General features: G+C 46.5%; 1 protein-coding gene across 1 annotated transcript; it reads right to left on the bottom strand.

Annotated features, from left to right (window-relative positions):
• Positions 1-11675: 11675 nt before the first annotated feature.
• GAP43 (growth associated protein 43) lies at positions 11676-69491 on the bottom strand. Its single transcript, XM_062632631.1, has 3 exons — positions 69253-69491; positions 40865-41492; positions 11676-17591 (listed from the first exon to the last, which is right to left on the bottom strand). Exons 1-3 carry the CDS (start codon positions 69280-69282, stop codon positions 17503-17505), a joined length of 747 nt encoding a protein of 248 aa, XP_062488615.1. The 5' UTR covers positions 69283-69491; the 3' UTR covers positions 11676-17502.
• Between the last annotated feature and the right edge of the window lie 2598 nt (positions 69492-72089).

The raw sequence follows: 72089 nt of genomic DNA, 5'->3' as shown, positions 1-72089 counted from the left end.
TGGGTGTGCATGCGTGGCTTTGGGCTGCCGTCTCCTTGAGGATGATGGAGCAGGGCATCTCCCTAGGGAGCTGCACCTCTTGGTGTGCTTTGGGTGTGCTGCTGGCTGCAGAGGGTTATTCACTTCCTGAGGGGACACAACTGATCCCCTCTTTGTGAGGAGCCAGCAGCCAAGAGCCGGATCCCGGCTCCAAGCAAACCCTGAATCACCATGAAAGCAATGAGCACATAATCAGAGGGCATTTTAAATGCTGTCCAAAGCCTTCCTGTGCTGCTCTTGTTACCCCCACCAGCTAACTGAAATGGAATAAGGACAGAGACCAAACACCTCTGGGAAGGGGCTGCAACACTCAAATAAAAGCTTGCAACTGCTCTAAAGCACCTCCCTGGCCCCCTGCCGCAGGCAGCAATGTGTCCTCTGGCAGTGGAGGGATGGGACATCCTGAGGCAGCCACACCGGACCAAGAGGAGCTGATTACAACTGAGTGATAGCAGAGTTAACAAACCGTGAGGCAGTAAGGAGATCGAGTGAAGAAAGGGAAAAAGGACAATGGAAGCACTTTGTGCCCCTAATGATGGTTGCCATGCGGCAAATGAGGGAGAATTAGCACCAGACAGACAAATGGAAACTCATTTCAAGAGGCACTGAATGAGACAGATTTGCAATGAGAAGCTCAGGAGGTTAACTCGGGAGCAATGAAACTTCATCTCCCAAGGAATCCACATGCTGTCACACACTCCTTTGCTCACTGTCTGTGCCATCGGAGCTCTCCCTCCTGCGCTTCAGTGGTCCCCCTTGCTCTTAAGTAAATACTAGAGCTGTGAAAACGTATTCAGAGCAGGATGGTGCCTTTGCTTTGATGCTGTCCTCCCTCTCACCTTTTTGAATTTGTATCTGCAACAAACAGCAATGAAGGTGAACGGGAGTGGGGAATCATCACTACTCATGTGGCCAAGAGCTGACGTGCTCAGCTTCATGTGACAGAGAAACTGGGATGGACTGACCACAGTTAGTTAGGGTCAGGGAGGCTTTGGCTCAGGGCACAAGGACAGCAGCTGTGTAAGATGGTTTTTGTATGTGTACCAGAGGGAACAGTCCTGTTCTTCAGCTGGTTGGGCAATTTCCCCTAATGAATTGCTCAGCTCTGTCCCTGCCTATCTCTGAAATGCCGTTGTATTCTCCTGTTCTGACTCTGTGACATGTGGTTGGTTTTCAGCCTGTACCCTCCTGCCCTGGCAGATATAAGCTTATCGAGGTTGGGAACAGGCATGTGTCATGGGGAGGGAACCTGTGCACTGCCTTGTGCATCCTTCTGCAGCCAGCACCCACTGCAGAACAGGGCTTGACAGCCAGACCTGATCTGTGTGTTCAGCCAGTCAAAGCAGTGCAGTGATGCAGGGAGTGGGAAGCCTCTTCTATGGACTCTTGCTGTGGTAGCAGCTTCTGTCCTGTACTTACAAACAGTAGGGATTCATATCACAAATACAGTAGTCCTTAGGGATACCTCCTGAGCTAACTGTGCCAGGTCTGCATCATTTTAGCCTCCCTTCAGAAGGATGGTGCCCGCTTGGTGTGAGAGGTTATTTAGTGGTGAAGCAAGCATGAGTCTTTTGGGTTTGGTTTTTTTTCCATGTATGCTCATTACCACTGCCTGTGGATATCCCCAGTAGAAACAACACAATAGCACTGTTTGTGCTCACCCAGCATCTCTGTCACCTGAAAAGATTAGTGCAATTATTGTGCAATTTTGGTTCTAGGCACAGACACCTCCTTAAGGGGCAGATACCCACATGGTGAAAATCAGCACTGATTTACTGACACCACCGAGTCCCCTCCTACGTCCGAGTTATTACATGTAGAACCTATCAAACAGGAGGGATTCACCCATGTAGGTAAAAGAACTGTGGCTACATATGAAGCTTTTGTGGGTGCTCAGCTCCCTTGTTTTCTACTCATATTCACTTGTTATTCTGTTACTCAAATCTCCTTTCCACCTTTGTTAGGTAGTTAATCTCCTTGCAGCATTAGTGTTTGTCTCTTCCATTCCTGTTTCTAGTGCATGATTTTGTTGAGCAAGCACGAGCCATTTGGCCCACATTGATTATTTATGAAGGTGGGAACCTTTTATCTCAGTAACTTAACAGTGGTGTAGAAAGAGGCTGTCTAGAAGTAGCTGCACATCTTGCTGGAGCTGGAGGGCAGGGAGGTGCTGCAGTATCTGATAGGAAGGGAGTAGAGAAGGGAGACAAATCAGGCTGAACTCACTGTCAAGGGTGATTTATCTATTATACCACTGGAGAGCAGGGATGGAATGATACCCTTGGGATTTGATAGTGCTTTGCATTCACCTTGCAGAGGTGCTGAGAATATACCAGTAGAGAGTGAGGCCCTTTATTATCGTCTCCAACAAGAAGGGATGAAATTTTCAGGAATGAGTGCAATGGGATCACTGCATCTCTGATTGTGATGGGCTGGAAGCTCAGCCCTCACCGTGTGCAGGCAGATGCTCTGCATCTGGACAGCCTGGCTCTGCAAGTGAGGGCAGAGCTGAAGAGAACAAAGGGTTTCTAGTTGAAGTCAGGCTGAGTCTCCAGTGAGACTGCATGCCGTGGCTTCTGCAGAGCCAGGCAAATCACACACTTGTAATGGGTCACTGGGACCTGGTCAGGTGGAAACAGAAGATGAGCTTCCATCCCAGCTCCCACCCTTTCCTAGCCCTGCCTTCTGTGTTTTCTCTCTTTTCATTGCCTATCGTCTGCTCACATTGCCCTCTGCTAGTCCAGAAGGTGGAAAAGAAACAAGGGTTCACAAAGGGACACCCCCATGCAATAATGCACTGCTGAGAGGGGACATCCTCAGGAGCCAACACACAAATACAAGGCTGGCAGCCTGGAGAGGTGTGTGTGCCTTTCCTGTACACACAGGTATGCAGGAAGGCAAAACCATTGCATGTCGAAAGCTGCTCTAGAGCAAAACAAACAGATCAACACTGAAGGACAGGAGCTGAATTGTTTCATGAATGGAGATGCTGTTCGAGTGTGCTGCAAACAGGATAATGGAATATCAGCTCAAACAGCAATTCACTTTTACTACTAAATCAGAATCCTACACAGAGTTTAAGATAGTTCTCCTAAAAATTGTTGCTTCTGCTCTTTCCTACATCCAGCAACAGCTGAACCTGTCTGATTCCAATCTGTCCCACAGCTTAGGGAAAAAATGTTTCATGGAAAAAATATTTATAGGAACGCAAATGTCAATGCTGCTCCAGCATCAGTACCTTCAGACAGAAAATGTTACCGGAACTGCCTTTGAGGTGATCAGCCAGAATACAGCATGAGGAAAGGAGGAGGGCAGCCTGCCCCTTCTTCAGCTGTGTGTTGTCAGGATGTGCCATGACATTCTCTGGTGGGATGAGAATGGGAAAGGGGCATCCACAGTCAGCCAAGGCAGTTCATGCGTACACCAAGGGCCTTGAGCCTGGTTTAGCAAAGGATGGACCCCAAGGATCTCTTCCATCATTTAAAAGTATGTCTTCTCCAATACAAGCAGGGCAGCTGCTGAGAGAGGCTGATGTCTCTGTGCTGGGATGCAGCGCTTTTACACGAGCATGAGCTATCAGAGCCAGCTGATGGGGAGAAGGTATAGCTCGCGGGGTCCCTCTCAACCCAATACCCGTGTGCATGCACCATGGGCAGGTTCTGCTTTTCAACCAGCTGCTGAGCTGAGCCTTTCCATGAGGCTTCCTGAACAAAAGGCAAATCTAATTTTCCCCTCCAGCAGCCTCCACAGCAGCAGAGAGCAGGGCTGATCTGTTCTGAGCAGCACAGGGATGCTTTGCTGTGGCTGTCATGAAGACCGAATGGCTCTCCAAACCCTGCAGCATTATTGGAGTGCTGCCACCCCTAAGTCCCCTTTACCCCAGCATGATGCAAGAGGTGCACCCCCAGTCACTGATTCAGTAGTGCTTTGCCTTCTTTATGCCTTCTATGATTGTTTCTATTATATGATTCTATGCAAAGGCCTCCTAAAATCCTCATTCTCTTTCCCTGTCATACCAGCTACCATGTCACCACATGTCAAAGGCTGCCCAGGCAAGGTGGCTGCCTCTGTACAGGGGGGAATGACAGTGGCATTTCAACGTGGCTATTAACCAAAGCAGAAGGGGTGGCTGACTGTGCTTGTTTGCAAGCGGAGGCCCATGCCCACGTGCAGTGCCACCGCGCTGTGCACAGCCCAGGGTCCTGGCAAGGATCTGAGTGAGCTGAAAAGGTGCTTCCAGTTTAAAATGTGATCTTATGAGCTTGGTAACGATGAACTGACAGAAACCCTTAGCATACACGTGCAGATTTTGTGTGACTGCAGCAGGTTTATTCAGAGCTGTAAGGATGGGAAGTGCTATTTGGGGAAAGAGAGGAGTAGGAGACTGCGCGGGTGCGTGCTCTCCCAAGGCGTTCCACTTAGCAGAGCATTCACCTACAGAGGCAGTCCCAGAAGCCTTTTCCCTGCTGGGTGTTTTGCTTACAGAGGCATTCCCCAGGGAGCATCCCTGGAGGCGCTTTTACTCTTACAAGACAGCCGTCTTCATGGCATGTATTTTTAACAAGGCTTAAAGGAGTCGTATTCCCATCCTCTTCCCTGCAGAATAAATACTCAGGAGCAGAATAGTTATTGATCTGATCTGCATGAAGTGCTGAGAGATGAGCTCAGTCGTGTGCTCTGCCTCTTCCTGCGCCCCTGGGCTGCACAACCAGGAGGTAGGTATCACAGATTGTCTGGAGGGTCTAAGCCTTCACAACCCTTCATTGTAATGCTCATCCTTTGCATGGTGCTCCAGGGGTTGCAATGACATTGTTAGTGATAGAACTACTGTGATGCTACTAAGGCTGTCAGACATCTGAGGTCTGGAAGCATCCCCAGCGATGTGAGACAGTCCTATAGTCTTGGTATGGGTAACACCAAGCTTGAATGGCTAGAACTGAGCATCCTGATGCTGCTGGAGCATCTTATTTACTTGTGAAAAATGGCCTGTTCATACAAAGGGTCTTGAATAGCTAAAATATTGGGATGGGGAAGATTTGGCAAAATGGTTTTTGGCCATTTTAGAATTCTCCTCTATGAACAGAGAGGAGAAGTCACACCTCCTGTGTGTAAACGTGCCGGGGTGGAGAAGTGAACATGTGTTTGCAAGCTTTGCCCTTGCTTCAGATCTAAATGCTGGTTTGATTACATCGCTGTTTCAGTGCACATATGACACCAGGAGTTGTGTTCTAAATGAAGGGAGACTTTGCACAGTAGAGACAGAAAGGGGTTCCCTGATCCTGGGTTTTGTGGTCCCAAAACTCCACAAGGAAACAATAAATTAGAGAAGTGCCCTGGTTTTGGCTGGGATGGAGTTAATTTTCTTCCTAGTAGCTGGTACAGTGCTGTGTTCTGGCTTTAGACTGAGAATAACGTGACTTCAGTGGTCTTAAATGCTTCCAGTCTGTGTAATACTGGGATAGGGTCATCATTTGGGTTTTGCTAGTGCAGTGAAACAGGGAAGCAAGTGAAGACAGCTATAGTTGTGTGAAGAGCCCAGACCTTGTCAGGCTAACAAGGGCAGATGGTAAACACAGAGAGATGAGGGGCAGCCTGCATCTTACTTCCACCTGTGCGTAGTACCCTGAGAAGTTATAGGAAGGAGATTTGCTATGGGGCTGATAGATGGAAAGTGGCACTAATAGAAAGTGAAGGCAGGACCATGATCTTTGCAGATCCCCACAGCCTCAGTCCGGAAGATCCTTCAGAGAAGTTCTGATGAGCTATGGATGGTGCTTTTTCTCCCAGGAGATGCACTTTGCTGCCTCAGAAAGTGCTGTCTTTCCTTCCCTCAGCAGTGTGTTTCTGACTGCCTCAGCTAAACCAAGCAGCTCTTCTGCAAGTGACTATCTGCTGAGCACCTCTATGTGTCAGGGTGAAACCCATGTAAAGCAAAACTTCATAGTTTCACCCTTCTTGGTACTTAGATATTTGATAGAGTTAGTTGCCAGACTATGGACCTGATTGGTGGGTTTAAACCTCTGACCTGGATTGTTTAAAACTAGGATCACTCGTGTCTGTCCTGCATGGAGAGTGCTGCAAAAAGGCATAGGTGGCCAAGTCTCACCCTAAGACCTTATGTACATATGTCTACCTATGTATTGCTGCTGTGTTATGAACTTCTCTCTCCCTCCCTGGAAATAAAGAGGCAGACAACCCAACAGCTCAGATGTAAGGACCCAAGTTCTTGATCATGAGCAGGGTCTGGCAGCAGAGGCAGAACCAGCAGAGTCATTCATAGAGATGCTGCATGGAGCTGCCTGTGGGCGTGTGATGAATGCTCAGTAATTAAGCTGATTCTGGGCATGTTGATTATCGCTTCAGAGAGGCATGGAACATCCTGCAAATGCTTACACGAACATCTGATTCCTGGGGCATGTGTGTGTGTGTATGGGGAGGAAGGGGAAGCAGCCTGACAAGTGCTTTGAGAGTAAGAACAAATAGGTGCTGTTGCATCTGTGACTTTGCTCTGGTTTTTAACCCAGCAGGGCAAACCACAGGAGCCTGTACATTTATAATCCCCCTTCCTGTCTCTGTCAGACAGAGTGAATGACCTCTTAGCATGAAGATTTTGCTCTTTTGGTTCATCCAAAAGATTCTGTCGATGTAGATAGGAGCAAAGTGAACTTGGGAGCCCCTTGCTGAGCATCTCTTATCTTTTTACTGTGATAGCACTGCTGCAGGAACAGTTTGTTTTCTTAGGGCACTATCCAGGTCCTACTGTAGTCCATGGAGTCCTTGATACAAGCTTAGGACTTTAAGCTCCAAGCTTTAGGAGTGTGGCTGCTTCAAAAGAGTTTGAACCTGGAGCAGAGAGTTGCACCTCTGCCCACCCCCAAAATCTCAGAGCTATTTGTTTCTGGGCTTTGATGGGGACACATTAGTAACTTAGACTAATAGAGGCCTGCTTTAGTACCTAACAGGCTTAGAAAGTGTCAAACAGGAGAGAGAGAAAACAAGGAAATGGAAATACGTATACCTGAGAAGAATCTATTTTATGTGGTGGTAGGATGCACCACAAGCATGGGAGGCTTGCCCTGATGCACCGCAAGTCCAGTTGCTCTTGCTCTGTGCAAGGTAGGGATGATGCAGATGATGCTCTGACATCCCACCTGGCCCTGATCTTTAGGGACATTTCATACAGCAGAATGCAATGGCATTGTCTATTACACCTTTCCCCCACGCCTGCAGGCAGGCCCTTTGCTGTGTCAGGTCCTGCAGACAGGGCATCCAAAACCCAGCACGCTTCTGCACGGTCTTTTCAAGCTTTGGGCTGTCCCTGTATCCTAGCACCGGGAATTAGTGCTAAAGCACGGAGGAAATCAATTGCCTCCAGGCATTTTTCATCAGCCTGTGGGATTCACACAGAGCTCCTGCCCTTGCAGATGATGCAGACGGGCAGGGAGGCAGACGTGTTGTGGATGTGTGTGACAGGGGTGGGGGCAGCAGCTCCACATAAGGCTCCCTGATTAATTGGCTTCCCTCCTTTCCCACTATGCTCATCACCCCCGTGTGCATGCTGCCCAGTAGCTTTAAAGGGCTGGTAAGGGGAACAGGGAGCAGCACAGGAGCTGGTCAGTCCCCAGAGCCACAGGTCCCTTTATCTGCCTCCCCGGCTCCACCAGGGCACTTCCCACCAGTCCCTCTTCGATGCTCTCTAATGGAGGAGGAGGTGAGCATGAAATGGGCTGCTAAAACCTATGAATATTTCAGAGGAAAAAGTCAAGGGACTCCATTAAATCCTCTTCAGTCTCTGCAAATGGAGCTGGGGGGGTGGGTGTGCTAATGAGAAGCTCCAGTGCTGTGCGACCGCATGATGCTTTCCCTCTTGCACCGTCCCCATAGAGCCTACCCAGCACTGCTGACATCCCCTCCTTCCCCAGACAAGCCCAAACTACTCTGCTGTCAGCCCTGGCTTCTGCTGCTGCAGAATATTCACCACTCAGCTTGTTCCAGCTGTCGTCAGAGGTACCTCTTCCCACTGTCACACACTGGGAACAGGGATCTTTAAGCTCAGCAGACCTTTGGCTGGCTTTTAACCCATTGCAGCCCATCCTATACCAGCACGCTGTTCAGGAGCATCCCTCCCAGCTCACCCGACATGTCCTCCCAGCCCCTTCCCAAGCCCCCATCCTATTTCACAGCCTCCTCAAGACGGCTTTTACCCTGCTGTCAGCAAACAGCTACATCAGCGGCAGCTTTCAGAGCAACAGCCAGACAGAGCCTGACAGCCCCATATGTTTCAGCAGAGACAGTTCCTCCCTCTAATGGGCCCAGAGGAGTGTGGCTTTCAAAGGATTCAGCATGGAAGTGACAGGCTGGAAAGCCTTATTAATGGGCTCTCTGCTGGCGAGGGGCTGGGAGGCAGCAGCCCGTGGCACAGTTGTCCCAGCCAGCCTCCACCGCAGCCTGGGCACCTTCCTCACCCTCCCCTTGGCCATGAGACAGGGCAGTGATGCCGCTGCGTCTGCAGCTTTTTCCTAGGGACCAGTCAGTGTGCGAGATCCCTATGCACCCTGCATCACACTTCCAGCCCCAAACATGCTCTGTGGGGTGTCTGGCACTGTCTGCATGGAGAGGATGCTGAGGGTGGCAACCCATGGCTTAGGTCTCCTGTCTCTTTGCTTTTCTTTTGGTCAGGAAGCCAAAGTGCCGATGCTCAACCCTTTGCTGGGTGCTGGTGTTCTATCAGTAATTGACTTTTCTATAAGTGGTTTCTGTATCATCTCGCACAAGGCTGCTCCTCATGGATTTCTTCTCCATGGTTTCCACATCCAAAGCCATCAGAGTCTCCCCTGTGAGACACCAGCACCCACTTAGGCCACCATTAAATCTGGCAGTTTCTTAGCTTTGACCTGTGTTGTCCTTAAGTCACTCAGGTCTGTCTCAGAATGAAGGAGAGCCCAGAAGGAAAGCCTCAGACCCTGGGCAAACACAAGGAAGAAGACTGCCCCAGAGCACCTGCACTAAATTCATCCCTGAGCTTAAACAGGAGCTACTGCGTAGGCAGGAGTTGAATGGGGCTCACTGAAACTTAAACCACAGGCTGACTGACTGTGGGTTAATAAATGGCCAAGAATGGGCACACCAATAGAGGGAGGAAATTGAACCTTCTCCATTAGACCTTTTCTCTAACGAGAGAAACTGGTTTTCCCTCCCTGGGTCCTGAGGATGACCACACAACCCTTCTCAAGACAAAAACCTGATAATCATGGGCTCCGTAGAGAATTCACAAGCAGTTTTCAGTTCACCCCCATTAACCCATCCTTGTTATCCAGCCAGTGATGACCTGTACCATTCTTCTTGCCCCCACCACAGATCATCTTGGTTCAGCATCCTCCCATTGCTCCCAAAGTGCTAATTACATTTACTGATAACTTGCTTAATCAGCTGCCATAATTAAATTAAGCACAAAGCAGCACCTTTCTACCTGTACCCAGCTTGTAGTTTGGGTTGTAGGCTGGTGCATGTACCAAGGCTGAGGTACCCCAAGCCTGTTTCTGCAGGCTTGTACAAGCCACTACCTCTTAACTACAGCCAGCAGTGCTCCTCTGAGACAAATGGGCTTTTACTTCTTTGCCTCCCTTACTACTCATGTTCACCATTCCATGATGAGCAAAATGAAATTTATTTCCTCCTTAATAAACAAAAGTGGCCCTAAATGGAAAAAAAAATCATTTCATTTTTCATGAACAAAAGGGATCTTAGGGACAGAAGTAAGTGTGTAATTTCCTTTTCTTGCTCATCTTCAGAGGACAGCAGCCCCTGTCAGACTGGATGCCAGCTCTGCATACAGTAAGACAGGGCAAAGTGCAGGAGATTAGGAGACTGTCAGGGCCTATTACAGGGTGCTTCATGCTGGATAAAGGATAGCAGGCTTAGAAAGTTCAGTGAGAGTATAAGGAACACGGGTCTTTTTCCAGCGACCCAGCAGAGCAGTGGAGGTGGCAAATCTGCTGTAAAAAAACAGGAAAACCTGAAGTTCCCGTTGTGTTTTCCCCAAGGACAGGGGGTCTCCCGCAGCACAGTGTCACTAAGCCAATGGACCACCATAGGAATCAGAAGCACATCACTCACTAGGGAAAGGCTGTCAGTGCATCCCATGAGTGCGAGCAGCGATGTGAAGGGAGTCCATGTGGGCAGAGAGGCGACGATGGGGCAGACACCCAGCGTGAGCCACGGGTCATTCTGTACGACTCAGTGTATTCCCAGCGGCAAGAGCATGGCACTGGAAATCACGCACTGGGAGCTTGGTTTTGTGCCTGCTTAGAAAGCCTTGGCAGAGGTTTACATTGGGCTGGGTGTTTCAGCATGCCATGGGACAAGCATTCAGCCTCCTGGCTCCCCTCTTGTGCATAGGAGATGAGTGCAAGGCAGCCTTGCTACCCCAACACAGCCATTTACAAGGAGGCTGGTCCCTTTACAGGTGCTCTGCCCCGTTGAAGCACAGCCAGCCTGCCAGGGCTCGAGCCCTGCGATCTAACAACGTGGCTAATTGAAACCACTTGGTTTTTGAATGCTAACTACTTGTTTGCACACAAGCTGGAGTCCACGCCTCTTCTGGAGGAGCGCACGGGGCAACGGATGATTACAGGCAAGGATACAGGCATCTAATTGTGCCGTTTTCATTTGTAAATTGGCACTTTGTCCACAGCCCATGCGAGGTGCCGGGGTCTGCTCTGTTTCCCAAGCAGCTCCTTGGAGCCTCATCAGGAATTTTCCTGGGCCCTTGCTAAGCCAGCTGCTGTATTTCAGCAATGAGTGGCAAGTGATTGCTAAATAGTGGTTGCAAAGCTTCCTGGGATGAATAGATGTGATAAAATGGCTTGATTTCAGCGCAGCTCTCGAGCTGCTCATAGATACAGCACAGCGTTAAGCCAGCAGCCTAGCACAGCTTGGGCAGCGATTGCTGCTCTGTATTTCATTACAGTCGGCACCAAGTTGATACTGAGGGCAAATGGTGGGATTTCTTAGGTGCTGAAATATATATTCCTATCTCAAATATTCCTGGAGTGCCCCAGTGAACTACTGAAGCTTTAAATCCAATGAGGAATGGGATACCTTTAGATACACTTGCACAAGGTGTTCTTCCTTAAACAAGCTGAGTGCTTCGCTGAATGAGGACCCACTCACCATTTCTACATCCAAGCAGATTCCTTTCCCTGGAATATCCCAGCATTTTGCTGTGGGCATTTAGCAGACACATGGTGCCAAAGTACAGCTTTCCTCTGTTCAGTCTTGCCTGGGTCAAGAGTATCAGTGGTGATGTCTGTTACTTATAAATGCCAAGCACTTTTGCATGGGGAGACCACATCGGGCCTGTGCCTTCTACCTCAATGGATATTTAACAACAGTAAAAGCATATGAGGTGTTTTACTTCACCTTTTCATTCTAACAGAGCTTTTCACCCAGACAGAAGAAGTAAAAAGTATTTCTTTCTACAGTAACGGGACTTATATGTGGAAAGTGTTTCTTCCCACAGTAATAGGACTTGAATGAGAAGGTCAAGGGAGAAGTGAATGAGGTTATGTCCTAAAAGAACTGAAATACAATACTTCCCTTCCAGGAACAAATAACTGCACACAACTACACGTATCTATAAGTGAGAGACTTTATTTGAACCAATTTTTCAGATACAGACATCTGTATTATTCTCACTTCTCGGGAATGTTTTCTGCTCATTTTTGAAGCTTGCAACCTTAGGACAATATTCAGGACATATGTGTACATTAGATCTCTGCAGATGGACACATTCATAATGCACAAGTACAATGAGTGAGAGACTCTTTCCAGATCCTCGCACAAGAGCATCGGAAATGGGCCGCTCTAATCGTCAAGTTCTGCTCTTATTTAGCTTCCAGACACGTCACAGTTCTTGATACTCTCTAGGCTGTAGCCACCTTCTTCAGGCCCCAATTTACTACTGTGTTACTTCAGCTGTATGCCAGCGTAACTCCTCAAAATAGGGCTTAGGTGATGCACAGGGATGCGTTTCATTCATTGGGAACAGGCATGAGCAGAAAAAACAAGCTATTGGATGAACGGTTCACCTAGGATTTTCTTTAGTGAGAGTAGTCTAAGTCTCAGGCTGGGATCTTACTTTGGAAGTGACCAGTGGTTCTGGGTGTGTATTACATGAATCTGGATGTTCAGAGTATAAAGAGGACCTATGGATTGGGCCCCAGCGAGGTGTCTCTTAAGTTGGGCACTCCAGATGTGAGCCACTGGGGTCACTATAGCCTGTTCTGCAAATCTCGACCTTCACCTCTTCTTCCAAGTATTGCTCAACAGAGGAATGTAGTAATAAAGCATTGTAGGTAAGAATGCAGGCTCGCACATGACCTGAGATCAACACCCTGAAGAATGGATAGAGGGTAGCGCTTTCAGGACCACCTAAATGACACATGGTCTTCAGTCCCATTTTGGCCTGAGACCCCCAAATTGGCTGCAGAGAGGAGTCTGGGCATCCTTCAGCATTTGGGCCTTAGGAGCTTACGTCCCTTTGAAAGCCGTGTGTGTTCTCATGTGCCCATGTCACTTAGGTTATCCTGAAAACTGTACCCTGTATGCATATAGGTAGATAAGGGGCAGACTTTCACAGGCACAAGTGGCAGTTAGACATGTAACTCCCATTGATTTTGCTTTCCCCCTCGGGGACCTGGAAAATCCCCCCGCGAGGAGTTGAATCCTCCTCTCGCCTTCGTTTCACACCAGATTAACACCACTGGTTCCAGTGGAGCGACTCCTGAGTTACCCCGGTGTGAGCGAGAGGAGAACCAGTCCTGAGGTGCTCTAAATATCCAGTGAAAGTGCTAATGTGGCAATGCAGAAAAGAGGGAATCTGAGCACAGGCCTGGAAGAGGACCCACCACACCAACCCCCTCATCACTGAGCTGCACATGACCACCAAGAGGGCATCTTAGCCAAGAGGGGCCACAACAACATTCATTCAAGACCCTTCCCTCCACCTCTGCAAACCACAGCCGCGCTGTTTGCTTCCTAAGACACCTATGCCAAACACCAGACCTTCAGTACAGAAAGCCTCACGTGCTACTTTGCCATTCGGAGACCTCAGAAAAGCCAGAAATCACTCCCATGGGGAGCTTGGAATGAACTCCCTCTTTCTGTTTTATCTTCTTTCCTGTCTTCCTAAACCCTTCTCCTCCAGTCCTGGCCATTTCTTTCCTTTAGACTAACACATTCCCAAAGTGACAGCGTTTACGTTGTCACTATAGGTGAGCTCCGTCTTGCTAAGGCTTCTCACAGGGCTGCATTAGGGGTTGGGGCTGGAAAACACTGGGTCTGAAGGGATCTCAGCAGGATGCGTTTCCCCTCCCTTTGGAATGTGGCTCACGGTGGAGCATCCTGGCTGATGCAACTGTCACAAGGGTTGTGAGTTTGCTACCAATGCAGAGTCTGAGGATGCCACAAGAGTTGCAAAGCAGACTGAATCCATGCAAACGATCTACTGCATTGATGGGGGGTGTTGTTAGGTTGGGGTTTTTTGCACTTTTCCAAGGCTTAGTCTAGATGAGATGAAATGTCAAGAGCTGGCCTACAGCTGGTATGAGCATTCAGGTTAGATGTGGATCACAAGCATATCTTAGTACAGGGGCATGGAAAAACACCCCCTTGGACTTTGAATTTCCACAGCACTGTACATGAGGTCAGGCACCATATTCCCAGCGTGAGTCATTCTGACATGCCCTTCTCTCTCCAGATATAAAATAACAACTACAAAGCAAAGCTATCCCCTTCAGGGAGAGAGGATTAGATCTATACTCCCTGGGGAATTCATGCTGGTTGTTGCATCAGGAGCTCCAGCTACCCTGCTGGGTACTCTTTGCTCCACTCCTTACTTCTGGGACCTCCTGCCTCTTGTGCTGCTCTCAGCTCACTTGATATCCTGCTAGAAAAATCATTCCTCAAATACCCCTGTTCTCCTTCCAGTTTCTGTCCCATGCTACATCCTTTAGACTGTTTCCTTTTAGCCTTTTAAAACCTGGCTGAAGAGGCAACTCAAGGAAATCCAAATGCTTTTCTCTGCTCCCTTCCTGTACCCTGAAGACAGCCCAGCTTCCTACACAAATCTTGTGTATTACACTTGAAACCAGTGCCTGCTCAAGGCAGGGTTTGCCTGTGTGCTCTCTCTCACGCTCTCTTTGCCCTGACTCTCTGGCTGGATCAGGACATGGCACAATAAGAAAGATAGGGAGGTGCCTGGTTACAGCTAGTAATATTAAACTAGAACCAAGGGAGAAGAATCAGTATTTAGATTACTTAGGTTTGCAGCTGGTAACCACATACCCGGTTCTCTTGGGGGGGGGGGGGGGGGGGGGAACACCAAAACACAAACCCCAACCCTTTGTTCTCTAAGCAACGCGGCAAAGTATGTTGTTACGAACGGTGACAAAACACGCGCGATGCCCTAACCGTCAGCCAAGGGGAGGCAACATGGGAAATACAAAGGTAAAACATCCCTGGGGAGAGACAAACGTTTCTGGTTTATGAGGAGGGAGGGAGGCCTATGTCCAGGAGACATGAGAGGCAGTTTTGTATTCCTTATAAAGCTAGAACTAGTAAAGTGGAGGGAAGATGAGAAGCTCTGGGTCTGAAGTGAGAAGAGCGGGGAGACCACGCGGTCTGTGCAGAATCAGGCAAGACAGCCCTTATAAGAAAACTCTTGTGAATGGTCATGACTGGAGATGAGGCCAAACAAAAACCATGCTCCCTCCTTCCTGCCTCCTCCCAAACACCTCTCCCACAGATGCTGAGAGCTGAACTTTTTAGTTCTTTCCACTCAGCGCTAGAGACACGAGGTGCCTGCAGCGACCGAGCTGGGCTTGGGCACCTTGTGTGCTACGAACAGCAAACATACTCTACACCTCTCCTCCCTACACCTCATCCCCCGTGTCCATCAGAGCGCTCTCCCTCCCTAAACACCATCCACCCCCCTGCCACATCCGCAGCAGAAGCGGGCAGAGGGGTGAGACCTGACATACGGTCCAAGCAGTGCCTGATGTCCGCGCTACATTTGCTGAATTGAGGTCAGGCTGGAAGGTGTCTCAGGGTTTACCACCCATCATGACATGGGAATATTAGCATATATATTGTTTATGAAGTATGACACAATACCTATCTGTCAGTCAGCCCATCTTTCTACCTATTTAGTCTGTCTAATCTACTTTAGCTAGCTATGTTTCACTATCTCTATCAATCATCTATTGCTCCATATTAGCTAATTTCTTCCTGTCTCTCTCTCACCTTTTTCACTCTAATCTTTCTTACTCTAGCTATGCTCCCCTCTCTCTCCCTATCATCCATCTATCCACTCGAAAATCTTCCCCCCCTCCTCTCTGTAATCCCTGTTTTTAAAAATCTCTGTCCAATCTCTCTCCCACTCTCTCTTTCCCTCTCTTTTTAAAAGTCCTCCCTCTCTCCCTCTCTCTTCTTCCTACACCAGGAAGAACATGGAAACGAATCCTGATGCATTTTGATAGCACTTCCAGTGAGCAGTCTATGTTCAAACTGATCATCTCTGAGGAGACACTGTTCATCTTTTCTCCCTATTTCCAACAAAGAGATGGAGGAGAACAAACAAGTAGTGCAGGGAAAGGCAACCAGTCCTCTGAAGGCCACAGGGCTGCCACTCCAAGCATCAGCCACCAAGGGATGTTGGGGCTGTCAGCAGACCCATCTTTTTGGTGTTACTGCTGTGAGGCCAGTTTAGTGGTGGCCCTGCAGCGTTGTATGGCAGTCCTTGCTGGTGCGGCCAGGAAACCATGGTGGGAAAGCACAGGGTAATAATCTGGGCAGTGAAAGAGCAAAAAGCTTTCATAAAAGCCCAGTTATTATTGAATACATTTTAACTGTTCACCCTGGCAGCTCATAAACAGAGCAGCAGACTCCAATGGCTGTCAGTCCTGCATCAGGACAGTCTGGGGCTAATGGGTGTCCACTTGGCATGCACCAGGGAACATCCTGCACCCCATGGAAAGTAGTAGTGGTGCTCTGCCTGCACCATGCTTTTAGCTGGCTACAGAGGAAGGCCATGAATGACAGCTAAGAGCCATGGCCTCTGGGTGAACCATCCCAGCTTTCTCCAGGGAGCAGGAATGAGGTATTTCTCAAAGTGCCATTGACTGGGTCTTACCTACCAGACCTTGTCCTGCCCACTACTGACTATTTATTCAATGCATTGGCCCAATTTATTATGCCAAACAGAACACTTTTGGAGGGCCATGCTATGCTATTCAACTTTAGCCAAATGGGATGAGCATCAGTTTATCTGCCTCAGGTCCCTATCCCCTCATGGCCCATAGTGCACCTTTTGGCAGGGGTTGGACCTTCAGCATGGACCAAAGCCAGTCTCTCTGCTGGCTCATCCCTCCAAGGTCGCCATGGTTCTCCAAATCAGGGCTTAGAGGTCTCCTAGAAGGCTGCTTATTTAGTTCCTTCCTAAAACTGATTTTGCTACTTTCATTATTGTATCGGTTGATGCTAAGGCCTCACTCCAAATCCAAGCCCGCTTCCCTTAAAATTCCCTTCAGTAGTGCCAAGGGAGAGCGGTTGGTCACTGACCAGTGGCCAAGGAGCACAGTGGGGCCACGCAGAAGTGGCCCACCAAAGCCTGCAGAGGCCAGCAGTGCGTACGGCAGCATAGAAATGCGACACGGTGGTGTTAATTCTCATTATTCTCATTTATTATCATTATTGTTCAGTTTGAAAAAGGAGCCTGGAGCCAAGCATTATGCTAGTTGGCACATTGCTTATTTTGTTGTTGTTCTAGTTCTGAAAACAGACTGGGGTTTTAGTATGATTTGGTTGGTTGGATTTGGTCTTTTTCGTTCATTCCATCGCATTGAAAAAGGAAGAAAAGGATTTTTTTATTCTTGGTTTTTCTTTTTTTTCCCCCCTCTTTTGTTTTAACTCACTCGGTAAAGTCTGGACTCCTCGGATGAACGGAACATTGCACACACACGCACACACACTTGGAGAAGAGAGGGAGAAGGAGAGGAAAGAGAGAAAGAGAGGGAGCGCTCGCGGTGGGCAGACAGACACACGCACGCGCCAGGTCAAGGAACTCTGATACAGTGCAAGAATTTTCCCAAAATGATTGGATCATCATTACCAAAAAACTCGCCATAACAACACCAAGGAACAAAGAAATGTTTAAGCCACACTGTTTGACTGGGATTTTTCCTGCCTTTTTTTTTTCTTTTTTTTTCTTTTTTTTCTTTTTTCTCTTTTTTTCTTTAAATGTTTGCCACACAGAGAGAAAAAGGGTTTTCAGTGGGAATGGGAAAGGGATGGACAGGCTCACGGACGTGAGCGGGAAGGGGGGAAGATCGAGATTGGGGTGGGAAGGAAGGATAGAGGATAGGGGGAGGGAGGGAGGGGCAATGGGGAGTCATTTCTTAATGTTCAGGCATTTTCTTGGTCCGCCTTGCTCTCTTCTTCTTTCACCTCTTCCTGCTGGGCACTTTCAGTAGGTTTGGTTTCTTCTACAGCATCTAGTGGGGAAAGAGATGGTCCAGGGTTAGTCAGCTGTGATCTAGAGCATCCTGCATGCGCACACAGCCATTGCATGATGGACTGCATGGCTTCAGGCTTGCCTCTCCTCAGTTACCCATGTCTCGAAGTCCCTGGCATTCCTGCTGCACAAAAGAACATGCCAGGGTTCAGCCCAGCAGGCGAGTGTGTGGCTCCCATAAAACCCCTCCAGCCCCATCAGAAAGCGTGTGTAAGTACCTAGCTCGCTGCTGATGTGGCAAGCAACCACCACTCATTTCATCTGGTGCACTGATGAGGCTCTTGGCTAACCAGCTAGGTCATACACCTTGTTACTGCACCCACTGACTGAGCCAGCCTCTGTTGAATTGTTGCCCTGAATTACCACGACAGATCCTCCCAGCCAAGACTTAAAGCGAAAGCTCTACACACACGTGAAGCTTTCAAGACCCAAAGGGAAAATGTTATAACCTGTAACTTGGACTTCTCTTACACTGAACAGACATCTAGAGAAATATCTCTAGCCTTCAATAATGAGAGCCTTCATATGGGCTGTTGTCACATCTCTCCAGTTTTCTGGGCTCTCATTCTGAAGGAAGGGGAAGTAATGAGTGTAATAACTGGAGGTTGGGTCTGTCTATCAGACACCTTGTTTTGGCACACTGTTTACATGAGGGTTTAAAATGAATGCTAGGAACAATCCCACAACAATGAGTCAGACAGAGGATCAGAACCGGAGGCAAGGCAAATCCAAGGCAAATGAAAGGAGCAGCCCTTACGCTGGAGTGATCTTACTGCTGGGTTTATCCAGCCTGAGACACCGTGTTCCCTGAATTGCAGCAGGATGGATTTGTCTTTGAGTTCCTGCTGACTAGCAATCGTCATCTTTAGGTCAGGGTACACTGGCCTATGCATCCTTTGGATTGCTTTTTACAGAAGGTGATGGCTCACCCAGGGCTGCAGGGTTTTAAGGTCAAATAATGCACAAGGGTCTTAGTGCACGGTAGTGGCTGGTCTGCTCCATTGCCATCTCCCCCCCATTTCTCACTGACATCCCCCTCCTGCACACGCTGTAGGAGTGGGACTGACCACAGAGAAGTCAAGCAAGCATCATCACTCCAGACTTGGGCTAAAGAAGAGGGAAAAGAAACAAGTGCTGAAGGGCTGGGTGGTGTGGGACAGACCACAAGATTGCTATGCCACATACCTCAATGCTGGTATTCACCATACTTCCATAGCATCGCTGTATCTCCAGAGGTCATTCGGAAAGGACTGTGGGTCCCTGGACAGTTCCTGGTGTCTCTGATGGGCTATCAGATTATGTTATACCAGCAAATGAAATGGGCCAGGGACTGCTCTCTTGGCCCCAAGGCCAGCTGGAACCACACAGCTCATGTCCATATGGCTAAACCCTCTTACTCTCCAGAACAGGGTGGCAGTGCCTGGAGCAAAGCTAGTTGATGTATTCAAAATCACGCCATGGCCCATGCTGTCAGCTTAACAATACGGATGTTCACAAGCCAATGTTTAGTTTGTGAGGATTTAGCGTCCTCACACCCAAGTTTAGCGTTAGTGAGAATGCGAACTGGGATGTGAAACTTTCATTACTGACACCATTTATGCGTTTTGGCCTGGTCCATTCGATGCCATCAGATGGCAGACTTGTATTTCCTTCCAACATTGCCAGTAGATGATGCATTCCTGCTTCCTTCTCCCCCTCAGCTCTTTAGCCTATCTTTTAAATATGCTCCCAGGCACCACTTCCATACGGATCACCTTTAAGATGTGTGTAACTTCCTACTCTGAATTATCTTCATTAAAGGTTCTGCCTCTGGACCTTCAAATACTTCTTGTCCTAGTAAACTCTGACTGTTGATTTTCCTAAAGGAATAAGTCTGTGGGAACATCCCCATGACCTGAGCTCCCACAGCTGCAGCCCCCTGTCAGCAAAAACATTTGTAGACTTTCTTTCCCTTGACACTGCATACCTACAGAATGCTGCTCTTTCTGTGGCTGTATGGATGTATGAATGGACTCCTGTACAGCTACAACCTTGAACCAGACAAACCAGACTACTGATTACAATAGGATGCAAGTATCCTTGCAAGGCAAAAGCAGGCCAACTTGCCTAGTTTTGTTATTTTCCTGACTGACTTGACCACAGCCCACTGTGAAGGGAGAGGAGTCCTTTTAATCCTGCTCTTCTCCAATGCATTTATAGCAGGGGACACACTGAATTATGAAGCTGAGAGCAGAATCCCAAGGCATGACCATCTTACCCATATATTTGAGTCAAAACACTACTGTTAGACAGCAGCAAAGCAGGCTTTGCTATAATGCTCTGATATTGCTAGCAGGGCAGAATTTCTGCCTTCTTCTGCACATAAATGCAGAGCAAATTCAAGATGAATGAGAGAGCAACAAAGGAACTTCAGGAACACAAGCCCTGACATTATATTTAATTATGTTTAAAATTCGGTGTCTTCCTACTGAAAATATGCACAGATTTTAGCTCACAGCCCCACAGCCTCCTCAGGACAGCACAACAGAAGGGCCTGTAATGCAGGGATAGACACAGGGAGGTCCTGCATAGCTGCTGTGATACTGAGTGCCTTGGCCAACACGTACAAGTCTCTAAGTCACACAGATGCCCCCCCGTTACACCACTACCTGAAAGCAGGGGCCGGCTCCTGCAATGGGCTCTTGACAATTATTGTAGTGAGATGGGCAGGCAATCTGGTTGCACTCAAAGCAGGGGAGCTGGCAACCTCAGTAACATAGGGTTCATGCTCTTGATGTTTCCCGTGCCATTCCTGCTCTTAGGATAATCAGGCAGGCTGGAACACAATTTTCTGCCATGTTCTCTTCCCTGTTGGCTCACCACAGTGGCAAATCTAATTCCAGTCAGTGCCTGTGGCGCCTAGACATCCCTGGCTGGCAGAGGGACCCTTGCTGCCGGCATTGCTCCTCTCTGGGGACCAGTTAGTGGGAAGCAGATAATTCTCCTTGAAACAGCCCAGGGACTGCACTGATTTCTGCCATGGAGCGGCTGAAATAGCCTGGGCTGACCCTGAGGTCACGGAGCAGCAGAAAGGATTTAAAGTCACTTCATTACATATTCAAGTCAACAGAGAGGAATACAAACCAGATGCTGGATACATGGCAAACTAGAGCAAATTTTCATGGCTGTGGATGTCCTGGGTATAAAGAAGATACATACAAACCTTTCTGAATAGGAATTACCACAGAAAATTCAGCCAGCCACTCTCCCTCTTTACTCCTTGCATGGTGTGGAAGCAGTAAGAGGAAATACTCTGTGTGCTGCTACACCCTGCTAAGCTATGTCATATTCCCTAGCAGCTTTAACAGCATTTCATTGATCTTTGAGATGAGGGAAAAGAAAGCAGCCTGGTGTTATTGTACAGTAATGAACTTCACCAAGAAGTAATATCACAAAGCATAAAAAATTCAGCACAATAAATAAAGTTCAAGCTGTGGCAACCCTAAACCACAGCAGTGAAAAGAGGATTCTCTCTGTGTGATGGGAGCGATGTAGCTAAACCCTACTGACATCAGGGCCAGGTTCTGATTCAGCAGGAGAGGTGAGACAGTTTCTGTGACACTCAGTCGTCGCCAGGTTGTTTGATACAGGCTATTTCTGCAGTGTGTTCTCTGGGGTTTTCTCCAGCCTAGTTTTCAGTGTTTCAGCAAAGGAGGGCAATGTATCCCTGGGGAGATGAGTAGATCTCTATCCTGGGGATTCCATACATCAGACAGGATATTTCTGACATTGCTTTTTACCCAACACTAGTCTTGATTTCCCCCTTCCTTGAACTCTGGGCTCTTGCATCCATTGGTTTGTAGTGGACAGATACAGTTATACAGACAGGACTGCACAGGCTTTGACATTTAACATTCACTTTGCACTTTGTTGGAATAGGTGTGAAAAGGTTGAGGAACAAAAGCATTTCATCCTGGGTGGCCAAATTTCCACCTCTCCACAGCTGCCTCCCTTGTGAACGTGGCAGCACAGTGAAATGCCCCCCTGCGAGATCAGAGTCCCCTGTGTGCACTTGCAATGGACAGAACAAGAAGGAGGGAGTGAATTATTGCTTAAGGGGGACCTGGACTGGGGCAGCACTGAAATGCACATGGAGAGATGACAAAACAGGAAAGTTGGAGTGCACAGACATCTCACCTAAGCAGAAATATCTCCAGCTGATCTCTCACCCTCTGCTCCCTTTCTAAGTAGGGGGAATAAACGTGGTATTTCTAGGACTCTCTTAACCTGACCTATTTAAATGCCCGCTTTAGGACAAGAGGAGTTGCAGCATAGGAACATCTACGTCTTTAGCTAGCCAAAGTGGAGACATCCACATTTGTTCTGGAACATTCTAGCCACAGAGCAAAAGGAAGGGCCCAAACTCCCAGAATGAGAACACAGCCTATGCATGCATGGAGGAAACAGAACAGGAGGGAAGGGCGAGCTATAACATGAAGCAAAAGAAGTTTGAGGAGGGGCCAAAATCTGTTTTGAAAGATAAGTTCAAATAACTAAAACCCCCCAAACTGCCCCAAAACACGACCAACAAGAAAACCCACCTAGTTTGTGCTTACAGTCATCATCCTCACAGTTGTTTTAATGCACATCGGTTATCACTTGCACTGTTCCTGGTTATTCCAGACCTGTTGTCCCCATCCCCAGACACAAACTGGAGATTTTAGTTCATTTTGCAGCTTTGCCTTTTGTTCCAGTCTTTTGAAATCCCTGCTGCAATCCAGATTATCCCATAGCATGGGATAATTCTGCCTAGGAGACAGGCATCTGTGATCCAAACTGCCACCATGTCACCTCAATCCAGCACCCTGGATGGGGCAGCCAAGCTGAGAAACCTTCTAGGCAGCCTCAGACAAACCTTAAGCTGTGGCTGCAGGATCTGCATGGTGGGAGAAGTTGAAGGATGTTTGCTTCCCAGCTGAAGAATCAGAGATGTGCTTTGTACCTGCAGCTCTAACTGGTACTTGCTAAGGAACTGTCTTGCCCATGTAAGAGAAACGACATGGAAGTGAGCTATAGATCCCTGCTGAAAGAGGGTCTTTAGAGAGCTCCTGCCCCTCAGCACTCCATTTATTTCCTGGAAAGGGTGAGACTCGTGTCTGTGAACCCTGCTGGGGAGCAAACGCCTTGGCCATATGCAGCTCTGGTTGTGAAGCTGCAGCAGGCATGCAAGCAGCAGCCTTGCTGGATGGTGGTACTTCCAGCTGCCTTTGCCTATGCTGTGCTCTAATGGCTGAGCGTGCAGGCTCGTCTCCAAGGCTCTCCACTGCCCTACATTAGTGAAATTAGGTTGAGTGGATTTCCGGGTAAAACACTGCCTCTTGGGACCTGCCCAGCTCCCGTCTGACTTGCCAAGATTAATTAAATCAGAGCAGACATCAGCTTATGACCGCAGTAGCAGCAACCTCTCTGCTGATCATTTCTTTTGTGGCTGGTGGCTTGGGTTTTGTTTTCCTTTTTGTCTCCATTCCACTGCAGATCTTTAAATTACCACGGCCAATGCCAAGAGAAGAGAATTTGCACAACACTGGGACTCCGCTACAGATGCAGGGATTTTGCGTTTGCTGCTTTCCCACTGTTTGCATAATTATTGCTAATATTGCTTGTGCAGCTGCAACTCTCCCATGCCTTCATGCTAAGGTATTGCCCACATACAAAGCTGCTTTTTCTTTAGCATTTGTTATGCTCACTCCTTTCTCCCTGTGTCCTCTGCCAACTACAGCTTGGTCAGAGAAGGAACTGAAAACCTGGGCCTCATCTGGGTCTCCTCTTTGCTCCCAAATATTAATCTAGGTTTTCCTGCACTGTTACAAGCAGAGCTCGTCTGCCCCACAGATGACTTCATTTGGAGACATTTTTTGGAGGGTAAGGAGCACTGGAGGGTCCCATTTAAAATCCCTGACCTGGGACTCTCCCAGTTATAATGACATTTGGATCCAGATTTGGATCCAGGCTTCACAGCTTGATTCATCTGTCCCAATCCATCTGTCCTCCTAGGCAGCCAAAAGCCAGTTCCAAGCAGACGATGGTAGGTCTGAGACTGCTGAAATGAGATGCACTTCAGGTTCAGAGCTGTTGCTTACACAGTCCTCTTCCTGATCCAAGTTAGCCCATTGCAGTCTGCCCTATGACGCATCAGATACAGTGCTAAAATCCTACGCCCTCCCCACTCATTGCTTCTCAAAACTGGCAGATTTCTGCTGGCCCAGCAAAGCACTGAGAAATGAAGGATTTGGGTATTTGAGGTGAGGGGCTGTGTCTGGTCCAGGGGACTCACTTGCATCAGCCCTCAGTCACTACAGATCTGCATGCCCTTGGCAAACCCTGCAACAGGGTGGTGGGGAGAGATGTCCCCACTGCAAGCAGCAGGCAGGAGGTCCAGGGAAGATGCCTGGTAACTACTGGAAAGAAGCAGGCAAAGAAGCCTGTTAAGGTGACAATAAAAAGGTGGACATAGCCACAATACATGGTAGTTTGAGTCTCCTATTCCTTGACTACCTCATCTTTGTTTCAGTGCCAACCTTAGCTGCTGTAGCAAAGAGGAAAAAAAGCAACTTCTGCCAATCCCATGGCTGGTGCCTTTGGTCCAAGCTTGGACTGCGGTCTCTCTTACTGATCCTGCTAACCCCTCAGAGGACAGCAAGCCCCCAGTTCTGTCACCCCAGCTACCTTTGTGCTTTGTCAAGCTGAAGAGCCAGTAGCTTAGTGATTCCCTCTCCCCCACCTCCTGCCCCATGCCTTTCTTCCCCCAGCATCACCACAGAACTCCCTGCATCCTGCATCGGTATCCGTATGTGCAGCGGATGGAAAGGGAGGGAGTGGTGGGAGAGATGCTCAGGGTGCGTGGCGGTGGGGAGGGGGAGACAGGCTGGGAGCTCCATTGCAAAGCATCTTTCACAGTGTCTAGACACCAGCTGCCGGGTTGCCAGGGAAACTCCCCAAGTTTGGCTGATGGGAGGGAGCAGTGAGGTCTCCAGAGAAATGGGAGTGGTGGAGGAAGAGGGTGGAGAGAGAAGAATGAGGATGTTCCTTGTGAAGGTGAGGTGTTAACCCTGTTACAGCTGCATTTGCAGAGTTTTGCTTCCTACAGAATGGGAAACAAGTGGCTCTCCATCTTTCTCCCACTGCTGTTTCCTTCCCACAGCTATGGATGCAGCCAGGCCTGAAGGCTGAGGCAAATGGCATGCCAACTGATGGCTGGTCATTTATTCCTCCATATTACCACCACTGTTGGCCCAGAATTCCTGTGTACAGTACCTATAACTGGGCAATTGCAATCCACTTAGGGTTGGAAGAAGCCTAAATGGATTAGAGTGGTTAGGTTTTCAGACAGTGAGATCTCTAACAATGCCTCTCTCTTGGCCACCATCACTGCTACATGCAAATGCAGCCCAGGGAGGACAGGACGCTCCCAACTGCCAGAAGCATCATCTGTCATGGTGTTTCCACGGGGATGCTTTGTTGCACCAGAAAGTGGTGGGCTGTGTAGTACAGTGGCCAAACGGGAGGTAAAAGAGCCCCTTTGGGATGAGGATGCTTTGGAGGCAGATGTTTTGCACTGGTATTGAGTGGTCTCCGGCTAACCATGTCAAAGGTGCTGACCTCGACCGACTCCATGGTCTTTATAGCCAGGAAGCTTGAAGTGGAGAAATGGGAAGTGACTTGTGCAGGGTCTCCCCAGCCATGAGCTGGTGTCAGAGCTGCTCTGATTCACAGTCAGTTGCTCGCTGCCTTGCTGGAGTAGAAAGGCTCCCTTTGGGAAAGGCTCCAAGCACCAGCCTCTTCACCTCCCCAGTGAGGGTGAACCAGAGTCTAAGATGCCTCTGCAGACACTCAAACCACAGTTCTTCATTGTTCACTGCTTGACTTTCCAGCAGGGCAGTGTACTGGTCTTTCTGGATACAATACCCAGATTGTACTGGATATATAAGTTAAAACATGGATATAATATCCAGACCATACTGTTATGACGAACCCAAACCTTTGTCAACATCAGAAGCTGTCTGCATTGTGACCTTCCCCAATTGTTACAGGCAGCCAGCAATGTATTTATCTGGTCTTTGTCACCACAACAATGGCCTAACTCACAATCATGGAGGGATTTTATCCTTGTGACACCCCAGTAAAGAAAGCAAGGGCTTTTAATCTGCATTTGAGATGCCATACTGAGCAAAATACGAAGACCTGGGCTGTGGTCACACAAAAGCCTGTGGTGTACCCAGGAGGATGAGTCACCCTGGCTTTTCATTCCAGCATCTCAACCAGCCACTCTGTACACAGAAATTCCCTGAAATCCAGCGATCTCTGCAATACCTCATCCTCCTCCCCAACCATCACAGGTAGAAGAAAACCATTCATTTCATCACCCAAGGAAAACCTAAGAAGAAGTATCCCAGAAGTTGTTCTTTACTCTTCTCCTCTGCCCTTGTTGATTTCACATAGGTTCTGCAGAGCAGAAAGGGTACCCTTAGTTCCTTAAATACCTTGTGATTCGAACAGCTTGAATATAGAGGTTTTTACTTGCTTCCAGCTGTGGGGTGTAACAGTTGGCAGCTGCTCTTGGCATATGCATTAGAAAACAGGAATTCTCCATCTCATGCAACAACATTCTTTTGTGTTACCCATCTTTTCCCATCTTTGCTGGGTTAAGTTCTGGAAGATGGTTTAGAAACAGAGACCATTTGAGGGTACGGCAGAACAAGGCCTTTATAGGACACATCCATTTATTCTTTAGCCTCTTAAGGGTGGGGAGAAATCACAGGAAAGATAAGAAGAGATGGAAATACCCTGAGTAGATAATGTCGAGGAGAGAAAAATGCAGCCTTATTGAAGTGACTGATAGTGAGTCCTGTACAGCCAGGACATTTCTGGCAAAGTCATTAATTCAGGGAATGAAGCTTACAGCACTTTGGGAATGGGGGTTTGGGTTTGGAGAGGCCTGGCAGATGCACAGAGAATAGCACGGCAAGTGACAGAAGTCTGATGGACAGATCAGATCCGCAGAGGTCTGCCCATCTTCCAGCCTAGCAATCGTGGTAGGATCAGTAGGGGGATAAAAATGAACCCAAAGCCATGGCAGACTGCTGGCATTTGCACACTGCTGATCCTGAAATACAGAGGGTTACGGAGAGGAAGGAAACAGGCAGAGTGCTAGAACCTTTGGGTTCTCCATCTACAGCTCCCACTTTATGACACAGGACGAGCTCCAAGGCTCCTTGCACTGGCAAAGCTGGCCAGGGGAAAGAGGCCAGGGGACGGAATCTTCCATAATTGCAGCAAAAAGGTGTAGGAATTCCGTCAGTGCCTCCAGGATTGATGCACTGCTCCCCCTTTTGTACTCCTCCCCCTTCGGATGGTGGTGGCAGGAAAACAAATTGCTGCAGCCCTTACTACACACCTCCCTTCCCCCAGCCCAAAAGACATGTGCCATTCATAAGCTGCCTGACTGCTGGTCTCCATTATTAAAGCCTAGAAGGCTGATAAATTGGGGATTCATGGAGCCTGCAAGCCTCCAACAACCAGATTGCCATGGAAACCAGAGGCAGCCTCCATCTCCAGCAGAAATGATATTGATCTAGCTGAAGGCAGGGAATTACAATCAAGGAGGAGATATAAAATGTCTCTTTTCCTTTCCCTTTTCCATCCTCCCGTTTTGTGCTTAAATGGAGGAGAAATTTCATTTAGAGAACATTTGTTTCTATCCATCATCATGCACCTAGGCTCTGCAAATTGGACACTAAACTAAATGAAGTGCCTGTTGTCAGGCCTTCCGCAGCCATCTTGTTGATAACTGTCCCCAGCAGTTACAACATCAGCACCACCAGCTCTTTGCGTCAAAGATACTACTAATACTTCCCATATGGACAGCTGGGGTGCACACACGTAGATCCCAATGTGTTTTGTGCAAAGTGAGCACTGAAACACAGCTGCTGCTCCATAGGAAGCAGGTCAGGCTTAATGCTGTACCCACCGAAGCTCCTGGGTGCCTCCGCTTTTCGTTTCAACAGGAGTAGGTCATCACACAGCCCTTATGACAGCACAGACATAAGGAAGAGGCATTTTGAACTGTGAATGCTTGTGGGGAAATGCCCACAACATGGAGTGGCATTGCCAGTGCAGAGCAGCCTGCCTGAAGTCCCCTCTTTGGGACTGCTTAATCACAGCCCTCCAAGGGATGGAAAGATCAGGAGTTACAGCACCCATCCTGCCAAACAGAGTGGGCAGCTCATTCTGCAAAGGCCAGATCCTTCTTGGTCTGTCACCACATCCCTTGGGTACCATGCCTAAGGGCTGGTGATGAAAAGGCTCAGCTTGACTTAAAGTGTGAGGTCTGACTGCACAGTTACCCATTCCACTCCAAGAAACCTCTGTGATCAGAGGTGTGGTGATGTTTACCCAGTAAGTGCTCAGCCCTTGGGAAAAGGAGGGCATAGGAGAGCTCTGCTTTAGAGAGCTGAGATGCATAGCGGGAAGGAAGGAGGGAGCTGCCTGGAAACCCCTTCATTAGTGCTCTTGTTGCCAATGGCAGTCTTCCCTGTGAAAGTAATTCTGATTTTGATTCAATTCTGGGATTTAGTTACATATTTATTTGTTAAACCTCAGACTTCTCCCAGCTTAGAAGGCACTTCCCAATTCAATCAGTTAGGTAATGAATTTGGCCTTGACATGAGTGCATCAGGCAGGTTAGCTGCAAATGCTGGGGAGACCTCATAGAAGTGCAGCAAAGCAGTCCCATGCCCTATGCAGAGATGGCCATGTCATGGGGGCATGAGGCCACGTTGCATCACCTAACACCCCGGAGCAGCAGATATATGGCCAGGTTGTCAATGGTGGAGTCAAAGCTCCTCAGTGCTGCTCATTATGGTGGAAAATAATACCTTTATGGGGTGCTGAGAGAGCCCTTTGCTGAGGTAGCCTACAGGTTGCCCAGAGAGGTGGTGGATACTCCATCTCTGGAGACATTCAAGGCCAGGCTGGATGTGGTTCTGGGCACCCTGATCTAGTTGAAGATGTCCCTGCTCATTGCAGAGGGTCGGGCTAGATGAGCTTTGAAAGTCCCTTCCAACCCAAACTGTTCTATGATTATTTGACAATGGCTGTCACAGAAGAGAGCCTTATCTAAGGCATGAACCCACCAGGCTTGAGCTGCCTCGCAACTGCACTGCGGCATAGGAAGTGGCACTGCACCATGTCGTGTTCATGTGGTCTCCCCTGGTGCTCCAGCTGACTTATTTGCTATTAAGGTCCTCGGTTTGGGTCTTGCCTGCTGCTTGCAGAGCAATGTCATAAGATATCCACATGAATGAACATGTCCCTCTTACTCTTCCTCTCCTGCTGGAGCTGTTCCACTTCCATAAATCATTAAATATGCATGGGGCCAGAGGAAAACATTGACTCTGTAGACCGGTGGTGAGGGCACTCATCTGGAATGGGGGACACCAAACTCCACATTCCAGCTCCAGCAAGCAATAAATGATTCATACAAAGTGGAACAGCTTCAGCAGGAGGGATCAGCGGAGACTTTGTCCAGCAGCCCAGTGGTTTGCTTGCAAAGCTCATTGGATTTCAGGTTCCTAGGGTAAGTCATGGGCCCATTTTGTCTTCTGTCTCATTCAGGGAGTACCCGACCCTCATGTGCTAACTGCTGTAAAAGCTGGCAAAGGTTTATCTTACTACTTTAATGTACAAAGCCCATCATTGCTGGTACTGGTACATTATGTTTGGGTTTGACAGATTAAAAGGCTCTTTAATGAAAAAGAGTTTCCCAGAAATATTCCAGCTGAGCAGGACTTAAAGCCCTCTGTGGAGGTGGCTTGAACTGCAGCTAGGCTGGACTCCTCTGGTAGAAACACGTGTATGTGTTTTGCTAGAAATGAGGACAAGAAGTAGTCGCATGCTACATCAGTTAGGAAGAGCTGGTATTTTCTCACTGATGTGAAAATCAGTGACTCTATCCATCTTTTTCAGTCATTTTGCTTCAGCCATGAAGAAGGCTTCTAGCTTGAGGCACAAAGAAAGGTTTTCTGTCTCATTTTGTGTCTACTGAGTGCAGCGAACAGTGCTGGCTTAGTATCTCTTGAGACCAAGCTCTGCTGTTCATTCAGAGAAGTGATGCTGCTCAGCAGCAGTGCTGTGCATTTCCTCCTCCTGCCTTCCTGCTGGGCTTCAGGTGTGTTTGGGAGAGGATGTGTCATGGACAACAGGTCAATTCCAGTCCCAGTGCCTGGCACCTTATTTGGCTACACTGGTAGGTCTTTTCATCCTCAAAGATAAGCCTAAAGGCACATGCTAAAACAGTTTACAGTATTGAAGGATCGCTCAAAAACCCACCAGTCCTATTGACTTGCAAACCTGCAGCGCACTGCATGTCATAGAATCATAGAATCATGGAATGGTTTGGGTTGGAAAGGACCTTAAAGCTCATCTGGTTCCAACTCCGTGCCATGGGCAAGGACACCTTCCACTAGCCCAAGTTGCTCCAAGCCACGTCCAACCTGGCCTTGAACGCTGCCAGGGATGTGGCAGCCACAGCCTCTCTGGGCAACCTGCACCAGCACCTCAGCACCCTCATGGTGAAGAGCTTCCTCCTGATGTCTAATCTATATCTGTACCCTGGGACAGATGTAGGACTGAGGTGTGATACAGGGTCAGGAGATGTAGGTGACAGTCATGCCTGCTCACTGACTGGCAATAAAGAATTTAATTCCTTTCCCTCTGTTTTCATCATCTGAATTCCCTGTGTACCAGCATGCAGACAAAAGGGCCAGACAGAATTGTTGCAGGTGTCAACTGTAGCAGCCCTACTGAAGATAACCTCAGAGCAGCCCTCTGATCAGACCCTGTGAATGCGGCAGATTTCCATCCCTTCTGAGCACAACGGAAAGCAAAAGACCAATATTACAGTATCGCACTGAGTCCCTCCCAGGGGAAGAAACGTACAGGCAATTTGTGAGCAGGTCAAAGATGAGGACCACAGACCTCTTCAACTCACATCTTTCTGAAGCACAGCAGGGCAGGCTCCAGCCCATGCCTTGGTCTCCTCTGGCATAGCCCTTGTTTCAGCACTGTTGACTGAAGATTACTCTGAATTGCTTATGACACTGATGCTGAAATCACGGGTGAAATCTAGCCTTACAAAAATTGGTGAGGCTTACATTTCAGCTAAAGGACGCGTTGCCTCCAAGCTGTCTGGAAAAGAGGGGAGGAAGAAGGGGAACTTGGAAGAGAAATTCTGGAATAGGTAACACAGGATGTCTAAGCTGGAATAAATACCCTTTCATATCTAAGCCCACAGTCAGTTAGGGATGGGGTCTTATCTAAAATCTCAGCAGTTTTGGAGTTAACTACATGAACTTGCATTCACACCTCCCTCTTAGAGGCCTGCGTCATTTCCAAATCAACGGGTGCCCAAAGCTTTCAAGAACAAAGCAAAGGGGTTTTTAAAAGTACTTTCCACCACCCCAACTTTAAAATGCTTTTACTTCATTCCATGCTCCATCTCTTCAAATGGTTATCCAGTGAGGTTTGAATCATCTTTCACAGCTGCTAAGATGGTTCTGCCAAAGCTAGCAGCACTGGGGAGTGTTCCTGCAGGCTGGTCACAGATCTCGCTCCTGCCCTGCCATCCCTTTCCCTGTACATGCAATGCTTTATCAGCTATGGTTCTGCAGCACTGCACTTTAGCCTTGGGATTTGGATGCTCTTCCAAATGTCAGAGAGATTTTCTTCTTCATTAAGCCCTGTAGGTTACAGGTAATGTCCGGTTATCATTACTAACATTCCCAATTACTGTGTTTTGCTGAAGGAAGATAGAGAGGTTGAATAGTGTCTTCCACCTTCTGCTTTCTTTCATAATGAAAAGAGGACTCATTTGCTATTGCCTCAAGATACAGCTGGAAAGCGTGTGGTCCTTTGAACACTGAGTAATTGGGACCTTATGACCTTTATCTAAGACTTATTTACATGAAGCCTTGGGTCTCACTTTTCTTGTGATTAGGAGAAAAGCATTTTCCTTTACATCTCTGGACTCTGTCCAGGTTTCCATAGCTCTTCTCCTGACTACCCTGCAACCCTGCACAAGGCAGGTGTCCAACGTGGGCTCCTGGCTGCCAGTACCTCAGCTGAGATTTCAGCTCTGTTCTAGCATCCCATGCTGTCCATGATGTAGCTAAAGACACAGGGACAAAAAAGAAACACTTCCACAGATCACATTCATGTTTAGGATCATAGAATGGTTTGGGTTGGAAAGGACCTTAATATCATCCAGTTCTAATCCCTTGCCATGGACCATATTGACCAAGGCTCTGCCCAACCTGGCCTTAAACACTGCCAGGGATGGAGCATTTACCACTTCTCTGGGCAACCTGTGCTAGTGCCTCACCACCCTCACAATAAAGAACTTCTTCCTTATATATGTATATATATGTATACACACACATATATGTATGTGGGTAAACCCTTCAGGCCTGCTCAGTGGATTTTTTAGGTGAGGCTCAGTGTGAGCAGAACTGGTCCCACCCTTTACACCTGAGGTTTATCTGCCAGGGCCTAGCGAGCTTGGACGGTGACAGCAAAGTCCTCAGGTCATAGGTTTAATTAGAGTGCCCTTCTCTTAGATGGATGACCTTACAGGGCTATACGAGCTCCATCTGCATGGGTTTGAAGTTAGAGTTGTCCTCCTCCTAGGATGGTTGCCCACAGGCTAGTGAACCCATCCTGCCCATGGACACACTTTGTCTGACCCTTCAGTTGAGACGTGTCTGGCATGGGAGACCCTACCGGAGGCATAAACCACCACCAGCATAGCTCCCAGCCTCACAAGGGCACGCAAGCTCTTTTCCCACAACAAGGGGGTGTCTGTGAAAGAGCATGTATATGTATATGTATATGTATATGTGTATGTATATGTATATATTTGGTGATGATAAAGGCAAGGGTCTTTACATGGTACAGACCTAAGGGGTATGCAAATGGAGCCCTTAGTAAGGAATACAGAACTAGGATGAAAGTCACAGTTCTGGTAAACTGCAAAACCAGACCAGACTCCCCTTCAGAGAACAGCTAAGCACACAACAGCAACGCTCCCCATTGTTCAGTTTCCCCCATACATTATTGTCAAGTGTATCCTCTACTTTCTGCCTGAAAGACAGTCAATGCCAGCAGAGAGGAAAGCTAGGGAATGAGGTAGCCCTCCTTTAAGCCAAGCTTGCAGCATGAATGTAGTCATGAGAGATATATTGACACTGTTCAAACTGGGCTTGCACAAGTTGGTCTTTCACAGGTCTATTGGAGGTCCAGAACTGGAGGTGGAACCTACCCCACAGAGCTGATGCTTGCCTTGTAAGCTTCCTGTCACTGCTTATGTTTTCTTTAATCCTCTTAGCCACTGCCAGTCTCATAAACCATCATACGTCTGAATATTTGTGCAGTGCCTTTACAAAGAGGAGAAGTCCTAACTCCACAACGGACCTGGATGTCACTGCAGTCATCAGTGCTTGTTGGGTAGCTGTTTTCAGAAAGCAAAGATGTTGGTGTGCATAAGGACTGGGATGAGGAGCAAAACAGAAGAAATACTGCCTTTCTGGGAATGCATGTACAGCCTTTTCTGGACTAGTGTGTACCGTGTTTGTCACCCCATCTCAGAAAGGACATTTGCAGATTTAAAAGGCATGCAGGCAAAAGTAACAGATGCTAAAAAGCATGTGAATCATTTAATATAAAAAGCAACTGAAAGCATTGCTTGCGTTTTCTTCAGGAAAGAGATGATCACCAAGGGCTACGGTACTATGCCCTCTGTGAATATGTTTATACTATATGAGGCTATATACAATAATCAGTGGCATAAAGTAGGGCTATCAGAAGCTTTTGCTCTTTCTGTAACATGACACAAATACAGAAAGATACTTAGGGCAATGGTGGCCAATTCATTGCTGAACTTTCTGACCCTTGTACAGTTGGTTGGGAGCTGGGGAAGCTGTTGACAGTCAATCAGATATTGTGCATTTATATACATATCATATAAAGCCACAGTTACAATTAGTATCAAGAGAAATAATACATCACGCTTTTAACTGTTAAACTAAATCCTAGGACAGGGATGAGTCCTAGTTGAGAAGCAGTTTACCTCACATCTGCCCATAGCAGTATTTGGTGCTAGCCACTGTAAGAAGTACAATAAATGGATGTTAGGTCTGACTTGGATTTGCAATTTCTATGTTCCTCTACTAGTTATTTGCATGGAGCCTTGGGAGTACAACTTCACCTTGCCAGAGCCCATGGAGTTGCTGCAGAGATTGGAAGTGATCATTGCACTGCCGCTGATAATCCAGTATTAATGCACCTATTATACAGCTCTTGAGGAATGTCTAACTAATCTGATTGTGCTGACCTGGTGAACTTTCCCAATCCCTTCCTTCTGCACATGGCAGTCATCTGTACCAGGGAGTCAGCACTGCTACCTTCAAAGTACTGCTCTTTGGAGCTGTAAATCCCAGCTGATACTCTGCAAGCTTATATCTACCTGAGAAGTTCAGCCTATTTGATCCTAGTGTAAAGAGATGACACTGGTGGTGGTGAAGAACATAGCTACAGCAAACAGCTGCCATTTAAACTTCATTGTCTGCCTATTCGGTACCCTGGTCTGCTAAGTGAGCCCTTCTCAGCAGAAGATTTGGTTATCATTTATGGCAGAAAGCCTTCCCTCCATATGGGAATTTGAAGATGATCTGAGTGCACATGTAGTGGGCCACTATGGAAAATATTGTAACAAGGAGACAATGATTTTAAGCAAAATCTAGGTGGAGTTTAACCATCAGTATTTGATGTAGACAGCCATGTGTTAGCATGAGTGACCACTGTACAACATGAGTACATACCATGACATTAGTATGCATGGCCTTAAACAACACCTGTATGTACTGCTCATGAGAGCTTGCTCCTATGGAGATGTGTCAGACTGTAATGCTCTCGGTGAACCCCGGTATATCTGATACTGTACAGGTTCAAGACTGATAGCTTTGTGCAGCCGGAAGAATAATATAAAGGTATGAAGAAGACTGAGGCCTGCCAACTCCCTATCAACAGGAACCCTGCGCAGTGTGCTATGATCAATGAAGAGGGGTTGGTTGGTACTGCAGCAGCCATGGCTCCCAGTGTTAGAAGGGATGAAAGATTGCTGTCACCTCTCCTATTATTTCCATCCTTCATAACATAAACCAGTTAACCAGCCTCGAGTGTCCACGAGTTTCTTACTGAAATCCCCTAAGAACTGGTACCTCCTTGGTGCAAACCAGTGGTTAACCTGCTCTCCTCAAAAGGCCTTTTCCAGAGTCAGTAAATCATTGGTAAATATGCTGAGTGTCACCTAAGAGTTCATCAAAAGAGGTCAGATTCTGCTCCACCACTAGCCCAGTAAATCAGTTCCCAACTATACAGGGCAAACTGCATCTCATTAGAAAATAGCAGTCCTGATGCACACATGGGGACAGAGACAGTATTTCACAGCAACAGAGGAAGAAATCCCACACCTGGAGCAGGTAGGGTGTAGGTTTGCTAGTCTCTGGAAAACTCTGACATTCCACTTTCCTCCCCCTGACTCTCATGTGCAAAGCAGGCTGCAAAATACACATGCAGTGCTTATGCCCCTCTACTCTGCCCTGGTGAGACCCCATCTGGAATATTGTGTCCAGTTCTGGGCCCCTCAGTTCAAGAAGGACAGGGAGCTGCTGGAGAGAGTCCAGCGCAGGGCAACCAAGATGATTAAGGGAGTGGAGCATCTCCCTTATGAGGAAAGACTGAGGGAGCTGGGTCTTTATAGTTTAGAGAAGAGGAGACTGAGAGGTGACCTTATAAGTGTCTATAAATATATAAAGGGGGAGTGTCACGAGGATGGAGCCAGGCTCTACTCAGTGGCAAACAATGATAGGACAAGGGGTAATGGGTGCAAACTGGAACACAAGAGGTTCCACTTAAACTTGAGAAGGAACTTCTTCTCAGTGAGGGTGACGGAACACTGGAACAGGCTGCCCAGGGAGGTTGTGGAGTCTCCTTCCCTGGAGACATTCAAAGCCCGCCTGGACACATTCCTGTGTAACGTTATCTAGGTGTTCCTGCTCTGGCAGGGGGATTGGACTAGATGATCTTTTGAGGTCCCTTCCAATCTCCAGCATACTGTGATACTGTGATACTGTGAACCATAGAATGGTTTGGGTTGGAAGGGACCTTAAAGATCTGGTTTCAAACTCCCTTCCATAGGCAGGGACACCTTCCACTAGACCAGGTTGCTCAAAGCCCAGTACAACCTGGCTGATGCTGATAAGGTAAACTGATAAGGTGAGTTGCTAGTCACAATGGTCTTTGGATACAAAACGCTTGGACTCAGACATGAGGCTCCTATTCCCTTGTAGACACAAGGCAAAGATTAAAAATTTCAGAGCAACTGAGGATAGAGCACACACTTTGACACCTTTCAGCACATTGCAGGTAACCTAAATCTCATTCATAGTCTTACTTTGTAGCTGGAGTAGTACTACAGACAGGAAACTGCTGGCACGCTTGCTTAGAGTTGTTCCCTCTGGGGCAGTCATGGAAAGAGTACTGTATTTGCATTGCTTTCCTCAGCTGCCAGGTGTAGCAGTAGAGATAAGCTCTCATGAAGCAGGGATGGCAGTGAGGATGTTCTGCCTCACGCCAGCTACCCGTGGGCCAAGGCTAAAAGTCCACTTACACAACCACAATCCTCTTGCAGAATGCAGGCTGTACCGTCTGGCTGGTACATGACAATAGACAGTCTCCCTTTCCAAATCTTTATACAGCCAGTGCTCCCTAGGTGCAGCAAGTATTATCCTTCCATCAATAGGCTGATTGAACTGAAAACAAAGAGCTGATTCAACTCTAAGCCATAAAAAAGGATACATAGGGACCTGCTCCCTCTGAGGAAGCAAAGAGAAGATGGTGCCTTCCAGTGCTCCTCGCTTGCAGGATACAGGGCCCTGGGGGAACTGCTGGCCCGCTTACATGCAAAGCAATTGTCATCTGGCTGATTTTTCATTTCATCTGTGAAACTGCTCCATTGTAAAGCTATTTCATCGAGTGGGAGAAAGCATTCCTCATTTCCCAACAAAGAAGATCCATTTGTTTCCTTAGGCACAATTTACTCTTTCACATTTCTGGGCTTTGTTGTATTCTTACCTGACAATCTGAGAGTGCTTTTGATGTGAGAGCTAGCCAAATTTGGAGGTGAGACTCGATAACCTGGGAAAGTACAAAGAGAATCTAACACTGTGTGACATTCACCTCCTCCCCTGCCCATGAGGCACACAGTAGCCCATCTTCTTCTATAGTCTGCTGTGCTGGATGCCAATCTCACTTCAAAGCCACACTAATATAGACTCTTTACAGTGACTTTGATGGAGACTCTCCAGATTTAAGCCAATGCAGTCTAGATTGGAATAAATCGCACCTCCTCATCCATATGTAACATACAAATTCCCTCCTGCCACTTCTGAATTTTTTCCTGTTGAGCAGGTTGGCATCTAAAGGAGCCTCTCTGAGCAGAATACCAACACCAAAGAGGCAAAGGCTGGATCATAACAAGAAACCCTATAAACCTAAGTCTTGGCAAGGATGCTCGGATAAAACAAAACTTTTTCGGCATAAGTCACCCAAAAGATGTGAAAAGAATGAAGAGATTTTCCTTCTTACATCAATCCCTCATTGCCACTGAAAAAAGCCCACTTTGGAATCCATATTCTTATCCCATCTACTTCTTGATACATCAAGGATGGCTTAGAATCTGCCCTACTGTACAACTGGGAATGCCTGAGGTTCCAGATCAATTAATACTGGTTTCCTAAGATATTACCAACAGACAGGTATAGTATGTGGAACTGAACAACAGGGAGAGCTGACGGCTGTCAGGGGAATTAGCAACTGGTATAAAGAATCAACCAGCCTCTCCCCAACTCCATAAACATTAAATATTGACCATTAAAAATCATGCATTTCTCTATCTGGTTAGTTATTCCTTTCCCTTCTTTTCTTTTTCATCCCACCCTTAGATGAAGGCAAGAATCTCTTCTGGACACAAACAAAATGCCCTTTTGCTTGTGTTTGCACCGAAGATACCCATGGCTAACACCACAAAGCCACAGTAGTAAATGCAAGGCAGATGAACATCACTGCACACAAGTAGCAGGGCTAGCACGCCTCATGGGTATAGTAGCCAAGCATGCCATGGCAATCAGCCAGCCCATGACACTGGATGGGAGCCTATTTGCTTTATTTTTGGCAGCCTGACACCGCATACTACTGTGCCAGTCTTAGGTCACAGGAATGATAAGAGGTGACCTTTGAAAGCCAAGGGGACTGATAGAGCTGAAAGAGGATCTGCCCCCAGGCTGGAGGACTACTGGAGTGGCAGATGCTTGGTAGCCCTCCCTCTTCTATGGATGACCACTGTGGTCATACAAGCAACCACCAGTGCTGTGTTTCAACTGGGAGAAGGGTCAAGACATGGCAAATGTCTTAAAGTCTATGGGAAGAGTAAGTACCAAAAGAGAAACAGGGACATTTAAAGAGATGAGAGGGAGCAATAGGATTAAGATAGGAAAAAGACAAGAAAGGCTTTCTGTCAGGAAATATTTCCTCTCTTTGGGAACTTCTGTACTGTGATGATGCTCTATTGTGAAATACTCTTTAAGGAGAAAGAAGCTTCTTACTATTCTGGACATTGTGCTGTGTGTTCTGCAAAGTGTATTGCCACTCCTCAGATGGACAAGAAGGCCTGTTCGATCTTTTTTGCATTCTGTTCTTGGATGGCTCTGGGGGCACCTACCCAGCTGTCTGAGTCTGTGATTGGAAGGTTGATATCATACTGGGATAGGAAAAAAATCTATATTCATTAACATTTTAAAGAGACTATCTGTTTGACTGTGGCCACACACTTGCCATGTTTGCTCTCTGCAAACATTGGCAAGCTTGAGTATCCCTGCATGCATATTGAATAAGTATAAAGAGATGCACATCCTGGTCTTGAACACTCAAACAATCACTGAAAACTCATTTTAAAATATATATTTGATTGTAGACTTTCCAACTTAACTCTGTTGGCCACGTATTTACATAGGTAACAGTATCATGTGCAAATGCATGTGAAATCATGCATTCAAATAGCCACTTCAAATGATGTGGCCATGAATGGTCAGCCACTTCAGATGATTTTAAAGCCAATAAGAGCATGAGGGAAATACCTGCAAATAATTTAGAATACTGCATAGAACTAAACCATTCTTTGATGACTGGTGACTCAAACGAGGTAACATTAAGCAAATGAAATAGGCTGCTACTATGAATTGCCTACATCTATCCATTAGAGCACATAAACCTGAATAAAAACAGAATGTTAATTCAAAGCAGAATCACTACTCCTGCTTAGGAATACGGCATCCCAGGTCTGAAATAAGAGTTAATTATCACTCATTATCCTGTTCACAGAGAACCCCAAAGCACTGATTCACTCTGTCCTATTTTTGCCATTGATGTTTATACCTTTGCCCAAGTATAAAAACAATGGAAGTACAGAATGCAACATGCCAAATTAGATTTCACAAATCACATAAACATTTATTTTGCCACTCAACTCATCATACAAATAAAGAATAAAGGCCTGGAGACCTGGACAGCAAAAAGCCAACTTGGACAATGCAACTTCAAGGCTTATGTCTAGAAATGTTTACATGAATGGAGGTAAAACCAGTAACTCTTTGTTACTGTGTACATTCAGTTCAAACTCATGCTCTTGAAGGCTCCTCCCTTTGTCCATATATTAAATCATACATGTTCTACATGAGCTCCTTTTATAGTACTTATCTGTCCTTTTGGATACCTGTTCTTTCTTATCTGACCACTTTGTTTAGCAGGAACAGAGTCACCTGAAGTCCCGAATTAGCTATGAAGCTTAGAGAGTGGGAATTGTCATTTGTGGGAAAAAAGTGGTGGACCAAATGAAATGATGGAGAAACACCAGTAAGTGCAAGATTGGATGCTAAGGCTCTGTAACATTTACATCAGTCTGTTTAGAAATATCAAGGTGATATATCCCATTCTTACCCCAACAAGCTAATAAATGCAAGAATGACCTATACAGCTGAATGACTCATAAATGTGGAGGCCAGTTACGCTTGACACTGGCTCTGCACATGTGGTGCCTACCTCTGATGTTATTATGTTGTTTACCTTGTGTTTCTTTGATAACGTAAGGAAGGTAAAGAACAAGAGCAAAGGTATCCTCAAGTCTTTGATGCATTTTCTACCCAGCTCAGTGTCACAATTCAAAACCAGCTCTTTATGGTTTGTAAACACTATGCCTCTGTCAAAAATGTTCACTTTTGCCTCTCAAAACTTTCCACCTCTTCCCAGGGGAACTAGTTAAGCAGCGCTGCACTCAGGCAAGAGCAAAGAATTGAAAACATCTCCTAGAGTGACTGTTTGCACCTAATGTTCTCTTCTGTCCTCACTCACTGAGCTGTCAGAGCCTTTAATCTTCCCTTTCCCTAACTTATCCTCTTACTCTGAGGGTCTGACCCAGCTGACAGGTCTAAAAGCTTCATGCAACTATGGCTGTAATGTGCTACTCCAAGCACAGATGCTAGAAGTATTTGTGTGGATGGAATTATAAGCAATGCTGATAAGAACATGTTCCTGACTAAGATGTGGTTTGCTAGGAATCTCATCCATTCAAAAGAAGATGGGAAAAAGACCCTTCTTGACCATCCCACCAGCAAAACTAAACAGCCTCCTGCAGTATGAGAACTGTCTTGTGAGATTTTCAGCTCAAGTTGGCAGCCCCAATGAGCAGGTATCCGCTTGGCCTGTTTTGTTGCCCCACTGCAGCTGTCTGTGCTAGTGTGACTGGGAAGGTTCATCAACCTCTTTAGCATATGAAGAGCTTGAGGAAGACTCCCAGGCTCCTTCAAACCTCCCTGACACTCTCTGGCCACCACAGCAAAAAGAGCTGCATAGCTCCTCCGCCTAGAGGAAAAGAAGCCTTGAGAGGAGGAGCAGTGTTTCCAAAAGATACGGGGAAGCAGGGAAGAGCGTGTTAAGAACATGCAACTCCCTCCACCCCTAAAGCCCAGCAAGGGGATTCCCTTGTTAACCCTTGGCCAACCTCAGAGGCACCCCCAAGATCCCCATTCCCTAAGCGAGACATCCACTCACCTGTCTTCTCTTCGGTTTGGCTGCTCTCCACTGTCTCCATTTGGGGTTGCGCTGTTGCCTTGGCAGTAGCATCCTCTGCGGCAGGGGTGGTGGTAGTGGCAGTGGTGTCAGCAGCAGGCACGTCGGCTTGTTTAGGCTCCTCTTTGTCTTGGGCTTCATCAGCCTTCAAGGACGGCGAGTTATCAGTGGAAGCTTTAGTGGCACTTTCTGTTTCGGCAGCGGCAGCAGCGGGCTTCTCCTCGGAGGAGGCAGCAGGAGCAGCAGCCTGCGGGGCTGGCTGCTCTGAGCCCGTATCGGCGGCTCCATCCCCTTTTTTCTCCTCCGCTGGTGTGCTGCTGTCTTTGCTGCCCTCCTCCACCTGGGCACTGTCAGCGGTGGCAGCTTCTGTGGCAGTGGGAGCCTCGGTCTCTTTGTTCTCGGCCGCTCCACCGGCAGGGCCTTCCTCCTTCTTGTCAGCAGCATCAGTCTCGGATGCTGGAGCATCTCCCTTCTTCTCCCCCTTGAGCTTTTTCCTTGTTATGTGTCCACGGAAGCTGGCCTGGATTTTGGTGGCTGCCTTATGAGCTTTATCTTCTGGTTTGATGCCATCTTGTTCGATCTTTTGGTCCCCATCCTCATTTTTTTCAACCTTTGAAGAAGGAGAGCAGAGGAGAAAACAGGGAGATGAGTTAAGGTTTCTCCAGGTGCAGCTCAGGCTCTGGTTTTATGAGGAATGTTGCACCTTCCCCTCCTGCTACCCAGTGACACATTTCAAAGCAGCCTTCTATTTGGTATGGGTTTGAAGCCAAGTGGCTCTAATTCCATCCTGGGGCTGGACAGACAGAGGGGGTTTGTAAAAGGAATTTAAAGCACCTCATCATCTCTGCCAGCAATACTGAGAGCACCTTGGCTGTGTGGAAAGGCTTGTACCAGATCCTTTGTCTCCATCCCCACGATTTATTTTCTCATCCATTTTGAAATACACTGATTTTTTATCCCCTACTCATTTACAAAACACTCTCCCAAGGGGAATTCCCATGGTCCTTCCAAATCAACTTTGATTTGCCTTCAAGTCTTTGTTTCTCTTTAACAACACCTTGTTTCACAGGTGTGTGACTCTAATGACACTGAGTGTTTTGTCCTTTAAAGCTTTTTGGCTCAGGATTGCCAACAGAGACTAGTATTGCTGCCTGCTCCACTGCAGTTGTGTGCTGTCAGACATACACACATAATCACAGCACATACTCCTCACAAATGCCCTGCCTTGCAAGCACTCCAAGCACTTCACTCCCCGCTTGTGGTTTCAATGAAGGAATAATAGGCAGATGGATACCAGTTTTCCAAATCTCAGCAGATGATTATTGTTTCTCCACTGGGGGAATTCAGCCTTGCAACAAAGGACAGGCATTCCCCATGGTTTTTGAGCATACGCCATGCATTAGTCTTAAATGGGACCAAAGCAGAGCCTGTTCCTCATGCTGGTCTGCTGCAGGTAGACAACTCTCAGCTTGCAAAACCCCACTGAATCTACAGGACATACTATGCTTCACCCCAATAATTTAGCAGCCCTTGGGCAAGCAACAGTTCAGCTGCATATTGACAGAAGGACACTGTTCTATTAATATTCCCATTGGGAAGCATTCAAAGGAGATACTTGGAAGCAGAACCACTGGCCTCTTTGCTGTCTGCACCTGGTTTCCAACACTGGCTCAGGTCATAAAAGAAGGGGAAGAGCTGGCTGAGAAAGATAGCAAGGATTTAGTCCTGGGTGGAAAGAGGAAACCACTCCTTAGGCCATCAGTACTGAGAGGAACCACCTGGGGAAAGGGCCAGGACTAGAAGAGCGGAGAGAGGGGAAAGGCTATATATAAATTCAAACCAGTTCAGCAGGAATAAGAGGAAGTCACTGCAGCATGCACATGTGGCACTGGAAACACCATGCCTCTGAAGAGAGGTATGGTGGCCAAGGAGCAAGCAGTCCCAAATCATCAAGGTAAAGAGCAGCAGAGGTGGGATGGGTCTGGATACAGCAGGAAGTAAGCCTGAGAGTGAGACTGGGTACCAGGATGCTTACGTAGAGGATGAGTGAAAAAGCCTGTGAGTGAATATGCAACTGCTATTAATACACAGAATTCAGCACAAGGAGGTTTCATGCTCCTCACCATGCCCAGGGACAAAATGGTTGCTGTACCTATCAAAGGGGCACAGACAGCAGTTACGTCTGCACTTCCCCAAGTGTATTAAGTGACGTAGTATGGAAAGTGGGCTTTCATGTTCATCTCAACTTGTCAGCAAGCAAGGGATGGTAATGTGTAAAGACAATGCAGATGTTGGCATGCTGTAACCCTTCATGTACATCTTTTATTTACACAGCTAACTCTGCACTGTGTTATTCAGCGTGTGGGGCAAGCTTTCCAGCCTATTTCAGTACAAGGGGAAGGAAACAAATTGGAAGTACCTTTAAACCAGCACGTTCAAGGAAGAGCTGTGATCCAGCCAAAGTAGTGCAGCTCTGCACAGGCTCATCCACCCTGCTCCTTAGGTGAGTTTTGCAGCTTGCAGTAAGTCCTGTGTTGCTGTGGCAACATAACTACTCATACCTGGACTAGTTGGTTTAAGGAAAGCTTGAACATGTCTGTATTACACTGTAGCCATAGCAATGTGGAGATAGACTAGGTACTTCTGGACAGTAACACTTGGATGCCCTAGCTTTGACTAAGGACTGTAGCCAATTTCAAACAGCAGCAGGACTGGGAGACTGGACAGGTTAGACATGACTGCAAGACCCTAAAGATCCAGCCTCATATGTTTGCTTCCTGCAAAGCCATCAGTGAATGTGACAGAACTGTTAATTCCTGGGTAAAAATAAAAACCATTGACTTGAAGGGAGATTTGTCTTGCCACTGGCCTTGCACCTCTCACATCCCACATACCTCCCTGTCCCAACCAGGGAAGCTATTATAGTGTTGAATTCATGCCTCTGCCTCCAGATGTGTTACCTGGTACCTGGGCTATGAAGCTCTGAGGTTTATCTGCTTCCCACTGCTAGCAGGAGGCCTGGGCACAGCAAGAAGCACAGCAAGAACCAAGCATCCTGCTACCCAAGCTGAACTTGCAGAGACCTGTGACTGTCAGCCAGCCCTGTACCTGGTAGGGAATGGGAGAGCATTCTTTCCCTCCAGGGAGGCCAGACTGAAACCTCTCACCCACACCTACTCCATTATAGAGCTAAAATGCTCCTTTGCTGTTCCAATGACATCATGGTCCTCTTATCCCATTTGGGATGACATCAGTTTGAGTCCTTGCCAGATCACAAGGTTTGCAGCTACAAAATGGACTTCCAACAGGGTGCTTTCAGCATAATTTCAGATGTAAAAGATAAGAAATATGAAGCTGGGGCAGAGGTGGAGTTTAAGATCATGGATGAAAGAAATGTACTAATAGTTTGTCTGTGCCAACTGTGGCCCTCAGCAACCCCATTTCTATTCAGTCCTTCCTCACTGAAGCATTTGAAATGACTTCAGGCTACTGGCCTGCAGCTACTTCTGGGGTAGGACATGGTATCCGTTGAATATGTGTGTCATGTTGTATAACAATGGGTTGGGTGAGAAACAGATTGTTTCAGAGGCAAACTTATGCTCACACAAAAAAAAAAGACAAAGGCTCTTCATCTGTGGATTATGCACGCATTAGATAAGCTTTAATTAAGGAAGCTGCTCAAAAATAACCTGTATATATAGTGAAGCTCCTAGAAAGCAATTTATCTTCCCTGGAAAGCTAAAAGGGTGAGTCAGCCCTGCCAGGGTGTATTCAAAAGCATCTCAGTGGAAAACAAGAAAGATGCCTGTCTTATCTATCTGCCATGCATGTATGACATCTTGGCTGGAGTATTGTGGCTGAAATCAAGTGACAATTATTACTAGGTTTTGTACAGAAACCAGGTCTCCCAGCCAAGAATCAGCCCTGGTAAGATTAAGTTTTATATACTAGTATTCCATCACACCCCCCCTTCATTTACACATTTATGTGTAAAGTAAACTCATGCTAGTCATTAGCATTGACATATTCATGATATTGTGAGTCTGTATGCAACGTATTGTCATTTTACACAGAGCAAATATCCTCTGTTTCACTTATTGTGGAACAAATCATAGATTCTTCCATGGCAGAAGAGTTGAAATCACTGAGGTGGGTGGATACATAGCTATATGGATGTATAAATGGACATACATAGTCAGGACCATCTCCACATCCCCATTGAAGCCAGTGTGCAAAGCTTTGCCTTCATGAACACACTGCTAAGCTTTGAAGTCTCTATCTACACAGCCCACATCTTTCCAGTCCTAGAGGGATGATCCCCTCGCCATCTCCATCTGCTTGTCTGCCACACCTCCAGGTTTCTAGGACATCCCTTTCCCAGGCAGACAGCTCCTGTGAGACTTCCCTTGCTGTCACACAGAGCAGAGTAGGAGATACGACATCAATGTTTACGGGCAGAGGTTAGTTTTTAAGTACCAGGAAGATGGAAATGGCATGAAGCCACGACCCTAAGAAGACTTCTGACCTCTGGCAACATTTCCACCTTCCATCTCCAAACCCACAGCTTACAGAGGGGTCAAAATATGGCAAAGAATGAAGACAGTGTTACTATAACCTTCAGGCCCTTCTAAATGTCCCACATGCTGGTACATCAGGAAAGGAGAAATGAAGAAACTAGATGTTTTCCAGATATTCCATGTGTTTGCAGCCACACACAGGCAAAGAGAAAGAAGGAAGGGGACTGATTGCTTCGTCTTTGCTTGTTGTTTGCACACTTGTCTCTCGTGATGTATCTCCTTGCCCATCCTTGGAAAAGTAATCACATAGGTTTGTATTTTGGATGCCGGGATGGAGAAATCAAGAAAGAACTGACTGTTCCTTTAAAAGCTCTTTCAATATTATCTACTCTGCCATTTTCTACAGATCTCCCTTTCCTGGTGTTTCTCTGCCCACCAATATATAGCTTGTATCAACCTCCTTAATGTTCACCCTAGGATCACGCTGCTGTACACTCAGTCATCACTGATATCCAGTTCCTTTCTGTCCTTATCTAGGAGCTCCTTTTAACAGGACACCAAATCCCAGAGCCCTTCCATTCACATTGCTGTCTCCTGGTATTCTGAAACCTACATGCCACAAGTCCAGATTTAGGATTTACACAGCTTTTACCAAAGGAGACATTAGCATTGGCCAGGGCCTTGACATCCACAGGACCAGTGATAGTTATCAATAAGCTGCTTCATAACCCAACTTCATAACCAATGATACCCAACTATTAAGATAGATAAAAAACTCAACCCATGTTCTTCATGCAACGATAGAGGGACCTAAAGTCATTCCTTTCTCATGACACATGCATTAAGGTATGGAAATCTTTCCTTCAATTTACTAGGTGAATTAGCACTGAATCAGCTTGTGGTACTTGTGGGGTTAAGACGCATCTCAGTCCATACTCTAACCTTGACTACAGCAAATGCATGTTCCTACTGATGTTACTCAAAGTCACAAAGAAATGTAGGCACCTGACTCCCATTGGATTCACAGGATTGAGTCACCTTAATGCTTTTGTGAGCTTGACGTGACCGGATTTGTCTCAGAGCAGGCATTTAAGGAGCAGAATGCATCAAAGTAAACTACACCAGCTGTCTCCCCAGAAGGAGTAAAGCATGGACACATGAGAGAGAGAAAAGGCTTTCACGCCTTGGGAAGTGAGGAAGCGATTTAGCACAGAGAACAGCTTTTTATAACCCAGTTAAATGGTGTGAAGACACCTGGCTGCAGGATGGCATTTCTCAGTACAACCTGTCTGCGAGGTGAGGAAACAAACAGAGTTCCTTTTTATTCCTAGGATGAGTATGGTGATAGTGAGTAAAACACCCTTGAGAGAAAAAAGTTTAATTCAACCCTCTGAAGGCTTGCGCACAATGGTTCCCCAGGGTATAACCAGCAGGGTTTAAGCTTTCCAATTTCAAATCCTGTAACAATGGAGTTTCCACCCTTTCCTCTACAAGATCCTCTCACATGTAGGAAATCTCCTCTCCATTTTATGGTGCCTGGAATGGAATCAGCTGATGATGGTCAGGCAGATGGATGGATTTTATTCACTTGTCTCCAGTGACTCAGAAGAGGGGTAGAAAATAATCTAAGCTAGACCTATTTAGATATTTTCAGGATGCATTCGCAATAAATCCATTATATTCTGCTCACCTGCTTTCTGACTCTCCCTTCTATTTGTCACCCTGTTTCTGCTAAGCTGATGGTCAACCAGGGTGCCTTCTACACCGTGACGCTCCAGTGGTTAAAAGGAGAAAGGCTCTCAGTACTCCCTGTGCTGCCTTTACATAGAATCATAGAATGGTTTGGGTTGGAGAGGACCTTAACGTCATCCAGTTCCAACCCCTCGTCGTTCTGTTCAAAGCACCCAAAGCCTCAGAGGCAGGACTGGGTTGCAGTATGCCAAGGCAGTGCTTTTATAGTTAATGTCAAGAGCATGTGTATATCGTGGGTTATGGCCCAAATGTGTGAGGGCACTTGAGTGCACAAGGTCTGTGTGGACTGTGTTGAAGGCCTTGGGTGTCTGGTACAATCAACATCCATGCTCTTGCTTCATGCTGGATCCTGGTGCATACTGTGCTGTCAGTTGTGCCTAGTCTCTGTCTGGGAGGGAAACAGTTGTGTCACTCCAGAAGGAGCCAGCCAGCAGGTGTTCGCATCAAGGGACCAAAGCCTGGAAATGAAGCAGGAAGGTATCCAAGCTGACAGTGCGCATCCACTCCCAAAAATAGACCATGCTGAAGAAATTCAGCAAAGGGACCAGGTGAAAAATTTCCACTGAACTATACTTTGATTAGAAAAGCTCATTCAAAAAAAATACGTGGTTTCTGCTGCAGATGGGCTTAGACAGAAACACAAGCCTGGATATCACAGCGCTAAAGAGAAGGTTTATCTAGGCTCAAACTGTGGTTTGTGTGGTCCTATTTGGGGCAGTTTGGACAGTTTGATTGCTATGTGAATTGTTTTAAACACCTTCAGAGTCTGAATCCCATGGGCAGGTAATGGAAACCTGAATTATTGATCTCTCTCCCTCTCCTTTCCTTTTTCACCCTCCTTATTTTCTTGCTTGCTTAGTTTTGGACTCTATGAAAATGTTCAAGGAATTGTTATATACATCTGGTGGCTCCAGAGATTAATAACGTCCCCATGAGGGCTGGACACGTTTGCTTCTGCTCTTGCTGCAGCCAAGGGCCAGACTTGCTTCCCTGAGATGTGGCACAGAACCTCCCCAGAGTCCAGGCTTATGCAAGGTCTCTGGAGCCATTTCCACAAGAAACAGCATCTTGTGTCCTGCAGCTCCTGTCCCATTCCCTCCATGGGAACACAGGGCTGCACCCAGCTCAGGTGATGGGAAACATCCCTGCTTCTCCCCAGCCAAACTGCAGGCAGGGATTCTACAAGCCCTTCCACTGCTGGTCTCTGAGGTCACCTTGATCTTTCCCTGTTGCACCTAGGAATTATAAGGAATTTTGTGCTGGAACCATCAGTCCATAGGCAACTAGACTGAGGCCCTGTCACTAGCTCAGTATCTGCCTGTGCTCCTTGCTGGTTTGCCCAGGGTTTTTGCAGCCAGCAGGATAACAATGACAGGCTCAAGCCCCAAGTCAATCCAGTCTCTGAACCTTCTTTTTAACCTGCCTGTTAACTTTGAGTCTCCTCTGGTACCTCCTTCTGGTAATGACTGCCAACAAATACCACGAAATCTCTCAACCTAGTGATGACAGAGCTAAGTATCAAGTAACTCCCTCCCTGCTTGATGGTAAGCTCAGGGCTGTATTTGTTCTATCATTATTATTATAACTGTTATTATATTTTAGTTTCTGTCACTGGAAATGGGGGCAATTTATCTTCTGAAAAAGCATTTGCAAGTTCATCGGAGTCAAACATCCCCAGCAATTAGGGAAAGCAAGCCACTAATTCCCAGTGTCTTGGAAAGCTGCTTAGAAGGTGGGCTTTGCTATTGCAGCAGTGACCTTTCCCACCCAGAACAGCCCCAGGCTTGATCACTGCAGGGGTGGGCAGGGGAGGGCAGGTGTGGGGCTGAAACCCAGGGTGGCAAGAAGAGATACTGCAAGGTTTGGTAAGGTGGGAGGCTAAGGGAGGGAGAAGACAGAGCTCAAAGCAGAGGGAAAGGAATGAGAGTAGAGGGAGGAAGAAAGGAACCAAAGGCAGGAAGAGAGGTAAAACCTGTGCAAAGCCAAGGCACTGAATGGAAGGGAGGCAAATAAATAACAAAGATGTGATACAGGTGAAGGGAGAGTGCAAAGGAGAGAGAAAATTACTGATCCACATCCGAAGAGTGTGACAGCGGGAGATACCAAAACAGGCAGCTAAGTAGCCGAGCAGGGTCCCCTGGAGCAGGTCTGCATGACTGACTGTGCCACAGCTGAAAGTGGTGCTGGCAGTGCCATGCCACCTCGCTGCACCACCCTAGCTGTCACTTCCATGAGTCCTGGGCTGGCAGTGCTAGCAGTGGAGAGGCTAAGTGCCTATCAGAACCTGAGAAGCTCTCCAGAGAAGACCTGTGTGACACAGCTTCTTTCACCCAAGAACCTGGGCTTGGCTGCTTGATACCATGTTCTGTCTGTATAACTTCAGTGCTTTCCAAGCACCATAAAACTGATGAATCAGGGCTGTGATTTCAGCTGTCACTCCGTAATGTGCAATGCCCCTCTCCTATCCTTCAGGTAGGGCTGTCACCAAAGCACAGACATGGCTTTGATTGGAAAGTTCCTTTGGGGCCACAGGCAGCTGAACACGAGACCCAGTAGCCTCAGGGCTTAATCACTTATTCTAGAGACTGGCACTGAGCTATGGGAAACGCACATGTGGCTTCAAGCCATTTTGTTTCTTACTTTGCTCCTCCACTGTATACAGCCCTATTGAAAAAGCAGGAGAGGAGAGGCAAGCCTGCAGTACATGCTGCTGTAGACCCTTTGTGGACACCGTTAAGTGAGTGTTAGAAAGACCTCCAGCCAAAAAAAAACATGTTGAATAGATGTACTAGCGAAAAAAAAAGCCACAAGTGTTTGGATTCACCATTTATGAGAGCTAGTATATCACAGCCACATTTAAGTAGTCACCCAGAGCTTCTCCTAAGCTTCCTGCTGTGGGAAAGTTGTTCTTTCGCTTTTCCAATCCCATCTTTAAGCTGTTATTAAAAAGGGGCTTCAATAAGCTTCAAACATCTTGGTCATGAAGTCTTTTTCCCATTCTTCAGTAAGGAAGCCTTAAAGCACTGCACATTGTAATGCTTTTTCCCCAGGCACAGAGTTTAGATCACTCCATAGCTGCTGCATCTGCAGCACAGCCATACTGTACATCCCCTTGTGGAGGGCTTTGCTCAGCAGTCCTCCTGGCAGAGAAAGCGAGGGAAAAGGGACCTCTGGTGAGGATGAGGGAATCGGTGGGCAGGCAGGATGCACAAAGCTTATTCCACTTCTGTATGCCCTTCTGCAGATGTGATATGGAAAGCGAGTTTTCATCCTGAGAAGGACTTGTGTGTCTCTGGAATAGGAGCCTTCTTCCCGCATGATACCATGCAAAGCCAGGCAGAAAGCACTGGGAAGTATGCACAGATGACCTAACACCAGGGCCAGTTCAGACAGCCCAGCTTTGTCACCCACTGAAAAGCAAATCATTATAAATCTCCAGGGTCCTCCAGGCTCTCCCTGCGCACTGCAGCAGGGCTGATTCCCTCCATCTTTAACCTACCCCACAAGAGCACTGCTTGTTACCAGTCTGTGGATGTTTCCCCCAAAGCTGATTCGCTGGGTTTCTCTGACAGTTGATACCTTTGGTGAACTGAAGAGCTTTTCAGCCAGCCATCTGCATCTTGTCGATGTTGAATCATAGAATGGTTTGGGCTGGAAAGGACCTTAAGATCATCCAGTTCCAACTCCCCTGCCATGGGCAAGGACACCTCACACTACACCATGTCACACAAGGCTCTGTCCAGCCTTGAGCACTGCCAGGGATGGAGCATTTACCACTTCTCTGGGTGAACTGTTCCAATGCCTCACCACCCTCACAGTAAAGAACTTCCTCCTTATATATCTCGAGAACAGCTTGTTTCCGCTCTCTTAGTAACACTCCTTCATATATCAATAGCTCTCATACCATCCTTCTTTGCCAGATGACTCTTCCCTGCTCTCTTAAGCCCTACTTAGAGATCTTACTTTGGTTACAGAATTTACATTTGCTCTACAGAGGGATGACTAAAACGTCTCCCCAGCTTTAATGAATAATGAAACACTATACTCACAAAAATAATAATTAGCAATATAGCTAAAAATAAATCAATGTGCGGATCACACTCCCAAAGGCAGTAGGAAAAGCTGCAGCCATGAACTTAGATGGTGCTGAAAATAGCTAAGCACTTAGGGGAAACAAAGAAGAAAAGAAAGATGAGGGGACCTTAGGGATGGCCAGGTGTCTGACATCAATCCACACAGGTTGTTGAACAGAATCCTGAGTCTGCTCCATTTCCTGTCAGCCTCCCCCAAATGCTATTCATGACATTTAGGAATTAGCTGGGGTTGTCAAAAAGTTGGGTAGCCGGAGGAGGTGGGATGAGAAAGATGGAGTGGAAGGATCCCAAACACTTTTTCAGAGGTTCCCCAAGAGTTTCCATCTGGCTCCTAATGGTGAGCTTCCAGATGAAGGAAGAGAAGAGCCAAATGCATGAGGATTTATGATGATGGCAACCGCTATTATTTCTACATCCTTGCGATATATCTCCCTTGTGGTGCTGGGAAAGGAAGCAATGAAGCAAGCAATAGGACTCAAGACAATGGATTGTGCTGAACACAAGGAAAAGCACAGGCAGCACACTGGTTTACACAGGAAAAACAGTTGATACTACAGGAACCAGATAGCTTTCTCCTAACGCCGTCTAAAATATAGAGCTATTTCTTTGCAGGAAAACATAATTCCTGGTTCTTCAGGAAGTCACAGGACTTGCCAGTCCAAGCTATTGACCCATTAACAATAAAACAATAAGTCCTTTATAAAACACATAGCTAAGCAAATTATAGGTCTGCTCAAACGAAGCAAAGATTATGGTATGCAAATACCTACATTATGTGCCCAGGTTATGCCATTAGTTGTACTCTGCTTTTCAGATGAACTGGTCCCTCAGCCACCAAAATAGATGCAAATCATGCATGTTCCATTACAATGAATGATTTTAGAACTATCTAAAATGTTAGCCCAGGAGTGTGGATTTCTTTTTCTTTTCTTTTTTTCAGTAACTCTTTCGTTCTCCCCAGTCAGAGATAGGAAATCATCTTGTGGAACTATCACAAAATGCATGTCACAAACACACACACACATATAAACACAGTGGAGTAAGTGAGCAATTTGCAAGAAACCCATTGCCTTAAGTTAGTTTGCATAACCAATTCACTAAATCCTGCTGAAATGAAAGCAGAAATGAAGCCTAGATGCAGAATATTTTCAAACAGATGAAATCCAACAGGACTCATTTGATCCCTTCCAGAAAGAATGAGTTATGATTCCACAGACACTTTCTGTGCTCTCTGAATTCAGTCACTAACTCAAGGTTTTGGGATCTGCCTAAGCCTTAGGAATATCTGAGAGTACTCAGTGTAGAACTGGGGCTTTCAGGTAACTAACATTTTGATCTCAGTGCAAAGCAGAGGAAAAAGGTTTCCACCTGTATTTTGCTTTGGTTGCAGAAGCAATTATTTTGCAGCCTGAAGAAAATATAACACATTCCCCCAAGATGCCTGCTTTCTAGATTGTATTCTCACAGCACGTTACAAACACTCATGAATTATTAACACTTCGGTATACATTCCTATGCCTCAGCTCTAGTGGCTCAACATAAAACTTGATTGAAAGAAGAATCAAAGGGCCAGGTTTTAAGGAACGAATGGTGGGATCTTGACAAATGCCTGCTTGCCTTAATCCAATTGAAACCAGTGTGAATTAGGCACCAAGGCTCTTTGGAAAATGCTGCTAGGCTCCTGCCTATATATATCTGATTTGTTAAGACACTTCTGTAAATTCTGTGATACCACCCTGCCACTGTTTGGAACTAAGCTTGTAAGTATCTGCTGAAGAGTAAAACAAAGGAGCTTAAAGAAGACTTAAAGTGTTAGTAGGAAACTGGGTATTTGAAGCTTAGGAAACTCAGGGGTATAAAGGTATTACATTAAGATCTTGGTCCAATTTTCTGCAGTTCAAAAGTTAAAATGCAGGAGGGAGAGGCTTGGTGAAAGAGAACAGAGGATCTCAGCTGACAGACACCTGTCCTACAGCACTGCCCTGCCTTTGCTGCCAAGTTCCTTTGTTATCCCGGCCCATACTTTTCACAGCATGATTTCCTGTGGCATGTTCTACATCTCTGAGTAGCTGCCTTCAGACACCTCGAGTCTGATTTGGAGCAGTGCTGAGAACTCAGAGCGGCAGCTGACAGTAACGGGAGCTGTTTTCAGATACGTGCAATTGAATATAAAAATCTACTCATAAAAGTCAGATCCTCTCTTCCTCAAATTCAGCACATAAAACTGGGGAGTCCTGCTGACCAAACCCCATCTTTGTGCTTCAGTTGCCCATCTGCAAAACCGGAGTAAAAATATTCAGTTATCTCCACATGGGTGTTGCAAAGATTTACTAAGCAGTGTTAGGGATGTGCTCAGAATGACAAAAAGCCCAGGAGAAAATGAGCATTTCTGATTTCAGAGCAGAGTTGAATAGTATTTATTGAGTGAAACCATGGGGTCACACGCTGACTTATTATGAGAGAACAAAATATTGAATAACTGCTCATTAAGTGAACATTGTCCATTCTGTGGCCTAAATGAAGTAGAAATCCCTGGGAAGAAAAATCAGATGTGTTCCTGTTATTAGAAGTGTATGGAAATACATTGACTAGAGGAGACCACGCTCAGGTGGCACAGGCATTTCCAACACCGGCTAGTTGTTTAATACTTGACTTAGCAGCCTTAGTAACTTCTAACATAGTTTCTCTGTGGTCCTTTTCACACATATACTACCACACATTTAGCTGAAGCATAAATCTAGTTTATAAAATCATAGACTCATAGAATGGTTTGGGTGGGAAGGGACCTTAAAGCTCGTCCAGTTCCAGCCCTCTGCCATGGGCAGGAACACATTCCACTAGAGCAGTAATGTGGGACAATTCAACTTTTACCCCTGAGATCTTCCTCCCACATGGAGATACTGATGAAAAAGCAGTCCCAACATCATCAGTGTGCTGTCTGTAATATGATGTTCCTTCCTGTGGGAGTCATGCTTCAATCACTCAGTACCTGCCTGTGGCTTCAAAGCCACAAGTTGGCCATCCTTGAATTAGGTGAGGCAGGATTATCAGTGGAAAATGAAACATTTTTCTTAGCAAAAAATAGATTAATAGAAGGTAAGTTTTATCTGGCAATTTAATGAGTGCACAATTACTGCATCAGGGAAAAGCCCCCTAAAGATTTAATCATTTAATATGTACAAAAAGCTACTGAACAGAGAACTACTTTGTTCAAAGGATCAGTTATATCCTCGCCTAGTTTTCAAGTGACTCAGTGGCTACCCTGAGACATCAGAGCTGGGATGGCAGGGGTGCTGCAGGGCAGAAGCACAGGGCATTAGTAAAAGTGGAGCAGAGGAATGACAGAAATCCTGTTCCGCACTTTGCTGTGCTCTGTATAACTGCACGCTGCTCCACTGCCACCGGCAGCAAACTGGCCTCCTGTTTACACCCCACTACTTGAAACCTGTGCTTTTTAAACCCAGTGCCCATCTCCAATTCTGATTAGCTTCTCCAGGCACTTCTGTGCTGCTCACACACAAACTCCCAAGCAGAAGAATCGCTCTGTATGGTATCCTCAGAGGTACTCAGCACGCCCTGCTGTCTGCTGCGCCTGACAGCAGGAAAAGCTGAGAGGCAAGTATGCAAGAGAGAAGTTGAAAAATTACAGGTTGGGGATATCAGCATTGATGATACTGTGTGAAGCTGAGACACAGTGAATCATATGTGAAAGATGGAACTGAATAGGGCTGGATCTGAGTAGGAAGAGGAATGAGGAGCACATTTTGCTCTCTGCAGGGACAGGTCAAACCCTCAGAAGATAAAGAGAAGCAAGCAAACCCTGTGCTGTGGCAGTGTGCACTTATTCTGTAACAAAGCCAGAAGCAGGGGCTGACCAGGGGTGGGTTGAAACCCCATCTGATCTGGGAGCAGAAGGGACTACAACATCCCCACCACATCACAAATGCTAACACAAGACCTACATGTCCACTACCAAACATGCACCAGGTTTGATCACACCTTCACTTTGCAATGAGATCTCTTTCTTCCCTACACTTGATAGCCTCTTCTCTTCCATTCTTAACTGGCAGAGGGACAGTGTCCTTCCTGAAGACTTGCCAACAGGACCTCCTCTTTTGGCCGCCTCCATGGATCACTTTGTGACCATCAACTCTGCATCAAACAGCCAGATGTTTAACTCCAAAGGAGCAGGAGGAAGGTCTATTAAGTTGTCATGGAGGGCAACCTCAGCAGAAGGTCCTCAAAATAGGAGACAGGGTATCCTCATAAGACATAGACTTCAAGTCATAACTAACAATTAGATTTGGTGGGTTTACAGTGTCATTCCATGCTGGGACACCTCAGAACAACAGACTTTGGGACACCTCAGAACAACTCTTTTTCAAAGCTTACAGAATGTTCTTGCTATATTTCTCCAAGAATTCTGAATCTCTGTACTGGGATTTCTTATTTCCATTTCAGGCTCTGCTAAGAAAAACTCTCCCTTGAGCATATTAGACTGCTTTGTGCCCCCCCCCCGGGAGTAGTAAACTGTTTTCTGGAGGTAATTCATGGAAACAGAGGCCTAGGAGTCAACGTACCAGTTCATCACCAGAGAACATATGGAGCAATGGTGGGAAAAATTCCCACCCATTCTTGGCCAGAAAACTGTGACCCATTTTGGGCACAGAAGGTTTGAGGGAGGCAATAGAGACACTCACAGTCTCCACAATAACAACAGTGTGTTCAGACTGGGGAGAAACCTCTGGTGTATGACTGCGCATCACCCAAGTTCTGGCCTCTTCTCAGGCTCCCTGTTATGCCCAATCTCAAGGACTTGACCTCTTTCTTAAGCCCATCCTGGTCTGGAGCTTACGTTCCAGACTGTCTCTCCCATACACAACCTCCCCACTTGGAGATCCTTCAAGGCAGCAGCCAAGAGCCTAAACTTCATGAGAACGACACCAAGCTCAGGACATAAGGACCTATGCTACCATAGCCCTGCTTGCTCCCTCAATGCTCCAGCTCAGCCCTTCCCTGGGAGAAACTCCCATGGAATCCTGCAGGCAGATGCACTCCCACAAGCACAAAGCAAATGGCAAACAAAGCAAATGAACTATTTGCACTTGTCAAGCTATTTCTTCCAGGTAAGGAGCAGGGAGGGAAGAAGAGAAGAACAAACCTGTACTTTTCCTGAAATTTCTAGATTCATTCATCATGTGAATACTAGTTTAAAAACTATTGGTTGCACACAGAGATAACAGGCAGAATGACTTCAGCTGATAATTCCACTTTCTTCTGCGCCTCAATTTCCACGCATACAAAAGGAGTAATAACAAGAGTGGTAGGCTTGATTGGTTAAGCATCTAAGCTGACATCTTCGGACACCAGTGACAAGTGTAGTAGTAGTTCCAGTGATAACACATTTGGCCCCTTTATGCCCAATTCTTTTGCAACCCATTGTTCATAGGCACTAGTACAAAGGAGCTTGACTCAAATTACATGAAAAGCCCAATTTACAAGTATCTTTCTGGGCACATGGCAAAGGCTGAAGCAGAAAACGTAAAATGGAGACTACCTCTGAAACTTTGCTTTGACTTCCTTGTGCATATGCCTTATAATAGCCTTTATCATATCTCCTTTTTATTCCAAGTCTCCTGCACTCCAGTTACTATAAAGGATAGACAGAGCTCACTGAGTGGGTAGCAATTTGGTATTTTCCGTTATCTTAATGAATTTCAGGCATGGCAAAGTGCCTTATTTGCCACACATCATTCAAACCCATCACTGAATGCGGAATACTATTTCCTCATGGTGTTATTTGGCCATAACATGCTTCAGGAGTCTTTATGGATGTTCTCCCAGGGAAGTAGGTGGGGTTGTTATCTCTGTTTTACAGGCAGTGAAATGAGACACAAAGAGGCTAAGGTCCAAATGGCCAGAGCACCCACTAATTTTTGGTCGCTAATTTGCAATGCCTTAGATTAGCATTTCCCAGCCCTGTGGGCGTTGAGAGCAGAACTCCATACAATACCAGCCCTGCGCTTGTGCAACTCAGACCCCAGGTGGCTCAGGCTGAGAACCCAGAAAATGAGAACACACCAATTAGTGGCCACCCATGGAAAACCTCATTTAAGTGGCTTTTTCATATCACATGGGAACTCGTGGCAAAAGGCAGGAAAGCGCCTAATTCTTCAAGGCAGCATTCAATTGCCAAAACATGAGACCATTCTTCTGGTTTTGAACAGTCCCTTGCCTAATTCAATACATAACCTTCATCACTGGCAGTAAATGAAATAGGAGATCTATAGAAAACACCTTCGTTTATGGCAAAACTCATTCAGTCCCTAAGTATATTCCATTTTGTGCACTGAATGAGACAGAGATCCTATTGAAAAAAAAACCACTATACACCAGCATTTGATCTTACAATTAAGGACCACATCATTATGCCTATACATGAAAGAAGATAAACTAAAAATGGACAGGCAACTCTTAATTAATTCTGTATTTTAAGCATTTGACTTTGAAAACTCAATGTATGCTTAACAAAAGTTTTCAATCTCTTCTTTTAAATACATAAACTAAAAAGGAAGAAAATAGGAAATTTCATCATTTGAAATCAAAATGGCATTCTCTTTCCTTCCATTACAAAGGCACAACTGTTGCTTATTAAATGGCGTTAAACTCTTTCCACTCAAAGCTTTATTCCTCCGATCTCAACAGATACAGTCAAATAACAAATTAAAACCTCACAGTGTCTATTTGAAGAAGACCCCCACCAAGAAAATTCTTATCCAAACAGGGAAAGCACAGAAAATTTGACTCAGTTGAAAAGACAGTCTTTGACTATTACAATTTATCTCATCCCCCAAAAGTTAGGTAATCCTTACTATAGGCAGGGTGTCTTGTTCCCCCTTTTGTGTTGTGTAAAGGCTTTGGAATAACCAAACAAAAGATATCTTCCTGAGAGTTGTATGGACTCAGCACATGATAATGGAAGATACCATGGGTCAGCTTTAGTTCTTCTATATTCTGATGCAGCAATAGCTCTTCCGCTGCATGAAAATATATCTAGTGAAGGTGAATATTATATCCCCGCATGTTTTATTCAAGTATTCCCAACAACCGCTGGGACACATCATAATGGGAGCAAAGGAGATTAAGCACTGAAGGTGAGTGCTGGTAGGGTTACGGCACTCCAGGTGGGAATTTCTGAGTGACTGCCATATAAATGCTTTGAGACAGTTCTTGTGAGGCAGGTAGAAGAAACCACCAACTGATAAATCCCTTGTAATAATTCTCTCCTGAGTATGATGATAAAGCAACCTCAGTGTAGAGTTCCAGCAGATGTCCATGTTCAGAAGATGAATGTTAGAGCTAAGCATAGGAAGAAGGTGAGATGCCTTGAAGAAAACAGTCTTAAATCCACTAGAAAATATGGGGAGAACTGGGCACCTCAGCATCACAATACACCAAATAAATGCCTTTTGAACCTGCCTATACCAAAGACAGAGTATCATCTAAACTCTTTCAGTTTAAGCATCTTGTTCTGGTTATCAAGGAGGCATCTTCTGTTCTGGACTCCAAGCCCTGAATCCCTGCCCAGAAGGAGACAACTGTAGTTCCTCTCTGACAGCATGCAGGAGATAGTTACTTACCTAGTATCTCAGTGGAGAGACTAGCTTCCCTGAATTATGGGAGATGTTCTCTCCAGTATCTGAAAAGATCTCAAGTCTTAAGTTTCCTCCCACAGAATACTGTAAGCTGCTCCTAGCTTTTCCTACTTAAGCTCTTAGGCTTTTTTCACGGAAGAATTAAATAAGCATGAGGCTTATTTAAGAGAGAGCACGGAAGTAAATATAGCTTTGTAGCATACTGGTTAAGTACTCATCTTCAAGAGGACAGATTGGGTCCAGTCCTTGCTTCAGTGAATATTTGATATTAATCATACAAAATAGTGTTAAAAGCATACAAGAGACCACTTAGTCCATCCTCTGCTCCAGAAGTACATCATACAGCCCTGCAGTGATTGAGGCTGATATAGTTTCCTCAATCTGTTCCAGTGCCATCACAATCCTTTTAGACTCTTCCTAAGTTCTAGTCTGAATCACTCTGATGTCCCATTAAAGAACACTACTTGTTTTATTCCCCCTGGGCAGGAAGAACAGATTATTCCTGTTTTCTTGCAGTTGCCACACTAGCATACTGACCCCTCTCAGTCTTATTCCTTTTAGGTTAAGCAACCCTAATTATTTCAGTCTTCCCCTTGACCTCCAGCAGTTCTCACTATCCCAGTCTCCACTCTACCTCACTGGACCACACTTCCTTAGAGTACAGTATGAGACTAAGGCATGACATTCAGTACATGACTAAGGCATGCCATTTCAGCTGAGACACGTGCTCATCAGAGCTGAAGTCTTACAGACTATACTCCCCTTTGCACAACAAATGTAAGAGGACATTTTCCATTCTGACATTAAAATGATGTTCTAGACTAACACTGAACTTGTGGTCCTCTAGAGACTGTCTCCCCTCCCGAAGGATAGCTAGCTGACTTCTTGGCTCCATTAATCATTCCCATGGAGAGCACTTGATATTCGCTCTGATGCTGTTCAAACCAGGTCCTCGGTTTGACAAGTTTGTCTTGAATTCCAGTAATTTCCACCAGCCTATACCTGGTTCGTGCCACCTGCAGAGCTTAGAAAACATTTTCTCTAGACAGCCATCAGGTTGAAACTAAAATGTAAAGTACAATGTATTTAATGGGAACATGAAACACCAACAGGCCACAGCTCAAACTTGTGGCAATTTGCTTGATAGAATCTTCTGTTTAGGTAGAAAACCATCGAGTAGGATTATCTACACCAGTTCTGCATCAATGCTGTAATGTTTTCCTTTGGACCATGTTTCTTTGGTTCAGTTATGATAAAAGCCTGTGAGATAATGTCAAAATCCTTACAAATGACAAGGTATGACAACTACTTCCTCTGTACCCACAAGACTCGTTATAGAAGAAAGCTAAATTAGTTTGACATGATCTATTCTTGACAGATCTGTGCTGGCTTCTAATAATCTCCTTTATTTGATTATTTCCACCATTTTTTTTTTCCAGAAATGAAGTAGTCTGCAATTTCTTATCTTCTCCTTGTTCTTATTCAGCCTTCTGACACCTCATCCAGCCCTCATGAGTCTTCAAAGCAGTCAAAGCTCATGGTTCAGAGACTGCTTCCATAAGATTTGTAAATAAGCTAGGATGTAAATAAGCCACCAGTACATCGTGACTTGTTCTGCCCTTTTTCCAGATCCTGCCCTTCTTCCTTTGTGGCTCCTATTAATTGTGTTTTAGGGGAAAAAAAAATATATATATATATTCACCACATATCTGGGTAAATACTTTAGTCAGAATGTTTGCAGATAAAAGGAAGCTAGTACTTTCCCCTCCTCTTGGATGCATCGTGTGCAGACACTTGACCTGTGTACTGTGACAAAATCACCCATTTTGGCTGTGCAGGGAAAGCAACTGGAAGAACACTTGGTTTATGGATCCCATGGTAGCTTAGCTGTTCAGGAGGTATTGAGCTGGCCATTGCTTTTAAACCAACCTAAGGATCACCTAGGCATGCCAATAAGCAGCCTTTAAATGTTTAGGGGACTTTACAGGTGACTTTAGGCACCTCCACAGTTAGAAAGGAAGGAAGTTCTACAGCCTATGACAGACACCTTTAAGAAGGTAGCTCAGCTTCCAACAACCCTTTATTTCTCAGTTCAGAACAATGGTAAAATACTGCGATACATTTCAGACTCCTCTTGTCAGTCACACCCTAATTAAAAAGCAATGGAATTCTACAAGATAAGGATAAGGCATTGTCTTATGGTATCTCTTCCTGAACTGTGGAATGAAGAAAAAAAAGACCACAAAGAAGAATTAACTGAACTTTTAAAGGAAGATTTGTTAAAAATTCCTATAAGCCATTAGGGCTCATTTTGCATTAATTTGTCCATTCTTTTGTCTTCCACAGAGTCTTGTACACTAGCATCATAATGGAGGGTTCTTTTTGCTGCATATGTAGTTTTATCAAGTAAGAGGCAGCTTCAGGTATTGATTCACATATTAACTTTGCTAACTAACCTCTGGAAGTTATCCACTTTCCATTTACCTCATGGAGTCCTCAGCTTCAGTTCTTCAGTTATTGGGGGTGGGGATCTTTTTTCCTTCTTCCATTTGTCCTTTCTTTGGGATTTAATCTCTTTCAGCTGCTATTCTGACTGGAGTTTAAGGAAAGGCCATTTACAAGATCCTGTGCTTTAGGTGGAACTGGTTGCATCCTTATCATGCTTTTGACTGCAATTTTAGTGGCAAACATCAAACACCAATTGTGAGTGTCTGTCCTCAAAACTCTGTGTAGGGCTTGAAGTTTCTCTGGGTCTTACATGGGAAATGGAAGGGTTAAAACCACTGGTTTTCTTCTTTGATCAGGCAAAGTGTCCATTCTGGCAGGTCCAAATTCAGCCTGTGCAATCCGGGTCCTTGCAAGCTGCCAGCCTGACTACTCCAACATAACAAGCTAGGAATGAAAGCCTTAGCCCTAAGAAAGGTGCCCCAGTTCTGTGGAACAGAAGCACCATTTCAGTGTAGATCTCCAGCCTATGGTGAAGTGTTCCTCCTGAGTGTCCCTCCTTTTGGCCCAGCTTCTAACAGCCACTTTGTCTTAGTTCCCCATCATTATTTATATCCACCACTGAATATCTTACTGCTAAAGCAGACAGAAGAAAGGATGATACAAGGAAAACAACAGTCAGTTGAAAACCATTGTGGTTTACATCCTGCTTGTTTCAATTTAGAATAATATAAATGGCTGGCATCTTGTGCAAAAGAGCAAAGCATGGTACCATGCTGCCCCAACCTGCCTGCCCTTGAGTACTTAACATTGCAGATTTATAAGGTCATTGGATACTATTAATAAAAGAAATGGATTAGACACCATTCAATAGTCTGATGAACCAGATGCCTATTGATAATAGTCTTAACAATTACAAGAGTAATTGAAACTATAAATTAGACCTCACCCATTGTTAGAAACCACCCCCATTCATAAAAACACCCTGAAGTTCCTGAGACCACAATTTCACTCCCAGGCAATTACGGGAAGAGTAGAATAAAACTAGCTTCAGAGCTAGGTTCACATCCAAACACACTCCCCTGCATCCCCAAATTTTCGAGGCATTCAAGCCATGTGAGAAGGATTCTTTTAGAGCCCATTAGCTTTACTAATCCCCAGCACTTACAGAAAGGTGTACTCCTACCAAGAGAATGTTTAAATATTGTGAGATGTCCCAGCTCTCTATAAATAGAGATATCCTGGAATTATGGCTGGAATTAATTCAAGAAATTTCAGAACATGAGTAATGAATGGGACTGACATTTATTGGTTATAATTCAAATGAATATAAGTACATCCTGGCTCCCCTTTCAAGGCATCGAAGCCAACCAACCCCAGTGGGAGGAAGGCAGGCTCATGATATCTTCTATTGGACCAACAAAATGGCTGAAGCACAATCTGTCATCCAACAGTGGCATTAGCATCCAAGGGACAAGCCCAGATAAAGGAACCCTCAAGAAATCAGGAAAGGTGATACTAGCCTGTACCACATCCACCGCTCCTATAGCAGCCATACTCTTCCCCAGTTAGGGCTGGGAAACATTTTACCTTTGCTAACAGCCATAAGTGATAGGTGAAGATGCACCACTTTGCTGTCTCAGTCTATAGGTGCACATCTGCAACAGCTGCTCAAGTGGAGGAGAACTTGGGAAGTCACAAAAGCAACTGGAAGTACAAAGTACCCATATAGTTTTCCAGCTTCCCTTCTGACACCAGTGCCAGGAAAGGTGAAGGAATAAGACCCCGGGGGTAGTGGCTGATGCTGCCTTCAGGAGTCCCCAAGAAGCACAGCCAAAAGAGGGTTGGTACCCAGCTGGAGGAGAGAAGCAGCATCAGCAGGACTGCATGGTCAAAGGAGCAGGAGGAAGACGACGAGCAGAACAGATGGGCAAAGGAGACAAAATGAGTAACAGGCAGAGACAGCAGGATCAGCAGAACTCCAAAAGTCCAAATTCCTTTTGTCACACTAAAAACAAATCACTATTTTCATTACACCCCATACACATATTGTAGGTTGCTACAGGCTGGATCGTTATGATGGTAGGGGAGGAGTTAGCAAACTGGTGGACAGCAGGGAGAAAACTTCAGTTGCAGACCTACTCTCAGGCTCGGGCCCATAGTAATAAAGCCTGGGTCTGGGAAGAAAATCAATGTTTTCTGTTAAAGGAACTCAAGTGGCTAATAAACCTCCCAGCACTGCAGGAGTGACTGAGGATGAATAAAGCAATGCTTCGCTTTTCTAAAGCACCTCTCACCTGAGGGCATATGAATCCTTGTTTTTCGTTTCACACACTTTTAGATTCCAAAGTGAAGCAGCATCTTGCAGAGGCAGCCATGACAGGCAGAGAAACTGTGCTTAGTTCAAGTCAGAAAGCAGGTTAATAGCACTGCTAAGAAGAGAAACCTGCTCTCCTGGAAACAATTCCTATCTACTAACTACTGGCCTGTGGTGCTGGCAACCATGAAAAGCCATGGAGTTTTACACACATGCTCGGCAGGTGATAGAGAGAGCCCTAAGGAAATATAAACACCTTCTCCACGTGAGGCCATCAGAACTCTGAGGCTACATGTAACCTCCCGGTGTGCTCAGGAGGATCTTAGAATTATAGAGTAAATGAATGCGGATGGATTCCAGACTCTGGCTTTGGACTTCAGATGCTGAAAGGTGTTTCAAGCACATACCTGCTCTGGTATTCCCACGGCAAGGTATTCTAGTATGTCCACCAGCAAGGCATATGCAGCTTCCACTGGGCCTTTCTGGATGATTGACCTCTTCTATGGGCTATTACTGGGCTATGGTTGCTGCCTTACAGGTGGACACTGTGCCTTCAAAAGGCAGATGCAGCCAGGTAGGGACTGCTGACAAATCTATCCCTAAGACTTGTCAGACTCATAGCAAATAGGGGAGACACATAGTGACTTCCAACAGGCATCAACACAGAGATCTGCCACCAAAAGGTTTCCCATCCTCATGTCTTTAGCCTGGAACTGTCATCAGAGTCATCGTTCATTCTCAAATCCAAATAAAGCCCTCCTTTTGTAGGGAGGAAGCCCAAAGCAATGGAAGAGATGTTAGTCATTTACATGCAGGAGGAGGGGACATCAGAAGAGTGGTAGAGAAGGAAGTCCATGCAACTCATGGAATGAACAAGTGGTAGCCAGTAATGCAGCACCAGCCTACTGGGAGCATGCAGAGGTCTCAAGTTATATATCTGTGGTGCTTCTGCTTCATACTATCCCAGCCAGAAGCAGAGGGAAACTTCAGACTATGCCTGCTGGTTTACCTATTAAAACACCGATCCCTCAGCATGTACATGCCTGCTTGATACAGAGTAGTCAGAGCCGCTTGCACCCCATGTCCTCTGCACGTGGAGCAGATGGAGGTCATTGAGAGGACCACATGCCTCCAGCTGGTATACACATCCCACATGTGCATCATGTAAGACCATCAGCCTCCTTTCATCTTGCAATGGGCAAAGGACCCAGCTCACCTTCCCAATAACACAAGAAGACCTTGCAACTTGGTAGCTGCCAGCAGTGGGGAATTCCTGCTTTCTGGGAAAGGGGAAGAGGGAAATATGGCTACTAGATCCTGGGGTGGCATCACAGAATCAGCTGGCCTGAAATGAGAGCGGGCTTCAGGTGAAACCTCTTTGAGCTTTCTCCTTTTAAGTCAGTCAAGCCTGGAGGATGGGTCTGTCTCATCCCTCATCCCCAAGCAACTTCCATCCTCTCATGCATGGGCATGAGCAGAACTTGGAGCTAGAGCTCATTTTCTTACCCTGAGGCAAAAGCAGCTCTGAGATCATTTGGCCACCCTCAGCATTGGGCCAGGACAAGCCCTCAGACAATACATGTTGGTTCCCTCGGCTGCACATGGTACACAGCAGATACGAGATTCAACGCATCCCTCTCAGCAGGGATGTCTCTACGTACTAGTGAGTGCTGCCTGACAGAGTTTTTTGCTGGGACTCTCATTCAGGAGCAAGTGGCAATAGGCAATTCGGATCAGCAGACTGGTTTCTTTCCCACTAAGCATTACCATTGTCCTTCTCCCCCTGGAAACTCTGCCTGCAATTAGTTTCCTAGGAGGGGGCTTGTCTGTGCCATTAAGAACAGTTACATTATGCGATCTAGGAGAAATCAATGTCTCTAATAGTCTGCAAAGGCAGCAGAGGAGGAGGACGGGGCAATGGGTGTTTCTCTGGAGACATGGTTCTCTGGAGAAAGCCCAAGGGTATGGCCACAGGAAGAGAATGAGCAAGGACCTGGAGTAATTATACTTCCATGCAGCAGCAATTGCTTACTGGAAGAAGCACAAAAAGTGCTGGGTGCCTTTCGGAAAGGTGGAGGCAGTGGCGAGACTCTCCTGAGGCGCAGATGAAATGACTCTGCCTTCCAGGCAACGGTCTGTAGTGATTTATGCCACACTGGCAAGTGGAGGGAGGAGGGGCGTGGATGGACACCTTTCCTTTAAAACACCCCTTTTTCCTCTCTCTGTGTTTAAAGGCAAGAGCATGGCTCACAAGTTTTGAAGCATCTGGATTGTGCGGCATAATGAAGTTATTCTAAATGAGGTCTGAGACATTTTAATATCCTGAGGCGAGGAAAACCTTTAACTCTGTGTGCATCTTCCCCTCTCTCTTTTTCTCCATTTCCTCCTTCCTGCACACCTCTGCAGTTCCTGGAATGACAAGACACCTCACACTGGCTGGCTGTAATCTCTACAATAGTTCCCTAACGCTTTCTCCTCCTTCTCTGATTGCATTAAACCACATCTTCAGAGGTACAGCCCTGTTTATTCATGCTGCTCGTGTGGAAGGGGAAAGAAACGCAGACTGCCTCTTCCCCTGCTTTGATTTGATGGGTGTGGCAGGTTCAAACCTTTGCAGCCGCTTGCTCTCCAGCGCTGGGGTGAGGAGGAGAGGATGGAGCGGGAGGGAAGCTGTCGGATATGGCTGGTGATGAATGAGACTCATCTCACCCACAAGTGGGAAACCTGCTTGCGGGTTATTGTTTAATCACTCATGCAATCCAATACTGAGCACATACCCCCATAACGTCCATCTGTTCTACTATGCGGTGCATGCAACACTTGCATCTCTAGCCACCTATCTAACGACCCAGCCCTGCATATTACTGACTGCATCTCTCACTGCCAGTATAGGCTAAACCCAATTCTGACCCAGCCTTTCGGTTCTGCCGCCTTTTAGCTGAGCATTTTGTGGGTACAGATTCAGAGCTGCAATCAACTGTAGGCAGAAATGACACCACCAAGCTATCTAAATCTCTCATGGGTGGGCACAATCAGTTACTTCATTCTTCACGTTGGCATCTCACCCACAAGAAAGAATAATCTGCAAGGTATTGAGAGTGTGAACTCATCTCTCTTTGAGGGGTGGGAGGGCAGACGCACACAGGCACACCTAGACACAAACGTGAAGAGGTTCCTTCCACACCCAAGCCTGCAATTACCACATTTTGCTGTTTAGCTGCCAGAAAGGCGGGACACCAGGGGCTTCCCCTGCAAAATAATTTGAGGAGAGCTCTCTTTATTTTGGGAAGGAAACTCCTGCCCGTGCTGAAGAGCCCATTCTATCTTTCTCTCTCTGTGAAAGGTCTAGGTGGGGACAGAGAAAGAGCACTAGCTGAAATCATCTCCAAATTCAAGCTTCCTCTGGTATATCCCCAGCTTTGCTGAGCGAACAGCTATGCAGCCAGCTTGGTGGCTGTGCTGTGTGTTCAGGTATAGGAGCAGGAGTTGGGGCTCTGAGCCTAAGCAGCATCCACCAGACATGCATGGGCTGGCATGCTCAGGTTGCATGGCTGCAGTAAGGATCAGGAAGCATGTGTGAACCAGTGCCTGTGTGCTTGTGCATGTATGTGTAGTACAGACGTGAGCGAGGGGGATGTGTGCTGCACATGCACGCGCAAAGGGGTGTGTACCATGCGGTGGATTAACGTGCGGAGTGGTAAGAGAGTGCGACCAAGAGACCTGCATGCCATGCAGTTCTACATGTGTCAGAATGCAAAACGATAGGGGTAAACCCCACAAGGGTGTAAAGAACAGATTCAGGAGCTCTAAAGCCCAACCTGTGCTGGTATGGGCTAAATCATCCCCCTTTACCGATAGCTCTCTTCTGACTCTGAAGAATCCCAGAGCTACCTACTTGGTTTTAAAATGTGCTGTGCACCTCCACCCACTGCTCTGTCACTGCCTCCCTGTCTGCCTTCCCTTCTCCTCCTCTGCTCTTTCATCCCATATCTGCCAGCAGAACGTGCTTTGCTGGCTGGCTGCAACGTGTTCCCCCCCCCGTCCTCCAGCCATCCCCACCTCCCTCCTGATTTTGTGAGCGTATCGTTAATTGTAAAGCATTTGAAAGACCTGCATGGGGGAAAAACCAGAGGATGACGCAGGAGCTCATTCCATCCTGTTCACCTGCCCCTCCCCAGTATTGTACAGAATCGCTCCTTCGTTTGCTAATACACTCATCTCCATTCAGAAACACACTTTAACCTGGGTTTTCTTTCAGCGCGATGCTGTTCTACTGGAGTTACTCACATCTGTGTTAGGCTATTGCTCCAGCATACTGCAGTGCTATACTGTAAGAGATACAGACACGTATGCATATAGAAAGTAACCAGTATGGTGTTGTACCTAAGTTTTGAGCTCAGAACAAGAACCAAAGCTCCTTGTCATTATCCACGGATCTGCAATCCGGGAAAGTTGCCAAAATGCCTTATGAAGATATTCCTGCCTCAAAGTTCCAACTGCATAAATCCAGCATCCTCCCAAGGAAGTGCAAGAGGTTCAGCCAAAATAGGCTCTCTTAATCAGGAGCAGGTTTGGGTTTTCACACAGAATAAAAGGGGGAAGGGAGAGGGGAGAATGATCCAAGTAGCTTTTTATCAATTATCATTTTGCACATAAATAATGTGGCACTGAACACTAGCCACCACCCAAACCCTGTCATCACCCCAATTCCCTTACAGCAAAAGCCAGGTGGTACCATTAAAGAGAATGAACTGGTTTCCAACAGGTTCACACCAGAGCTGCACTTATCCCACCCGAGTTCGGAGCTAACAGAGGCGTGGTCCTCTGTCTCTTTACCAGCTGGTGCACAGTTGTCTAACTGGTTGTACTACGAAGGTACAGCAAAGGGGGTGACTCTCCCCCTCCCCTGGCTAATGCTTTTGTTAGGAATTAATTGCATTTTTCACTATAGCATAGGTCGGAAAAGAAAGCTTCAGGTTAATTCTTGCTTGGATTGTTGTAACACAAAAACAGGAATGCACCTGTGCTGCGAGCACATGCACATAAAGCATCTCCCATTCATCGGAGCCAGGAGCAATAGCGAGTGTGCTGACCAGGGATCAAGGCTCACTGGGCATCCTTTCCTTGCTTTTGGCATAAGATGAAGAATTGCTTCCTTTATCTCCAAGGTAGAGCCAGATCTCATCACGTTTCCTGCCAGCCGCACTACCCCCCCCCCCCCCCCCCAGCATCCACACCCTCAGAACCCACAGACAGAAAATCTCAGGCAATACAAGTGCCCACTATTAAAAAATAAGAAGAAGAATAGAGGGGGGATCCTGGTAGCTCCCCAAATGTGGACGTAGGCCACCCCCCTTCCCCACATCACCAGCCCCGAAAAGGCAAAACAGTCACATTGCAGGGTGTGAAAAGAGCAAGATGCTGAAGGATCGCAAAAGAGACGCCTGCCTGCTGAAAGCAGATGAAATTTCCTCCCCCAGCCCTTACCCCAGCCCCTGCCCCAGCCCCTCGCATGCTCAGGCAGCCACGCGCCCCACAGCCAACCCGGAGATGTCTTAAGAAACACACAAAAAGGAATCTTCGTCTCTACCTGTTTTGTTCTTCTCATACAGCACAGCATGATCGTATTGTCCCCTTCCTTCCTTCTTCTTCCTTCCTTCTCCTCTCTCCTTTTCCTCTTCTGCCTCTTATCTCTCCCCCCCACCCTCTCCGCTCCCTCCCTCCCTCCCTCTCTCTGTCTCTCCTCTCTCGCTCACACACACATACACTCACACACACACCAGGGCAGTTAGCGGCAACTGTAAGGTCCACAGCTATTGCTCATCACACATGCACACGCTGCCTCCCTCCCTCCCTCCTTCCCTCCCTCCCTACCCTTCCCAGAATTGTTCCAGCTCTCCCTGACTCGTCACCTCCCCACCCCACCCCCACCTCACCATCACCCCCCCCCCCCCCAAGTCCCTTGCCAGCCTCATGAATAATTAAAACCTCCAATCTGGACCCAATTACCCAACGACTTCCCCACCGCACAGAGGAGAGGGGACACTGCAGGCTGCGGGAGGGGCTGGGGGTGTGACTGGGACATGCAGGGTGAGGAGGGGACCCAGGCAGGCTCCTGACACACACACACACACACACACCCCCCACCCCAGAGCACATGGGCACTGCTATGTGTATGGGGTTTGTGCATGACGGGTGATGGATGGTGTGGGGTGGGCATGGGGGGAGAAGAGGGACCAGAGGGTATGTGGCATGCACAGGTGACTGCGTGCTGTAGGTGGGAGCTGCGGGCTAAATGGGAATCAGGGAATATGTTAAAATGGCTGTGGAAAGTCCCCCTCCCCCTCCCCAGCACGCTCGCAAACACATATGTAGGTGTTGTCTTCTTCGTACATGAAGGGTTGGGAGACCTTATAGCAGCCTTCAGTACCTAAAAGGCACCTGCAAGAAAGCTGGAGAGGGACTTTTTACAAGGGCAGGCAGTGATTGGAGGAGGGGGAGTGGGTTTAAGCTGAAAAAGGGGAGATTTAGATTAGATATTAGGCAGAAGTTCTTCCCTGTGAAGGTGCTGAGGCACTGGCACAGGGTGCCCAGAAAAGCTGTGGCTGCCCCATCCCTGGCAGTGCTCAAGGCCAGGTTGGAAGGGGCTTGGAGCAACCTGGTCTAGTGGAAGGTGTCCCTGCCCACGGCAAGGGGTTGGAACTGGATGAGCCAAACCAAGTCATTCTATGATTCTATGAAGGCATAAACCCTGTACGGTGAAGTCATGACAACTTTGCCCCTTGTTCCCACAGTCCATCCTATAGACTTTCCACAGGCAGCAACTATGATACTCCTGCAAAAGAGCTTATTTGTTCACAATAGCTTCAAAACCTACAGAAATCATCCCTCTTGCTTCTGGAGAGACCTCAGTTAATTTCAGCGTCTCAGTAATTTCTGTGTCTATTGATTACTGCCTGAAAATTGTTGTAACCTAGTATGAGGAAGATGTGTGTGTCCATGCTCCCAACTACCCTCCGTGTGTGGGGTAACAGATCTGGATGGGTTTCCATGTAGAGAAGGGCCTGAGTGAACACTGATGCTCAAACACACAACCAAGCACATGTCTTGAAAGTTATAACAGTGTATATATGAGCAGGATAGCTATCTCTGTCACTGTTAGAACATATTCCAAGACAAGAGTTAAACCAAAGTATGGCAATGTTGAGCATGTTAAAAATATAAAGAGACTGCTGGATTTTTAGGATTTAATATACCAGAATTCAAATGTAGCTTATTTTATTCACTGTGTCTGGGAGGCACAGTCAGATGCTGTTCTCTTTTTTAGCACTAATGTCACTACATCAACTTCTCTGCCACACCACGGAGTTACTTCTAATACATTTTTAATGCAAAACTGCCCTCAAAAGAGCAAAATTAAATGTCATAGGTTATTATTAAGGCCTTTGCTCTTTAAATATCTCCATTTGTACATTATTAACACAACTATTCACGCACATGTGCACGCTTATACAAATAAATGTGTACACATATAGCTATGGTTTCTGGAATACCCCTCAGCACAGACTCCTCCATAATCATATTCAGTTGCTATGACATCATTGCAGTTCCCAGTACCCCATATATTTTTAAGCAGCATTTCAAAGAGGATCTAGCTAGCTATCTGCATCTGTTTGCAGTTTAAGGGATATGCCTCTTAGGGTCAAGCAGGTATCAGCAATAGTCCTGGTTTTGCAGCCTAGAAAAGGGAAATAATGGTATGATAATGATATTCAGAGAAGATACTAAACTGGGAAGAGTTGCAAACAGCTGACACAGAGCAGACCAAAGGATTAAATAACAAAAATCAGATTCAGCTTTCAGAGAACAAGAAGGCAAACTAAGCGATCATGAAAGAAGATGGGTAAGAAGTGGAGCAGCAGAAAGCAATGGGCATGAAATCTGAGGAAGGAATACATCACTGCTGACAGCACCATGCTAAGGCACAGTGGAGCAGTGCAATGGTGTTTTGGATTATGTCTATGGGACTTAGGACCCTCTGCCGCTGCCCCAGGATTTGCAGGGGCTCATCTCCACGACGAAGCTGGTGTGTCATGAGCTTGTGGGCACTTGCTAACCCACATGGCTGCTCCCATGCCACTGGGAGATGGGACTCCTCTGGCCAAACATGTATGTCCGCATCTGAAAGCATCACTCTGGGCTCCCTTTGGTGACAACAAATTGAAATGGGAACTCTGAGGGTGTGATTCAGCTCATCCTAAAGCAGGAGCCTAAACTAGGTCAGACAAATCACACTTCAGAAGTATTTCAGAAGCTTGTTTTCTTCTCGCTGACAAGGCCTTCTTAGGGAACCTCCGAGCTGAAGGGAGCCCTGCTGAGGAAAGCCTTCCCACCCTCAGTGCTTCCCAGACACCCACCAGAGGAGGA

The sequence above is a fragment of the Pezoporus occidentalis genome, unplaced genomic scaffold (genome assembly GCF_034315485.1).
Source record: "Pezoporus occidentalis ecotype Australia unplaced genomic scaffold, CSIRO_AGI_Poc_V1 ctg111, whole genome shotgun sequence".
Classification (NCBI taxonomy): domain Eukaryota; kingdom Metazoa; phylum Chordata; class Aves; order Psittaciformes; family Psittacidae; genus Pezoporus; species Pezoporus occidentalis.
The sequence above is the reverse complement of the archived record's forward strand: the minus strand, read 5'-3'. Positions and strand labels throughout refer to the sequence as shown.

Bases quoted from the DNA above. Each gene is read 5' to 3' on its own strand.
- GAP43 (XM_062632631.1), bottom strand. From the start codon at position 69,282: ATGCTGTGCTGTATGAGAAGAACAAAACAG. The intron at 41,493-69,252 runs GTAGAGACGAAG...CCTTCTTCAAAG, and splicing joins GTATGAGAAGAACAAAACAG to GTTGAAAAAAATGAGGATGG. The intron at 17,592-40,864 runs GTGAGTGGATGT...TTTCCCCACTAG, and splicing joins CCAAACCGAAGAGAAGACAG to ATGCTGTAGAAGAAACCAAA.